Source organism: Solanum dulcamara, chromosome 12 (assembly GCF_947179165.1).
Source record: "Solanum dulcamara chromosome 12, daSolDulc1.2, whole genome shotgun sequence".
NCBI lineage: Eukaryota > Viridiplantae > Streptophyta > Magnoliopsida > Solanales > Solanaceae > Solanum > Solanum dulcamara.
Window position 1 is genome coordinate 62,869,290 of NC_077248.1, and position 61,168 is coordinate 62,930,457.

At 32.7% G+C, this 61,168-nt stretch overlaps 2 protein-coding genes, 1 long non-coding RNA gene and 1 other non-coding gene across 5 annotated transcripts; 2 read left to right on the forward strand and 2 right to left on the reverse strand.

Annotated features, from left to right (window-relative positions):
• Positions 1 to 17,087: 17,087 nt before the first annotated feature.
• Positions 17,088 to 17,167, reverse strand: TRNAL-UAG (transfer RNA leucine (anticodon UAG)). Its single transcript has one exon. It is a non-coding gene; the product is annotated as a tRNA-Leu (tRNA).
• Positions 17,168 to 18,210: 1,043 nt separating this feature from the next.
• On the forward strand, positions 18,211 to 18,912 carry LOC129877593 (uncharacterized). Its single transcript, XR_008763566.1, has 3 exons — positions 18,211 to 18,319; positions 18,419 to 18,482; positions 18,564 to 18,912. It is a non-coding gene; the product is annotated as an uncharacterized LOC129877593 (long non-coding RNA).
• Positions 18,913 to 28,321: 9,409 nt separating this feature from the next.
• On the forward strand, positions 28,322 to 30,518 carry LOC129877140 (probable xyloglucan endotransglucosylase/hydrolase protein 8). The gene is made up of 4 exons (XM_055952625.1): positions 28,322 to 28,540; positions 28,885 to 28,985; positions 29,611 to 29,813; positions 30,023 to 30,518. The coding sequence occupies exons 1-4, from the start codon at positions 28,360 to 28,362 to the stop codon at positions 30,423 to 30,425; spliced, it is 888 nt and encodes a 295-aa protein (XP_055808600.1). The 5' UTR covers positions 28,322 to 28,359; the 3' UTR covers positions 30,426 to 30,518.
• Positions 30,519 to 31,157: 639 nt separating this feature from the next.
• Positions 31,158 to 42,169, reverse strand: LOC129876643 (gibberellin 2-beta-dioxygenase 8-like). Of its 2 annotated transcripts, XM_055952128.1 has the most exons (5): positions 42,088 to 42,169; positions 40,986 to 41,036; positions 36,599 to 37,056; positions 32,045 to 32,372; positions 31,158 to 31,535 (listed from the first exon to the last, which is right to left on the reverse strand). In XM_055952128.1, the coding sequence occupies exons 3-5, from the start codon at positions 37,045 to 37,047 to the stop codon at positions 31,296 to 31,298; spliced, it is 1,017 nt and encodes a 338-aa protein (XP_055808103.1). In that variant the 5' UTR covers positions 37,048 to 37,056; positions 40,986 to 41,036; positions 42,088 to 42,169; the 3' UTR covers positions 31,158 to 31,295. The 2 variants fall into 2 exon arrangements, with proteins under 2 accessions (XP_055808103.1, XP_055808102.1); XM_055952127.1 differs by lacking the exons at positions 40,986 to 41,036; positions 42,088 to 42,169 and having other exon boundaries at positions 36,599 to 37,161.
• Positions 42,170 to 61,168: the final 18,999 nt, after the last annotated feature.

Sequence of the window (61,168 nt, forward strand, 5' to 3'; positions counted from 1 at the left end):
TTTTCCTCATGACCTTGAAGTCTACAGTGTTTGCAATATTTTGGTAAGTAATCATAATTTATCCTTACCCATTTCGATTTTATTATTCCTGATTCATCCTCTTCAGCAATGTTAATCCTTTTTGGTAATGTTGCTAATAAATCGACTTCAACTTTGATTCTTGCACAACTTGTCCTTGTCTTGTTTGCTGTTTCCAAATCCATCGTTAGCGGTTTTCCAACTGCAGTTGCTATTGAAAAGACAGCCTCTTTGACAAAAAAATTTGGAGGCAGTTCCGGAAAGCTAATCCATGCTACAGCACTTGAGGTTTCTTCCTTTGGATTGAACCATGGATTCCATATGAAATACCTCATTTGGCAATATCTGTCATGTACTTTTAGATAGTAGACAGGTGTAGACATCATTTTCACATAGTCTTCTAGAAAATTTAGCCGAATCAGAATATGTCTTTCATCAAGCAGTCCTATGATTGGTACTCCTTTAATTCCACACTGCATTGGAATTATCCTCCTTAGTTCTTTAATATCAATATTGTCATATGAGAACTTACCTACTATTGCATATTGTAGTTTCTCCTTTTCTATCATTTGTTGTATCTCATTGGATTTCCAAGCAAGATATGGTTCCCCATTGATGTAGGAAACTTGTTTTGATGGTATTTTGACCGGATGTGTATCCAGATTTGTGGGTTTGAAAAGATTGGCATATGTTTGATTTTGAGTATTGCCTTTAGAGTTATCACTGTGTAGTATTGCAGGATATTTGGTTAGAGTATTGTTTGTATTTTGAGTTACCGGAGGAGGCCATCCCCCGATTGTTTCGGCCATTCCGGCCAGTGGCTGCTGTTTGGAATTGCTTCAAAGGAGAGAGAAAAGATCAATTTTTCTCCATTTAATTTTAAGCATAGTCATTTTATTCAATCTATTTTAATTTTAATCTATACTGACTAACCCAAATTTAAATCTTCAATCCATCTTTTAATCATATCCATCCATCCTATCTTTATCAAATGTCAAGATCTAATCCTAACCGCTCATCAAAATTGATGAACGGCTAAGATTAGTTTCCTATTTCTAATTACTAAATAGCAACCCTAAGAAAACTGGGCTTTTTTATTTTTTTGGGGGTCATCTTCTTCTCAAGAAGAGAAGAAGACTGCCGTACCTCCCCTTATCTTCTCCTCTCACCACCACGACGCCGTCGGAGAACACACCGCAGCAGCCGATGACACGCCGCGACGTCAAACTGCAGTGACGCGCAACAGTCAGCTGCAACAACACTATGCGCAGCTAAGCTTCTCCATCGCTGCAACAGCAGCAGCCATCGATGGTAAGCTGTGAACCAGCAGCTCCTCCGCGATGCAACAGCTCCTCAATCCGCTGCAATCAACGAGCTTGCGCCACCAGCAGCCTCCAACCAGTGACGACGATCTCTTCTAGTGTCGTTGCTAAACGAACAAGACGATAAATCGAAAACGGATCTTCATAGATCCGTCTTGGTATGGTTTCATTTTACATTTATATATATATATATTATGTTATGTTTCTTGCAAATCTAAAATTGTGTATATATTGGTATGGTTGCATTTAAATTTTATGTCATTATATGTGTATATAGATATATATGTTATGTTTCTTGCAAAAAATAAAAATTTCATAGGATTATTGTGTATATGTTGGTGTGGTTGTATTTAAACTTTACTATATGTATATGTTATGTTTCTTGTAAATCTAAATTTCATATGATTGTTGTGTATATGTTGGTTTGATTATATTTTGTATTCTAAGTTCTTGATAAGTTCCTTGTTTGGATGATTTAGATCTTTCTCATGTTAGACTCTGTTTATAGATTTTTATTTTCAAAACAAATATTGGGTTGATTGTCTACTTCAAATGATTTGACAAACTCAAGATTCAAAGATTTTCGTTCAGTAATAATCGATTAAGATTATAAAGCATACTATGTTGTTTTGCTCTTGTTCTTGTTCTCATTCATGTTCATAAGCTCATATTTTAACTATACACAAAATGTAGATTCGTTTTTAGGTGTTTATTTATTTCTTAGAAATGAAGATTATTATACATGTTTGCATTGGTGTTTTCGGTCTATATTTACATTTTTGTATTTAATTATGGATAAGTATAGCTGATGATTTTTATGGTAAGGTTGTTATCATTTGCCATTGTTTAAATGCATATTCGTTAATTTGGAGGTCAATTTAATAACTTGATGATTTGCTTTCGGAATTTCGGAAGAAGGTTTAATGTTTTACTGATCGTGACATAATTTATTAATTGAAATAATTATAGTAACTAATATTTTTTTAAAAGATTTGCTAATATGCTATGATCATTTTTTGTATTTATCATAATTAATTTTGTCTTTTTATAAAAGTTTGAAATAAAGTTATTATATACTACTTTAAATAATTTTAATGTCCCACCACTTTAAAGTTAATGCTCCACTATCTTGGAATAAAACACCTTTTGAGTGGTTTTAGGGGATCTTGAAAAGTTGTTTGTTTTATCTATCTTTTTTTTGAAATCTTTTGAATAAAAAGGGATTTGGCCAATTGTCTTGGTTGATGAGATTGTCTGTCATCAATGCCTATAAAGACAGAGATAAAACAAAAACACAAGAGAGACAAGAGTAGAGGGAGAGTGGAAAGAAAAGAAAGAAAATATTTTTTTTTACTTTACAAGTTTTAAAATATCAAACAGAAAACAAAAAAAAAAGTTTCCTTGTACACTTGATATTCTATTTCTAGCATTGAGCATCGATTTTCAGATTTTGACTTTTTCTCTTCATAACTAAAGTATCCATGTTAGTCTCCAACCTCTCTTCATACATTAGTTTACTATTTTTTTTAAAAAAAATATTTTTTGCCTTGTATGTTTATTCTGTTGAAATATAATTATCATTATGATGTATCCCTATATTATTCGCATACTGCTTTGTATCTTCTTCATAGTTTAGCAGGATTTGAACTTCAAAGTTTGAGATGCGAAGCTTTCGCTTGGGTCAGAGAAGCTACTACATTTCACATCTTTGTCTATTCATATTATTTCTATTTACTTTTCTTTATTTTTGTTAGGTTGTAATAATTTGTAAATACTATATAATGAAATTATTTGGGGACTGTCTAAGGGGGGAGGGGAACTAACGTGCTACTTGTTTATTTTACTTTGTCATAATTTGTGTGTATTTGCTTATAAGTGTTGATTGATTGATCGTAGTTATTAAAACAATGTGGTTACCTAACTCTTAGACTAAAATCTAAGTTTGGGTTTGAATATCGTTTCTATAGGTATTTGTCTAGCTAATCGGAAAAATCACCTAAAGTTACTATGCCAATAATTTAAAATCACCAACTCATGTTATTAATTAAATAGTTTAAATAATCAAGTTTACATTAGACTATGTATGTTTATCTAAAATCATGCCTATTGGATTTACTTAATATTTCAATATATATTAAATTCATACGAGAAGATCACATCCACACGATTAAATAAAGTATTTGCAGTTTTTAGATAGAATAATACTTTTGAGTTTTTAATAAACATTTTCGAAATTTTATAGAAACCATGTTTATAAGACCTAATAATAATTTCAACATGTCAATTAGATGTAAAAAATATATATACATATTTTAAGAATGTTGTTTTATGTAGAAATCATGCTTATAGATTAAAATTATCTTTGTCGTTTAAAATCATGTCTTACTTAGTGTGATGTTGTACATTTTTAACAATTTAGAAATCATGGGATGTAACAACTAATTCTCGACATACCATTTTGTATAGAAATCATGCTCGTAGGATTTTATAATTTTAATATGTCATTTCTGTATATATTTTAATTAATATTTTAACATATCATTTTGTGTAGACATCATATTCATAGGATTTATAAGTTTTAATATATCATGTCCACATATACTTTAAGTAATATTCTTAACATACTAATCATATAGAAATCACACTCATATGATCTTAATAATTATTTATCATATTATTCTTACATTGAAATCACGCCCATAACTTTCGATAAATTTTGTTATAGAGGAATCATGCTTATATTATTTTTAATAATCTTTCAACTTGCTATCAATTAGAAATCTTGTTTATATGATGTTATAAATACATTAGTTAATAACTAAAATCATTAAAATGTGCTTTTATTTATCAAATTAATCGTAAATATTCATGTCGAGTAATTAAACTTTACCTTTATGTCATCTTATCTTAGTATTCGTACACTCTTAATATTTACTTTGACTTTCACAACCTATGTTTGTTTTCAATCATGTTAATTAATTAATATAGAGGCTTATTTGAGATTTTACGTGCTAAATGTCGTCTTACTTGTTTTGTTTGACGATGTGTCTAATTAAGAAACCTACATTTTTCTTTAGTCTAACACCTACCTTAATAGTAAGTCCAATGCCTCTTGGATATTAAGTTGGGACGCTAGACACCCTTTAAGACGTTAGTTTTTAATATTTCTTTTAGATCGCTTTAGGATTCAACTAACAAATAAATTTAGGAGGGGTAGTGGTAGATAGGCCCTTCGAAAATGATGAAAATCGACCCGAGCAGAAAATGACAAAATACTATGTTTTTGTCTTCCGATTAATAAGTCGGCGCTGATCCGAAGAATTTGAGTACAAAAATATTTCTACCCTATTTTTTAAATACTTTCGTTTGTATATATTTGGGGTAGTTTATTTATTATTTCGTTTTGCTTTTACTATTATTTAATTAATTGATGATATTTATTTATCCTATGTTAATTCTAATATTAATTGTTTAATTTAACTTAATTAAATCCCCTAAAGAGAGACCATTTTTGTTTTCATTATTTCTCCTTTATTTAAACCTTTTACTAAGTCAATCATTCTTATAAATTACTTAAATATTTTAAAATTTATATTTTTCTCAAAAGATTGAATACTTTAATTATTGATTAAAACACATTTTCCCAAAGTTAGTCAAATAATTTTCAAATCGTTGGAAAACCGCATGTTGGCGGCTATTTTAAGTGCTAAAACCTTCTTAAATAGTAATATGAACCTCGTACCTTTTTCTCTAAATTTTTAAGACTTAAATCTGTTAGAGTCTTTTAAATTAAGTTTTCTTAATTTCTTTTAAAAAAATTAAGTGGCGACTCCTCTTTTATTAAAATTGATTTTTTCTTTAAAAAGTTAAAATTAATTTAAACTCCCATCCATTTTTCGACATGACAGAAATATGACACCTTATTTGAGTCTCTCTTATCTTTCTGATTCGGAGATATTTGAACCAACGTTATTCTTCCTTGAGGTATGTTTCATTCTGCCATATTATATACTCGTACATTCCATGTACTGACGTCCATTTGGACTTGCATCATTTCATGATGCAGAGACAGGTTTAAGAGATCGTCAATAGAAGCACCATTGAGGATCTATACACACTCAACGTATTGGTGAGTCCTTCCCTACATCCGGAGGACACCACTTATATTATTTTTGCATCGAGTTAGCCCTTTTCATTTTGAATTGAGGTAGCCATGAACATGTCATTAGCACCAATTAGATAGTAGTGATAGAGGCTTCATAGACTATATAGTGAAGGTGTAACATCCCCTAAAAACGTTGTATACGATGTTTCAATTTTCGCCTAAACATGATACAGCCTCTGTATTTTGGGCATAACTTTTCATAAGAATATCCAAATTGAGTGATTCAAATTTCTGAGTAACCACACGATCATTACCTACAACTTTTATGAAGATCATATTTTAATATTCGAAGGTTAAGTAGGTCAAATAAATTAATTTTTGTAAGGTAGGATGCTGTTATGGAAATGAGTGTTTATAGAAGAAAAATCATATCTCACTGTAGGTTTATCCAAATTGGTTGATTCCTGAACGATATGAAACTAGACTTCGATATCTACAATTCTTATTAAGACACCAAATCCTAATAAGAAATTTATCTTATTCAAACGCAGCTCCCAAAAAGAATATTCTGTCAAAGATAACTCATTTCACCTACCATAGAAAGATCTAGATACATTTGACATCACTCATGACATAAATTGTCCTCTATTTAACATCATCCATGACATCAATATATTCCACTAAATTTTCAGATTTTTCTTTATAATTATTTTATTTATTGTTAGGTCCCTCTTTCCCACCTATAAATACCCACCTTATTTCCTCATTTTATTCATTAAGCTTTCTCAAGCAAATCTTCCCTCTATACACTTCTTTACACATTCTCAAATATAGTTTTAGTTCTTAGTAGTGAAGAAATACTATTCCGATGATTCATATACTTCGGGTAGTACACAAAACGTTCCGGCGAGGAGAGAAGCTAGGACTCAAGAGTGTTCATTAAGTCTTTTGGTACCAACTAAAGCTTCGGTCTCCAGGTATGTAAGGCTTTAATGAGAGTATTCCTTTCACTCTCATGTCTAAATTATTTTGATTATATGATAAAGTATATTTATTTTCTTTAAGCTCTACTCTAAGTTATGTGTGTATTTATCCATGGGTTCTTCCACCCATGTAGTCCAAAAACTCTTTCAATTAAGTCTCTTGATTTCAAGTAATATTTTCTTATGGTAATTCTTAATTTTACTTAATAGTATGAATCATGGTTAAACTAATGATTATTGTTCTATTTTGATGTAACATAATTTCATATGTATGAATTGATGGTTTACAAGTAATTCCTCTATTTATCTATTTAAAGATTCTTGAAACTCATGGTGGGTTGTTTAAAACATGATTTTTAATTAATGGATTTCAAAGTATTTATGTATATTTATTTACATACATATTTGCAAGTTGAAGTGATTTGAACCCACCTAGTTTTACTATGTTTTTAATAAAGTTTGACTTGAAAGCTTTGACTCCAAATAAATGTTTATGAAAGCAATATCTATGATCAAAAAGGGAGTCTTATAAAATGAAAGAATGATGGATTCTTTATGCAATAAGGACAATTCTTGCATATTTGAATTATCAAATGTTTTAATGAGCTATTCTACCGAATATGATGTTTGAATTCTCAAGTTATATGCTATGGATATTTTGAAGTATTAAACTATTCTGTGGGATTGACTTAGCACCGAATGAGGCATTGAGGTGGGATTCGGTAAGGGAATCCTAGTAGCAACCCCTTGTCTCATTAACTATGTGCCAACATAGGAGCCCTTGTAGGCTTAGGCTAATGGATCCATAAATAGCCCTTAAAGTTTAAGTTAAAGAAATGAATGAAGTTGACGGAGTTCTACCTGGCAAGTAGTCTCCTCGGCCAACGTAGGGGGTTATGTTGGATTCCATGTAATAGCTCGCATGGTCTTAAATGTCGGTTATGATTAATTTCCCACAAAATGAATGTTTTAAAGGATATCTATATGATTTATTATGCATACATTAAATTATGTTTTTAATATTTCGTCAATGTTCATGCATCCTTACATACTTAGTACATTCAAAGTATTAACGCATACTCTTTTGCCTACATGATATCACCATGTAGGGATCGGTGCTCTTCCTCGTTCTCCTTCACGTGGCTAGTTGATATTCCATTGAAGACTACTTTTGGTGAGTTCCCATATTCCGGGAACAATACTCCTTTATCTTTCTAGTTTATGATATGTTAAGATATTTTACTATGGAATTTCTTCTATTATGATTGAGGGTGAGCTAGGGACTGTCTTAGCCCCATTAAATCTAATAGTTAGAGGTATTGTTGGACATATGTAAGTTGAAGATTTACTATTATGATTTCCGCTTGTTTATCATCATTACCTATGAAAGGCTAAAAGAATGCTAAGAGGCTTGATTGAGGTACTTTCGGGTATCTCATTCGCCATGTCACGTCTAGGCCCTAGGCTTGGGTCGTGACAGAAGGGTTGATTGAGTATCTCTTTCCTTACATTATTCTTGTCAAACTATTTTTAATGACATATATTAGAGTTGATTTGTTGGCCCATGGCCTTTATTCTTTGAGTTAGATCGATGTTTTGAGTTGCCCACCGAATATTCTCTTTATTTTTTTTGTCTTACGCTGATTGAATGAATGAACGGATATGTGATCAGGCTATGTGGTTCGCTTGGGAGCTAGAAATGGTTCCTGAGTGCCGGTTACGTCTAGGGTACCCTCCCGGGGCGTGACAAACATGGTATCAGAGCACAGAGTTCAAGTGTCCTAGGAAGTTTATGAAGCCGTGTCTAGTAGAGTCTTGCTTATGGGTGTGTTGTGCACCACACTTATAATCAGGAGGCTATAGGACATTAAGAATTTGTTTCCCTTCTTTCATATTCTGAGTTCGTGCGATAGAGTTTAACTCTATGAATGTTCCCTTCTAATTCGTGCGTTGCTCAAATCCATTTGACTACCCCTCATACTCAAGGTAGTTGAAACGATAGATATGAGATTCTTGTTGATGAGTTAAGATAAAGTCTTGAGGAAGGGAAGAGACGGCACAAGGCTTGAGAGGAGCCGATTACTATGCTTAACTCTATTGATCTGAAAGGATGTACTCTCATTCGTATGGATCATGCATTGAGTCAGAGCGAGATGTATCCTAGAATCTTATCCCTACATCTTGATTCGAATGTCACCTTCGAGGGGCAAGTTGCGTATCTGAGTGACAAGTCTTACCATTCAAGGGAATGTGGTTTGAGGTATAGTGAGCTATGGTTGGTAGAATGATTGTAGAGGTAGGAAGAGGGAGTTAGAGGAGTAGAACTGAAGTAGTAAGAATGGTGGTTGATTGAGGCCTACAACTAGAGTGGAGTATCTATAGGGTGAGTAATTAGGTGTAATAAATGATTGTGATAGTTCTAGTTTTAAGATTTTAGTTAGTAGGCTTGACATGACGTATGCGAGAGATTAAGATATTAACTTGCGAGGAGAGTGTGTTATGAATGAAGGGGTTATGTGACCCTCAGATGTAAATAGTGAATTGAGTCTAAGTCATATGGTAAGAAGAGGCTTAAGAGGTGTATATGAAACAGTATATATTTGAATGATGTTCTAAATTTGTGAGTCGTTTTGAGTGACTAGTTAGTGTCCTTTAGTTGATGCCTTTAAGCTAAGGGGGAGATGATGGGGTAATTGAGTCCAAATCCGACTCAAAATACTATTTCGCCACATGACTCATGTTCCGACCCCGACACCCAATTCAAAATTCGACCTTGAACCTTACGTAGGAACCCGACACCAAAATCAAGATTCGATCCCAAGCCAATTTGAAATCCGAGAGTTAGGTCTTGAATCGAGGTCGAGAGTCGGTCCTGAATTAAAAATTAGGAGTCAGAATTGAATTAGTATCGAGAGAGAAAATTATTAATTTACATTGGATGTTTTCTTAAAAAGAATATCTATCAAAAGAACAAAGGTGTTCTCCTGTAAAATAAAAGGGTAAGAAACTAAATATGGCAAAGACCAAACACATATATTTAATATATAAATTTATTTTATTTCAAATTTCTAATGTAGAAAATTTAACATTGAAGCTCCTAATAAACCAAGAAAACATAATACGTAAACAATATGTTTGAGTTACAAAATAAAAATTAATGAAAAAAGTATAAATTCTTAAAAATGATCATAATGAGTTGAAAAGAGTCCTTGATTAACTCAATTTCATTATTCATGGACATATTTAATTCTAAACATCTCCTTATATAATTAGGATTTAGGGAAAAAAAATTATTATTTTAGGATACATTGATAAACAAAATCTTCTACCAAATATTTAGGAGTTGGACAATTATTTTAGGATTTATATTATAGTCCATATTTAATATCATTAAAATAGTGATTTAATAATTGAAGAAAAATGATGAAAAGATGATTTTGTCTAAAAAAGTGTTTTAATCAATGAAAAAAAGTTCAAACAACATTATTAAGAACTTTCGTGTTTTGATATAGTATTAGGTTAGTGTACATCATCTGCACGTATGTACCGCATCAATTAATAAAGAATGTATAAATTGAATAAATTATTGTGTATGTAAATAAAAAATTGACTTTAGATAAATGAAGTCATTGAATTTTCTGCCTGATTATGTCAAATCCTACTTATATAATATGTTAAATATATAATTAGTTATTTAGGTGTCACGATTACGACCCGCCGTGACTGGCACCACACTAATCCTCCGATGGGAAACCATTATTATAGCCCAAACTAATAGCGCTCGCAATTGTATAAAATATTTATAGATCTGGAAGCAAGTTTAATAATAAAGAAACGGCTGAGTTTCCATAAACTCAGAAATATCTAGCTATCAACCTCAATATGCGGAATTTAACTCCTAAGATTTGAAAGTCTAATGTACCAAAACTCTAGCAAAGCATTAAGTTTAGAAAAGGGGATATAACCCCGAAAGTTAGTAAAACTAAACCAGTGTTTGGAAATCTAAGTCCCGAAAGAAAGACTAGGGTAAGGAGAGTCCATGACAGCCTGAAAAGAGATGGCTCACCCTTGAACTTGAACAACTACCGGTATTCTATGCGAGGTCTCTCCGCAACCGGATGAATATGCCCTATACTTAATAAGACATAGCAAATATAGTATCAGTACACAAAATGAATAGTATACTGCTAGAATCACACGGTTAGCCCGTAAACGAGTCATGGACAAATAAATATAGCACAATAAGCACATATATACAGATCAGACTTAACCAGTATCATCTTATAACCAGTACTCAATTATATCACATTTCATCAGTCTCAACATCATACAACTTCACATAAGGGTCCTCTCATGGGACATACAAGCACATATCTATGTGTCAAAATGTGACATCCGGTCCAAGATTTATGTCGGAACGTGACACTTGATCCATGTGTGTGTCGGAATGTGACACCCGATCTAAATTTATGTCAGAATGTGACACCTGATCCAAACATACAATTCAACCACAATCAGAATAAATAGTCAACTAAAACTACCAAGAACAGTTTCATTACAAGTCATGGCCAGAAAGTAGTCATTTCACATAGATCATTTCATGCTTCCCTATTCATATACACATATACATACAATGGAGTAATTTAGGTAGTACATGAATCACATACAAAAAGACAAACCATCACCTACTTTGAAATTAAGCTTTAAAACCTGTAAATTGCAGGAGCTTTCTCTTTTCGGATTCATTTAGCTTGTTCTTGATCTAAAGACAGTAAATACATACAAAGGATCAATATAATGGTCTAATTTACATGAATTATAGCATAATTATCCCTCTTAGACTAACCCTGATCATAAACCCTATCTAGGGCTATTTTCCACCACTATTTTCAGGCCAAAACCCTCCCACTAATGATTACCAATCATAATCCTTATTTCTAGGAATCGAATCACGAAGTAGGAGAGAAATAATCTTACCTTTGGTGTGAGAAATCATGAAAAAATTATCAAAAGAGCCCTGGGTCGCCTCCTAACTTCTTAAGAACAGTTTTAAAGAAAGAATATCATTTCTGGGGGTTTTCCTCGACTTAAGTCATGTTTGTCCTGCCACAGCGGGACCATCACGCTTTGGCGAGATAGGCGGAGATAGAGAGATTGTAAAGAGTCTCAAAGTCTCCCCTTTTACAACACACCCTTATCCCAAGACGCCTTGAAATATACCTTTCACGCCAAGATCGATTTTGGGAGTTTTACTCACCCGATTGCGATTTTATAAAGCTGTACAGGCTCCGTATCATCTTGGCTATCAACTAAATCAATCTAATTATAGGTTCAATTCCCCATCCATATCTATATCACCCTAGACTCTCCCTGACTCAGAATTCATCCAAGTTTGGCCTAGGCTCAATTTTTTTGAAGTCACTGCCCAAATTGTTTTTGGCCCGAATTCCTTCCCTATTGATTCACCTATAATGACGAAAGAAAGTACCATAAAATGTGTATCCAACATAGTATAGGGTCGTACCGATTCAGGTGACTCTTCATGGCCTCTAAGAAGGCTCATTAGATAGATCCATAAGTTAAAGTTTGTCTTATAGCCCGGTAAGGTATAGGATGGTTTTGGCAATATGGGCATGACTTTGTATCATCATGAGGCTCATAGTGATGATTGTCAATTAGCGAAACTCCTCAAGAAAGTAAAATTACCTTATTTTAAAGCTGCTTTTAATGTGTATTTTATTTGTGTACATGTTCATATTATATTTCAGTTGAGTTATGTTCAGTCTTTAGTTGACCTATTTATATTATTCAGTCTTACTAGATATCATACATTTTATGTACCGACGTCATTCGGCGCTGCATTTTTTATGATACAGACACAAGTGTCATAGATCATCAACATGTGTATCGTTGAGGATCACTATTCATCAGCTTTTGGTGAGACTTCCTTGATTTCAAAGAAGCTCCTTTACAGTCATGCATTTTCACTATTATTAGTTTTTTTGAGATAGCCGCGGGCCTATCCCGATACTTATTTAGATTTAATTAGAAGCTTCGTAGACAGAGTATAAAGTCACTTTAGTATTTCAGACTTATGATTTGAACATTTCTTCTACATTATATTCAAAGTTTTTGAGACAGTTCATTTATGAGTTTACTTTTAAGTATTTAAAATGCTCACTACCTTATACTTGTGTTATCAAGTTAAGTCTTCTGCTTTGTCGTCAGCCAGGCCAAGGGTTCGCTTGGGATCAACTATAGTGTTCAAGTGCCGACCACACCTAAGATGTAGACTATGGGCATGATACCACACCCTTTCTTAGTATTTAGGAGCCACACAACAGGAATTACACTATTTTCTCTATTTTACGTGTGTATTAGCCCATGAAATTTTTGGTGGTATCGCATTCGATCAATGTTTCTTGCAAAATCTTTACAAGAACTCTGTAATGAACTGGGAGAATAATATGTATATCCTCTCCGTGATCCACAATACTTTATGAGAATTTAGGGGTCACTCAACAGGATTTAAGCAATTTTCTCAATTTTTTGTGTGTGTTAGTCCATGAATTTTTTGGTGGTATGACTTTTGGTCAATTTTTTTGTAAAACCTTTACAGGACCCTTGTAATAACTTGAGAAAATAGTACATGTATCCTCAGCATGATTCATCACTTTCTTAGAAATTGATGACCACTCAACAGGAATTAGGCAAATTTTTTAGTTTTTGCGTTTGTTAGCCGATGAATTTTTTTAATGTGTGACTTTCAGTCAATTTTTTTGCAAAATCTTTATAGGACCTTTCATAATTACGTGGGGAATTGTACATATAGCCTTGGCACAATGCACACAACTTTTTTAGAATTTAGGGACCACTAAAAAAGAATTAAGCGATTTTCTCACTTTTTCATAAGTGTTAGCCTATTAATTATTTGGTAGTATGACTTACAAATAATTTTCTTTCAAGACCTTTAGAGGACCATCCGTAATAACCTGGTGGAACAATATGTGTAGTCTCGACATGATCCACTCACTTTCTTACAATTAAGGGGCTACTCAATAAGAATTAGACGATTTTCTTAGTTTTTTGTGTAAGTTAACCCATGAATTTTTTGGTGGTATAAATTTTGGTCAATTATTTTGTAAAACCTTTACAAGACCCTCCATAATGATCTGGGAGAACTTAACGTGTAGCTTCGTCATGATCCACCCACTTTCTTAGCATTTAGGGTCGACTCAATAAGAATTATGTGATTTTATTAATTTTTGTATGTGTTAGCCCATAAATATTTTGATGGTATAACTTTCGATCAATTATTTTGCAAAACTTTTATAGTACTTTTCGTAATGACAGGGGGAAATTATGTGTAGACTCGATATGATTCACACCACTTTCTTAGTATTTAGGGGTCACTCAACATAATTTTGTATTTTTCTTAGGTTTTTGTGTGTATTAGCCCCAGAATTTTTTGGAGGTATGATTTTCAGTCAATGTTTTTGTAAAACATTTATAGGACCTTCTGTAATGACCTGGGAATAGTACGTGTAACCTCGGCATGATCTACACCACTTCTTAGCATTTAGGGACCACTCAATAGAAAGTTAGGTGATTTTCTCAATTTTTCATATGTGTTAGCCCATGAATTTTTTGGTGGTATGACTTTCAATCAATTTTTTTGAGAATCCTTTATAGGACCATCTGTAATGACCTGAAGTAATAGTACATGAAGCCTCACATGATCCATGCCACTTTCTTAGCATCTAAGGGTCAATCAAGAGGAATTATGTGATTTTCTCAATTTTTCGTGTGTGTTAGCCATGAATTTTTTGATGGTATGTCTTTCGATTAATTTTTTTGCAAAATTCTTATACGATCTTCTGTAATGACTAGAGAAAAAAATATGTGTAGCCTCAGAATGATCCACGCCTCTTTCTTAGCATTTAGGGGTCACTCAACAAGAAATGATTTTATCAAGTTTCCGTGTGTGTTGGCCTATTAATTTTTTGGTGGTATGACTTTCGGTCAATTTTCTTAAAACCTTTACATGACCCTCTATAATGATCTGGGGGAATAGTGTGTGTATTCTCGGCATGATCCATACCAATTTCTTAGCATTTAAGGGCTACTCAACAGAAATTAGACAATTTTTTCAATTTTTTTCGTGTGTGTTTTAGCCTATAAATTTCTTGGTGGTATGACTTTCGATCAATTATTTTGCAAAACCTTTTCATAATGATCCGGGGAACACGACGTGTAGCCTTGGCATGATCCACACTACTTTCTTAGCATTTAGGGGCCACTCAACTGAAACTAGGCGATTTTCTCAGTTTTTCGTGTGTTAACCCATGATCTTTTTGTGGTATGGCTTTTGGTATGGGAAAAGGCATAGATACCCCCTGAACAATTGAACTTGTCTCAAAAAGTCAGTTACACACTTAAACTATAATGACGACCTATTATACACCTTTACTATTTAAAAGTGAATTTATTTATCCCTAAAATTCATGTGGCAAAAAAAAAAACATGCGCATAACAAAAGTTAGTAAAAAATAATTAAAAGTCACAATCACCCCACCCCCACGTCTCTTGTTCTTCACACTCCACCCTCCTCTTCTTCTTCACGCCCCATTCATTATCCTTCTCTTCTTCATTATTTATGTTTTATCACAATTTTTTTTTTATCACAACCTCAAAATGTAAGATAAAGAAACATCAAAAAATCTCCCTCCGGCCATCGACGGTGAATCTTCAAGTGTCTTTGAAAAAAATACGTATTTAAATTCAATGCAAGCTTTGTTTTCCTTCATTTACTCTACATTTGAATCTTTTTTTTTTCAAAACACAGAAAGAAGAAGAAAAAATCTACCGGAAATTCATATAGAATCAAACTTTAATTCAATTGGGTTGATGAGAAAATCAAGGTTCATTTGTAAAAAACTAAAAATATGGTGCTCTGTGTATGCGCTTTTGATAATGGTGGTGGTGATATTTGGTGGTGGATGACAAAGAAGAAAAATTTAAGGTAATATAGTGATGATACTAAAGAACAAAGAATCAATAATGAAGGTGATCGGGCATGATTTTTCTGGTAAGATGAGAGATGAAATGGGTGGGATTTTGTGATGAAGAAGATATAATTAGAATAAAATTTTAATAATTAATTAGAGGTAAATTAGTGTAAAACATAGTTCACAAAAGAAAAGTTAATTAATAAAGAAAAGAAAATAAGAAGGAGATAAAAAATTATAATTTCTGATATGGCATTGTCGTAGCGCTAATGTGGCAACGAATGTAATACTGAAATATACCACATACTGTGAGAGTGGTGTTACACGTCTCACGGTGATATTAAATATACTTTTAAATAGTAAAGATGTGTAATAGATTGTTATGATAGTTTAAACGTATAACTGACTTTTCCGACGTGTCCAAATTCTTCAAAAAATTGGAAAATTTAACGCGTCCAGATTTGGATCATAACATAACATTTCCCCCTTGTTTCTTGTCTTTTAGTTTGTTGTTATTGTTTCTGTTTTTCAGTTCATGTTCAATTTTTTTAGTTTCTTAAGTCATTTCTGCCCTTGTTTTTTAGTTTCTTGTTCAATTTTCTAGTTTATTATTCACTTTTACCTTTGTGTCCTAGTTGCTTGTTCAATTCGATCTTCTATATCGCTGGGTGCCTTTTTTTTTTTTACTTGGAAGTTGCGTATTGAGTTGATGGCTTAGGATTGAGTTTTTGTTTCGTTTACTGTCTTGTAATTTATAGACTCTTTGACATCTTAATTTTAATTTAAATAAACCCTTCGTTATAGAAGTTTATCGTTTATTGGGGCTTTAATTTGATGATAGATGAATGATGGTAGAATAAGGATATGTACTCAGGTGGAGCTGGAGTTGGGTTCAAGAGGGAGGAAGGTGGTGATAGGGTGAGTTGTATCTTGGAATAAAAAGACTTTGATGGACAAGTCTATAGAGTTAGTGAAGGTTCTCAAGTAGAGGAAGATCAACATAGCTTGTAAGGAGATCAAATGGGAGGGAACTAATGCAAGAGACGTTGACGATTTTAAATTGTGGTACTCGAGTGATAGATGTTAGGAGGGTGAACCACAGAACGATGATCAGTGGCGGAGCCAGAATTTTTATTAAAGGGTGTCAAAATATAAAGTACAAAAATATATGAGGCTATTAAGGATAGAACACACAACCTCAAGCAATCTTTACAATACCTTAACCACTATACTTAAGCTTCAACTTGTATCAAGGGATGTCAACACTTATATATATATATATATATATATATATTCATTAAATTAAATTTTGATTATATATACAATGTAATTTTTCGACGAAGGGGTGTCGCTTGACACCCCTTGCCTGAGGGTGGCTTCGCCTCGAACGATGATGATTAAGCTAGCCTTTGAAGGACTTATTATGAACATAATTGGTACATACGCACATCAAGCGCACATCAAGCCGGCAATTGAATGAAATGGTTAAAAAGCGATTTTGGAAGGATTTGGACAAGGCGATAAGGGGTATTCGATGGACATTTCAGTTCAGCTTCAATGGGTTATATTGATGTACATAGTGATTTATTGATCACTTGGTGACTTTCCATAGTATAATGGCTAAAAATTATATAAAATGAAATATTAAAAATGACAGCTGTGGGATTTGAACCCACGCCCTTTCGGACCAGAGCCTAAATCTGGCGCCTTAGACCACTCGGCCAAACTGTCATGTTTTTGAACAAAGTTTCTTATTTTTATATTTGTTTCAACTTGTGACAATCTCGCCACTTTTTCTTAATTATTATAAACAAGATTCTGCCCACACAAAATCTATTCCCCAATTAGTTTAAACACAACCATCTATAACATTTAATTAAATAGGGAAAGATTCAAATTAAAACCAAAGTTCGTTGTTTGTCTTTCCTTTAAATTTAATTAATGCCTTACCCTTGTTCTATTTTTATTTTATTTTGTCCTATATCCGACTTGAAATTTAATTAAACTCGAATTTCTGTACTATAGAGCCTACTTTGGAGATGGTCTTTTAAAGAGAATCTTTTTTTTTCATTTTTGTGGGTTCGAACACGAGACTCTGATTAAGGGTGGAGGGATCTCAATCATTGGGATCCCACAGACTCACCTGATGTACGATACCTGTATTGGGAGCCTACTATATCCCCATTCGCGCATTACAGACTTAATTCTAAGATCAACACTTCCAAGAAGATTTTTTTCTTTCCTAGGAGCTCAAACTCGAGATCATTAATTTAATTTATTAGATTTTGCCCCCTCTTTATTTGGAATTTATCATAATTGTGTTATACTTAGAAAATATTTTCTTGGTGAAAAAGGTTGCTCGATAGAAAAGGACTACATCATATATATTCTTTTCTTGGAAGAGAAGTTTTGAACTCCTATAAATAAAATATTGTTTTTGGTCGTACATCAACACAAGAACATCCATAGTGTAGTCATTTAGAGAGTTTGATTTATAAAGAATTTATTTCAAAAGCTTTATTATATTTTTGTATTATATCATATATATGTCAATTAATCAAAGAAAAAATTACATAACTAAGCTAACTTATAAGGGTTAATTATGCTATATAACTACTCTTTAAAATAATTACAAATATGGATTACAGCTATAGATTTTGGCTATTAAGGGGTCCCACATCTGATTTTGTATCAAACTCAATGTGTTATTCTTTCAACTTTTTTTATACAAATCAAATCACTTTCACTCTCCACTCAAACCCTCTATTCTAGCCATTAAACCTTTCGTAAAACACTACAATATCAAAATTCAAATATTGATATCAAAATTCAATTTTTTTGATTTTTCGTGCCTCCCTCCTAATATTACAGAATTCATTACAGGTAAATCTTAATTCTTTTTATTTTTGGGTTTTCTATATTGTTTTTCGATTTCTTTTCATTCCCTCATAGTTGACCACTTACAATTTTTCAATATCTCAGTAAAATCTGTGTTTTTCATCCCAAAATATGGATGAACAATTTCCTTCAGTGCGGATTACTAGAGGTATACATTTGCATATATCAAATTCCGTTTAGCATTCATCATTTTCTTTGGGTCTAACTACATTATTCGGAATGATTGCAGGGTCAATTGCTAAAGCTAAAGTCATGTCTGAAAGTAGAACAGAGCAAGATTAAAAGTTTTGAAGGAAAAAAGAGATGAAAAAAAAGGATTCGGAGTCTGAGCAGTTGGTTTCCAACAATAAAAAGAAAAACAAAAGAATCGTCTTCTAGAAAAAATGACTTCCAAACACATGGTGAAGATGATGATGCTGAGGAACATGGAGGTGGAGATAACGAGGTATTTCTATCTTTTTATTTTTTTTATTATTTGAATATGTATAAATAATTTCAATTGTTAGATTGTATACATCATTTTATTTGGGTTGTATAATACATTATTTGTATAAGATTTTTCAATAATTTCGAGCATATGCACATGTACCAAACAACAATATACAAATTTAAAAAATTAGTTATACTAATCAAACAATTGTATAATTTTACATCAAAATACTCTACGTTGTCTGTATAAAAATACTTATTGGATTTGCATTATGAACTTTCTGTATATTTTATACATTAGTTATAAATTTACAATTCCAAACATTTGTATAAGCCTTTCTGTTATTTGCACAACATTTATACAGAATAAAAATTATAGTTATAAAGTTGTATAAGTATACATCTAAATATTGTATATCTGTCACGACACCGACCTGTCGTAATTGGCACCCACTCAAACTCTCCAGTGAGAAAACCATTCTAACAGCCCAACAACAATAATCACAATGTATACACAAGCTTAAAGATGCGGAAACAGGTTTAAATCAAAGATAAATGCTGAGTTCCCATAAACTCAAAAACCAACTAATTATAAACCCAAATTATGCGGAAGTAAACATACCTTAGGAACTGAAAGTCATCGTACCAAAACTCTAAAACTAACAAGTCTAGAACAGGAGTACAACTCCAAATAGAAACCAGTAACAAATAAATCATTGTCTGAACATCTAAGTCCTAGAAAAAAAAGGATTAGAAATAACGATAAACAAGGTCTCTCCGTAGTCGGGTGAATATGTCGTGTACTCAACAAAAGACAGAGCAAGAGTTGTATCAGTACACAAAAACAACGGTGTACTAGTAGGATCACACGGTTAGCCACTAAGCGGTTCATAGACAAGTAAATTCAACACAATAGACATATACATATACATAATAAGTCAACTAATCTCAAACTCAACCATATTCATCAATATCATAACTCAATCACATGCTATAACTTCACACAAGGGTCCTCTCAAGGGAATACAAATAATTAAATATGTGTCAAAAAGTGACACCCGATCTAAAGATACAACAATCACAAATACATTCAGTATTTACAACATTTATATCACCAAGAACAAGTTCATCATAAAAACAGGTCATTAAGTGATCATTTCACACATAAGTTTCCCTATTCATATATACACATGCATATCATGAAGCAATTTAACAAGTATATGAGACATATACGGAAAATTAGACCATCACCTACCTCAAATTCACGCTTCAATAACCTTACAATGCAAGAGCCTTCCCTTTTTGGGTTCGATCTTCTCGTTCTTGGTCTAAAAAATAATAAATACATATACTTACCTTAAGCGAGGAAACCCGTGGAAACTTGATAGAATTCTCCCTAGGTCGCATCTCAAAGTTCAAGAAACTGATTTTGCATAAAAAGATTGTTTTTGGACTTTGTCACGATTTAAGTCGCGACTGTCCCTATCACGCTCCGGGAGGGTACCCTAGACGCGGCCGGCACTCGAAAGCCATTTCTGGCCTTCAAGCGAACCACTTGGTCCAGTCACACTTTCATTCATTCAAAATCAATCGACGGAAGACTCTATTATAAGAATACTATTCATAATTTTAGTGCCAAAGGCCAAACAAATACCCAATCAATAACTAATTAGAATAAAACTAGTCAAAACGGACAATTCAACACTCCACACTCTAGTCTATGAAGCCTCTATCAACAATCCAGGAGGTGTCAATGATAAGTCCATGGCTACCAACAATCAAAATAAAGGGGACAAAATAAAGCTATAAATAAAATCTCGGTATCCTTCAAAAACTGGGAGGACTCACCAACTAGCTGGAGGTGGGGAGATCTTCAACGGTGCGTCAGTTGATGATCTCTAGTACCTGTCTCTGCATCATGAAATGATGCAGGCCAAATAGCGTCAGTATATGGAATGTACGAGTATGTAAAATGGCCAAATGAAACAAACATCAAGGAAGAATCAAATCAACTCGAAATCTCAACTCAAGAGAAAGAACAACTCAATCAAGTTTCCTAAGTCTAAACAAGAATATGGTTTAGACGGGACCATTCACATACAATTCAACCCAATCCGACTTAGAGTACTATCAAGACCTATATGGGAGTTTCTCTTATTCGGCAACCATCACTTATGAGCCAGTGACAGTACAACAAACCGACGTTGTTGCCGCATCCGTTCATACTTTGTCAGGGTATGAACGAATCAACCAATCATGGATTCAATCCAACCAAGTCCTATAATGTCAGGACAATAATTTTGGGGAAACATTCGTCTTTAACGGTTCAATCCCTTCTTACGTTTGGCGACGTAGTTATTGGATTCGAGTTATTACTTACTCTTACCCAATTCGGTGCTCGATACTCCTCCCAAGACTCAATGCTCATAAAACTCCATCCAATCAACTCAGTCAAATCATATCGACAAGTCTCATTTACAACCTTGTCAGCTCATCAACTCTATCACAATCAAACCTCTCCCAATCATACCATCCGATCAATCCCAATCCTATCTTTCAAGAGTAGATTAAATATGCATTTATAACAACATACAACCCTATCCAATCATGCCTTTATTCATTTAACAAATCTTTTGGGACTCATCACAACATCCAAGGTTTTAAAGCAACAATGCAAGATAAGCAACATGTTTAAGAAAACTAACATTCTTTATCATAATCAACATAGTTAAGAAATTAGCAATATATATTCGACCTCTCATCTCAATAAACTCATACCAACATGTAGCACATCACTTTCTTGACTCCACAACATCAACATAATAAATATTAGATTAATAGATGAAAATGACCTATTTGGACCTAACTCTATCAATAACTTCATTCTTATGAACAATCAATCCCAAAGAAGATGTAGGGCACATGGGTGGACTCAACCCATGCTTTGAGTAGCCTTACATATCTTGGTGAAGACTTTGAAGAAACCTTGATGCTAGGTCTTCAATGGAAGGCTTGAACCTTTGAAGTTCTTGAAAGCAATCCTTGTTGGAGAAAGATTTGAAGGAGAAGAGAGGGAATTTCTAGGGCTTTTTAGAGAGAGAGAGAGAGGAACTGAAAAATGGTCCAAAAATGTCCAAGGCTAGTGTGTATATATAATTTGGGAAATGCCCAATTTGCCCTTTCTTTGAAAATCTGGAAAAAGGGCTAAAACACTCCTGGCGCGATAGTGGCGCATCGCGCCACTGCGGCGCCAAGTCGAATATAGGCTTAAAACCTGCACACCTGATAGTGGCGCGTCGCGCCAAGGACCAAACTACTGAGGCTGTTTTATGGCGCGATAGTGGCGCGTCGCGCCCTTACAGCGCCACGCCTATATTTTCTGGGTTCTGGAAAATAGGCTTAAAACCCCTGCACATCTCGTAGTGGCGCGCCGCGCCAGGGACCAAACTAGTGAGGCTTGTTCCTGGCGTGATAGTGGCGCGTTGCGCCACTACGGCGCCAAGCTTAGGTTTTCAGCGGTTACCACCCAGGCCTGAAATTCCTACAGTACTAGTCCGTCTTAGGATAGTTATAACTTTTGACCCCAAACTCCAAAAATTACCATCTTGGCGGCGTTGGAAAGAAGACTCGAAGACCTTTAATTTAATAGATATGGTCGTTAGAAGTCGACCCCTTATACGAACTCATTCTAAAACTTAGCCAAGACGAATTCTATGGACTTAGCTTGGTCTTAGGGATCCTTTATGACCCCACATCACCTCTAACGCTCCTCAATTACTTAGGAACTCATCCTAACTCCTGCATACACTTCACAATAGTCGAGTTTGATCCTACACGTATACGAAGAAGGGTCCGAATCTTAGTGAAGAATTTTGGGGGGTGTTACAGTCCCGCTCTGGTGGGACCCATCCTGCTTTGGAGGCATATGCGAAAATAGTGAGCTTGGAATTTGTGCTCCAAGCCCCCATTTCAAAACACACCTCCTTACAAAGACGTATTAAAATATAACCTTCACGCCAACTTCGATGTCGGGAGTTTTACTCGTTCGAATGTAATTCCGCGAAGCCGTAAATATTCTACATTGTCCTAGCTATCAGCCTATCTAATAAAATTAGAGGTTTGACCTCCCATCATTCATTCACATGATCAACCCAGACTTCACCTGACTCATAATTCGTCTAAGTCTGGCCTACGCTAAGTTTTTTTGAAATTACTACCTGAAGTTTTCTGGCCCAAAATCCTTCCCCATTGGTCTATTCCTAATGACGGGAATAAGTCGTTACAATATCACTTATAATAATACAAGTTCAATCAGTTGTATGAGATAATCATACAAGTTCAATCAGTTGTATGAGACTATCTATTATTGTATGTATATTCCCTATAATATAAGTACACACATTTACAATCTTCAATATAACTTGTATTATTGGTCTGCACAACTTATATTTGTTGTTTGATTATTAATTCTGGAGAAATCTCTATAGACGAATGAAGAATATGCGTTTATGGAAGAAGAAGTTAGTTTTATTAAAGAATTATAATCAATCTTAATAACCTTCAATTAAGGGATTGTTTCCTTTTTTAATCTGGAAAATCAGTTAATAAGTTTAAATGCATCAGACTGCCAATTTGTATAATGTATAAAAAACGTATTATACAAAAAAAATCAATTAGCTATTAAAATGTAGTTATAATTTGTAAATAGGCAAACTCTAGCTAAGGAAGGCTTATTAAGTTTCACATCTAAGCTATTAATGAAATTTTCCCTTAATCAAACTCATATCATAGCATATCATAATGTCTTTTGTATAGTTTTCTTTGTCTTCTGATTTATCGTCGTTCAAAATTTGTAATTGTTACCACGTGATCCCCTTGTTTATCGATCCCAACGAGTGGTATCAGTGCCAATATTTCAGTGACATGTTCAAATGAAGTTGCAACCAATTTCACAATAATGAAGATTTTGTCCGGGGTACTACATGTGGAGAGATGAATTTTCAAAAGTAATTACAACATTACTGATGTTGCTTTTTAGAAATTAAAAAAAATATCCTTAGCAGTGATGAAGATTATGAGAAGAAGAAGAATCAAGATTATGTTGCTATAAAATTTTGGCTATGGGAAGATTTGTTAGGTTTGCCATGAATTTTCAACTTTATCTGAATTCTACCATAATTATGTTTACTTCGAAAAAGCTTCTGAAAAATATTTCTTTGACAGAAAAAGACTACCATATATCCATTTTTGTCTTGGAAGAAAAATTTTGAACATATGTACAGAAATTTTTTTCTTCTCATACGACAACAGAATATCATCCATAATGTAGTCGTTTAAAGATTAGAAAGGAAAGGGCTTCTTTTGTAGTTGAACCAGTTGTATCCTCGCCGAAAAAAACGACAGAAGCCAATAGTATGAAGAGAAAAGAACTGGACTTTTGGACTATTTCCTTGACCACCCTGGAAAGGACATCCTACAATAGAGATTGTTTCCAACCGCGGGAGAAAAAGCTTGATGATTCGGTATCGCATTCAAATATGTCATCTTCATCACGGGCAAGGGGACAATTCACATCGGGATAAGGGCCTAAAGGCAAAAAGCAATGAATATCCCTACTTACCTCTAAAAAGGCGAAAGACAGACTGTATGGCTTGAAAGCGGGTGTCCGTTGCGATCCTAAACAGTTATATCATATGTAGTTCACTTGACCAAACTCATATCATATCATAAAAAAAAATTATAGCTTGTTTGTCGTCTGATTTATCTTCTTTCAAGATTTGTAATTGTTAGCTTTTATTTAACATCATATGATTTTGATTTCAACATCATTAAGGGTGGAGTGATCCCAATCACTGGTTTGCTACACAATATGAATTTAGACATTGCAAGGTCCATTTCTAAAGGCAATGCTTCCAATAGAATATTTTCATTGCCAAAAGCTTGAACCCAAAATCTCTTCTAAGGGTGAACAGATCCCAAACGTCTAGACATCCTAACGTTTGTCAACCACCAAGTTCCGATTCAGGAATTCTAATCTAATTCCTATCTTAGATTTATATTTTGATATATAAATGTGAAATATTTGGCCCAACCATTTAAAAAGTTAATAGCATTAATTGCAAGAATTATTTGACTAAATTACCCTTTTATCTCTCATCGACATTAATTAAAAAAAGCATAATACATAAATATGAAGTTTAGCTTGACCTCATTTCATTTTTATGCTCTCCAACTTTGAGTATGTACTAGTAGACACTTAAACTTGTATAAAATAAAACAAATAGACACACGTCCTACGTGACATCCTACATGGCAATTTGAGTCCTACATGATATTCTATATATATTATGCCATGTAAGACTCATGTATCTACTTGTTCAATTTTATACAAGTGTCTACTTGTGCACATCCAAGTTGGAGAAATAAATGTGAATGAGGTTATATTAAAGGGCACATTTATATATGATGCCATTAAGAAAGACTGAAAAAACCTTTAAGAAATTCGTTCAGATTACTCATAAATATACAAAGGTAGATTTTGTTTTAATATCTTCTTAATTATGATGACAATCAGTTTGGATTAATTCTTGTAAAAGATCATATCACTTATTATGAACTGGAAGGAGTATATAAATAACAAAGTTAGACATCCCCAGAACCTCTTTACTAATAAGTAATGTATAGAGATTTTATCGCTAGACACATTTCGAGTTTAATTTTAAAAATTAAATTAAAATACTTTTAATATAAAATACTTTATTTTTTAATGAGTTTTAACACGTTAATATATCATGTGAGCCATGTGATTAGCGTAATGTATGAATCAGTGTTTTAAAATGCGGAGGGCGTGAGGCGAGGCATTTTACGTACTTATTATAGGGCGAGGCGTAAACCTCGAGACGTGGGGCGTAAGCCCAATGGATTTTTAAAATTTTAATTTATAATATGATATAATATATGATATAATAAAATAATAACATAAAATTATAAAAATATATCAATAGTTTGAAATAACTACAAACATGATTAAGGAAACTCATAGAAAATAACACTTCTAACATGACTATACAAGTATAAATAATCTAATATCATAACTTTCTAATAATAAAAGAATCATTATTTCTAAAAATATTTTTTATCATACTATATAATTTACCCCCCTAAAAGAAAATAACCAATAAAACTTATTTGTATTATAATAAAAACACCACTCCATCATGAATAAAAGTAAAATTGTTTTCAAATAGCTAAATAAAATATGATAATTTTGAGATATATGACAAAATCAATAAGACCAATGATAAGTGAAAAAGTAAAATTTTGCTACGTATTTTTAAAATAAATGTTACGTAATATATAATCACCTTCGTAGTGTTACTAAATAGAAATTAAAGATATGATACTACTTGTTATTTAAGTTACTCTCAATCTTCTTATCTCTATAGATTAAAAATTATTTAGTATAATTCATTTATTCAAGAATTATGAGGGTTAACAATGTTAACTTAAGATTTTAACACATAATATGTCTAAGATCTGTTAGAAGAGCCCGAGGCGTTGAGCATTGGACATGCTTAAGGCCTACAGTGGGACACTTAGGGTGTAAGTCTTACAGAACTAAGTACCATACTTGAGTCTCGGAACGTTTTGCTAGAGCCCCGCCCCAGAACGAGCCCTGAGACAAGTCCTAACAGAGTCTTTTAAAACACTGGTATGAATCCTACTTGCTTAACAATGGAATGTTATGATAATCAGTTCATTAATAGTAAAAAGTATAATAGAGAACAAATATAAACTTTTTTTAAAATTAAAGAAACAAATATGAATTTTTTTCCATTTTTTTTAAATTACCTATTTTGGACTGATGTATAGTGTAAAAATCTCTTAATTTGCCTGATGATCCACTTTCTATTTAAACTAAACATAACAAATAGAGTAGCAATTTCTTCTAAATTGTTTAAAGTTTAGATAAACATTTTTCATAATCGACTATAATATAGTATCATATTGGGATTTTCGTTTCGAGTCTCATATTCAATAAATTATTAGTCAAAGAACTAACCAATTGATCTCCAAGATTTAATAAGTAATTAATGACCTTAGCAAAATCCAATCGAGAAGTTTTTATTATAAACTTTCCCTAACATTAATTAAATGCAGTCATGTTCATTTAAAGAAAGCATCTTAGAGCTGACTTTCTTGCATTTCTCATCTTCAACTTGTTGATTTTTTGGTTTTTTTTTTGGTAGAAACTATAAACTGACTTGTGCCTTTGTTTGTCTTACTTTTTTTAATTTTAAGTTCGTTTGTTCGTTTTAAGTTCGTTTAAAAAAATAATTTTTATTTTTTTGACAATTTTTTAATTCCATCTTTTTTCCTAACATTTTAAGATCACAAGATTTAAAAGGTATTTAATTTCTTAAACTTCATGTCAAAACATACTTAACTATCAAAAACCTTTTCCACATTCTTTCCACCATATTTCTGGAGGGTATTTTTGTAAATAAATATATTCTTTTAGAAATTATGCAATTATTTTTAAGGAAAAAAGTGATATATCCCTCAATTTTGAAATTTAGAGTTGATATAAGTGAGCAACTTTTATAAAGGTAGATGTATATGTGAGCCACTTTCGTAACGAGTGGTATATCAGCTCTAAATGACAATGTTGAGGAGTATATCAAACCCTTTTTCATAGTTTTAATATGCCAAACAAACATTGCATAAGAAATAATCTCGGCATAAATCAATGCAAGCATAACTAATGTCAGAATTACTAATACATCATATTCAACACTATTTGCTAGCGTTTGACTCCAAATTCTCAAATATTCTTGGCAAGTTTTGATAAAGTTTCACCTTACGTTTGTCCCCAAATTTTTTCAAGAATATTTGCCTATTTTAAAAATATGATTTATACCTGTAAGTTTTAAAAATTATTAAAAATACCCATAAGTTTGTATTATCATTCTACAATGAACATGTTCTATTAAAAAAATAACCTTATAACATAATTGATAACAATCAATAACAACAAAATAACAATATGGGCAAGATCAATACATTGATTGCATACTCAAACTTGTCATGATTAAGTTGGAATTATAATCCATTAAAAGCAAATTGTTCTTTTTTTCTCAATCTTGTCAAATAAATTATAATTCAAACTTTTTTGGAGAGGTAGATAAATATTAATTGAAATAAATAAATGATGGATGTTTTTTATAAAATATAAATTTGGGATAATTTTTAAATACTTAAAACTTTCCAAATACTATCCCAAGTTCCCAAATATTAGTTTTTTCTAGTATTTGGAAACTTGAAAATTTTTCAAATATATTTTCCAAGTTTTATGACCAAACACCACTTCCCAAGTTTTTCCCAAAATTTTTTGGAGCCAAACGACACTTTCTTATACACCATACCAAACGACCCTTAAAAATGTTAAACAATCATGAGGTATTTTTATTTCCACTTTTGCCCTTAATATGAGGGGAAAGGATTATTTATTAGTCTGTCTATAATCCAAGGGAAACAAGCCAAGAAGCCTCAATTCTCATTACTCTCCTTAGAGGAATTTCATTCAAGAAACTAAAATGGAGAGGAAGGCTTCTTTAATGGCTGATGTTCTCTTAATTGGAGCTTTAATTGCTATCCTCTGCTCTGAAATTAAATGTTCATTTGAGGACAACTTTAGTAAAAGTGATTGTCCTGACTCTCACTTCAAGACTTCTGAAAATGGACAGATCTGGTATCTCTCATTAGATAACAAAGCAGGTAGTTCATTTGTTTCAATTTATGTGATATTTTTCACTTTTCGAGATTCAAATTATGTCAACTTTAACCAATATTTTCAAAATGTAATTTTGATTACATTGACATGAGAAATATTTTGCATCTCTAAATTTTAATTTTCAAAATGGAGTTGATCTAATCTTGTTTACCTTCTAATATTAGTCGAAGTAACTTTCGAAAAGCGAAAGTACCACATAAATAATCGGGACTAAGGGTGTACTTGAAATTAACACAAGAGAATTTAATGCTTATTACTTTAATTTTTTTTTTACATTTGAACCTTAAAATACTTCTTGCTAACTTTGATGTATTTCCTATGCTTATAGGCTGTGGATTTATGACCAGGCAGAGATATAGATTTGGTTGGTTTAGCATGAAGTTGAAATTGGTGGGAGGTGACTCTGCTGGTGTTGTTACAGCTTATTATGTAAGTTGCAAGATTTTGATGTTTCATGCATGAATAAATTAATGTCAGCTCGAGAAATATCTTAGTAACTCAATTGGTTGACTTTAAATTTTCATTTTGTTGGTAAGAGTTCGATCCCCCATCTTGTAATATCATCCCCATTTCCCCTTATCCCATCCCAATTTTTGAAAAAAAAAAACATAATTAATGTCATCTCTAACAATGCATAACCTAATCTAGTGAGAATGAAACAAAGGATTTACCTTAAGATATATACATTGATCATAAAAAAAAAAATCTTGTGATTATATCAAGTTCAAAATGCAAAGTTGATGTTATGGATCTTAACATTTTTAGTTAATCAGCTAAAAGAATTTCGCGCACCTAGCCATAACAATTTGTAGCCATTGTCGATGCATATTCAGTATATAATAAGTATATAATGTATACATACTAATTATACGTTCGATTATATACTACATACTGATTAAAATTTAGAAAAAGCAAAGAGTAGGTTATATAAACTCTCCACCACAATAGGTGAAAACACATCTCATTTTATATGAATTACATGTTTATGTTGTTAGTATATATAAGTTAAATTTATTCTGTTGAATTCATAAAATTTAAATCTTGAATTTCACAGATGTGTACAGAAGATGGGGCAGGGCCAACTAGAGATGAGCTAGATTTTGAGTTCTTGGGGAACAGAACAGGGGAACCCTATCTTATTCAGACAAATGTGTATAAAAATGGTACTGGCGGCCGTGAGATGAGGCATGTTCTATGGTTTGACCCAACTCAAGACTTCCATACATATTCCATTCTTTGGAACTCTCACCAAATTGTGTAAGTACCTCTTTCAGATCTAAAATTTGAATTAGTCAGATTAGTAGCGGAGTCAGTATTTTCATTGAGAGAGGTACTCAGAATATAAAGAATGAACACACGACTGGAGTCTAGGAAATTCAATATCTATTATATATATGTATACCTATAACATTTAGTTCGAACATAACAACAATTTGATTTACATCACAATTCATGTGTGTTTGCAGTTTTTTCGTGGATAAGGTTCCGATAAGAGTATACAAAAATGTGAATTACACGAACAATTTCTTCCCTAACGAGAAGCCAATGTACTTGTTTTCGAGCATATGGAACGCGGATGATTGGGCTACTTGTGGTGGTTTAGAGAAAACGAGCTGGAAAAATGCACCATTTGTATCAACATATATGGATTTCAATGTGGATGGTTGTCAATGGGAAGATCCTTTCCCTTCTTGTGTTTCCACAACTACTAAAAATTGGTGGGATCAATATAATTCTTGGCACCTTTCAAGTGACCAAAAAATGGACTATGCTTGGGTGCAAAGGAATTTAGTGATTTATGATTATTGCCAAGATACTAAGAGATATCAAGAAAAGCCTGAGGAGTGTTGGTTAAGTCCATGGGATTGATTAATTAATTAACACCAAAAATATGGATGATTATATTCTTTTATGAGATGGAAGGAAATTAGTATTTTAATTTTGATTTAAGAGATTGTTTTGTCATGTGTATTGGATCATAAATTATTTCATTAATTAAATTTCATCATTGGGTTACCCATTAACTAAGGATCCCAAATATATGCTTATATTTCATTTCTGAGTTTAAATCAACCTTTAAAACCTCATATTACACATATTTTTGATCTATTTCTAAGCCAGGAAGATGCCTCTTCTTTATATTTATTATGATTCTTTCTCCACGAATATTAAAATTGGAATAGTCTTATTACTTCAAAGAAGCCCGGATACTCCTTTTCAAAATACAGGTTGATTAGGACTTTATTGATCTCTGATTTGAGGTCGATTTTTGGCATTTTTTTTAGTAGTGACAATAGCCATCTAGGCTTGGCAATGAGTTGAGTCGAGTTGAACACACTTCTCTATAGTAATAAATCGAATGGAATCAAGTTAAATTTTACTTACTACGTACAGATTTTCAAGTAGACTTTAATTATTTTTCAATAATCAAACGTACTGGGAAAAAGATTAGATATTAACCCATTCTAACATTGTGAGACAGGGGAAATAAAAGAGAAAAATAGAAAAAACTTAGGCTCTTTCCTTTTTGAAATATTTAATTAGAATCGTGACAGAGTGGAAATGATCTCTTATGACCATTTACAAAATTGAATAGAAGAAAATGACATTTTTGGATCTCTTATGTGTCAAACTTAAAATCTCTCATAAAAAAGACATAAAAATAAAAATAAATTTATAAAGGGCTACAAAACCAAATCTCCCGTAATTTAAGTGCAATATTTTTTTTTGTGTGTGTGTTTAGTGGGTTGATACAAGAAACCTAGGAAGACCTACTTTATAACCAAAATTCTTGACATCCTCTTGGACTTGTTGTCTGAATTCTCTAAATGTAAATTTTCTATAAACACGAGGTTCAACACAACTAAGTATTTCTGTATCATAAGAGGGACACAAGAAAAATGCAGTTGAAAATCTCTCTTTAAATTTATTTGTCACAACTCTATGTTCAACACTTCTATAAACACCATTGCTCCATGCCTGCATCATATCACATTTTTCATTAATTTGTCAATATATTTAGCCCCAAAAAGTTATAAATACTTTTAATAAAACAAGTCATACAATTAGAAGAATGTCTTTGATATGATCGGAAATATTTTTTGAAAAATGTTTTTCAGAAGGTAAGTCCTTTATTAATTTTCTTCCTCTAATTAAGATGAAATAATTAAAATATCTCATTAAGAGTAAAATGAGAAGTACTTTAAAGGTGAATTATTTCTAAATATGAAAATTCGTCATTCTTTTTAGGACAAACTAATAAGAAAAAGAGAGAATTAATGTTACAGTCCACCTCTCTATAGCAACGTCGTTTGTCCAAATATTTTTTGGCTGTTATACCGAAATGTTGTTCCGGAGAATATATATTATAACATAACATGAAAAAGAGGTTATAAATGAAATTTGACCATTATAGTAAAATGTTGTTATAGAAGATGACTGTTATAGAAAGATCTAACTGTACAGATATAGGAAAATGATTGAAGTACCTGGAATAAATCTCCTATATTGATGATAAGTGCTTCAGGATTAGGCTTAACAGAGATCCATTTTCCATCTCTATATAATTGCAACCCTCCAATTTCATCTTGATGCAATATTGTGAGGAAGTCACTATCAGTGTGTGGCATTAATCCAAAGAGTTGTGGAGAAATAGGGCATGCTGGATATCTATTCATTCTTAGGTAACAAGTACTTGGCAAACATGTTTCTTTAAAATAATCCAACTTATTATAACGTCCCAATTCCTCTGCTAATAATCTTGCTAATTGTTGTGCTAATTCTGATAGTGTTATTGCAAATTGTTCCATGGTGGAGCTGAATTCATGCAAAATAAATAAATAAATAAATTACACCGTTAGATCATTCAAAGGATTTCTAAAGGTAACTCTTCTTAAAATGTGAAAATCTTAATATTAGATATTAGTACTTTTTATCAATGAAACATCCAAGATTTTTACCAAAAAGTATTTAAAATATAAAGAAGTAAATTAAACACCGAAAAAAAAATCAAAAGGATATTCAATATATAAATAAGTAACTAATTAAACACATAAACAAGCTAAAAGAATTCAACATAATAGTATATTTACATAACTAAAAAATTAACTATCTACGCAATATATTTCAACGAAGGAGTGTCAAACGACTATCTTTGAACAAGAATTGAGAATGTTTCATGAGATTATTTATTCTACCTTCCATATTGAATAACAAATCTTATTATTTTAACACAAAATAATTTCCAAAATTAATTAATAACTCATAATCAAATACAAAATTAAATAATTCTATATTTTATTTTGAAATTATTATTTCTTATTTCACGTCCAAACAACCTCATTAATATTGGGCAAGGGTGGTTCAATGTTAACTTCTTGGTTTTTTATTTTAGGTGGTTGACTGCCCTTTTCCAAAGTCATGAGGATAAGGATTAAGACATGTCCCCCCCCAAAATAAATGCCAAGTGCATGAAACATAAATTGATGCACTTTTCACCTTTTAGGACACTTATCTTACTACTAAAAAGTACTGGATCATCAAATAAACAGCCCCACAACTCCAAAAAAGTGAACCATCATTATCAATTCATGTTATCAACAAGCCTTTCAATTGATCATATACTTCCTGTCTAATATGGACTAGCCGTCGGCAGCACCCAAGGTAACGTTGAACGTATCAATGAGCGTTGTAGTGGAGTGATAATTATTTATTTATTTTTATGATAAGTATCAAAAATATATTTAAATTATTCTCATTTTTTGAGTTTTATATCTAAGTTGTTGAGAGTGTGATTTTCATACATAAACTATCACTTATTAGTTTGAGAAACACATTTCTCTCTTTTATTCTACTCTCATTATGGTGTGTACTACACTCTCTCTTTCATTTTAAAAAAATTATCGCATCACACTATATATGGACAAAATATTCCACCTTAACAAAAATTAAATAAATTATTAGAAGTTAAAATTAAAGACTAAAGTATTACTATATCCCCTCCTCCAAAAAAAAAAAAATTATAAAATAAAATATAAAATATTTTTCTTATCTCACTCCACTACTTTCTCTCATTATAACCCCCTCCCCCCCCCCCCTCACATTCACACCCAATTTTTTAGTTTTTTTTTTAAAAAATCTTAGTTCATCCCCCACCCCCAACCCCCACCCTCAAATAATTATGTAGATATTATTTTCATTTTCTTAAAAAAAAATAATTCTACCCCGCCCCACCTAACCATCCGCTTCCAAATTTTTTTCTCATTTTGTGTTAGATATATACATAAGATTTTAGGAAAGTATTTTTTACTTGCCACAAGACTTTTCTTAAAATACAATTTTTATTTCTGTTATATTTGAAACGCAAGTAGAAAAAAATATTTTCCTAAAAATATATGTAAATATCTAACTCAAAATAAAAAAAATGAAAAAAAAATTAAGAGCGGAGGGTTAGATGGTACGTATCATTTTGTTTTTTTTTAAAAAAATAAAAATAATAACATTTTTTGTACGAAGGAGGCGGTGCAATATGATTTTTTTAAAAAATATTTTATATAAGAAATTTCAAAAAATAAAAGGACTGGGATTGTCGGGTGGATTGGGGGAGGGGAGAGGTGGTGGGGAGTGAGTGAGAAAAATATTTTAAATTTTTTTTTTTGGGGAGGGGGGGATAAAATTAGTCTTTAACTTTTAATTAATATTAATAATTTATTTAATTTTTGTCAAGATGAAATATTTTATTCATGTGGAATGCCATGTGACAAGGTTTTTGCAAAAAATAAAGAGAGTGTATTACACACACCACTGAGATGTGTTTCTCTAACTAATAAGTGATAATTTAGGTATCAAACTTACACTTTCAATAGTTTAGGTATGAAATTCAAAAAATGAATAGTTTAAGTGTGTTTTTGGCACTTATCTTTTTATTTTTAATCAGACATTTTAGGTTCGAATCCCCTTGAATACCAACTCAACTTTGTTATGGTGCGTTTTACCCTAAATGTGAGACTTTTCAGTATAAATTCAAATTAAGCCAGACTTTTCAATCGAAATCGGGCGAAAAATTAAAAAAATAAATAAAAATCACCCCTTCAAAATTCACATTTTCTTAGTGGTGTTTTGAACACTTGTATCATCTAGGGACTAAAATTGTAACTCACTTTCATCGTACCACTTAAATATAAGTTGTAATTTCACAAAAAAAAAAAATCCTAATTAATTACACTTAGCTCTTACGTCTTTCTCTACCGACAATTCCAATTCTCGCATTCACGACACTCCAACAGAATTTTTTTTTAAAAAAAGAAAAATCTCGTCCTTACATGAATTATGCTTCGATGTTTATATTAATCAATAGAGGTAAGATATATGCTTTAAATTTACAAATATTTTTATTATGAAGTTATGGTTAATATTTTTATATTTATGTTACATTGGTTTTTCATTGTTGCTTATGACGATTTCAATTGCAAGTTAATTTTTCTGAATTAACTATTTCTTCGCCTTGTGTGATTGATCTATAACTTAGAAATAAGTTTTATGTGTCTAATTAGAATATAAATTTTATAAAATAATTTAGAAAATCTCTTGATTCTAATATAATATAATTTAAAATTATAAATTTTACTGAGACGCTTCTACTTTTTCGCCATCAAAAAATGGAGAAAAGGGAGACCACATGATGGAGATATAATATCAATCATAAAAAGAAACACACATACATCACTAAAGTACATAAAATAGAAAACTATGAATCTTTTAATTATAATTTAATTTAATTTTAAATCACAGATTTTATTGAGACGCCTCTGCTTTCTCTCCTTCTCTAGAAAGTAATTTAAAATCATAAATTTTATTGAGACGCCTCTGCTTTCTCTCCTTCTCTAGTAAGAGGCGGAGAAACGAGAGACTAGATGACGAGGATATAGTATCAATCATAAAGAAAAACAATACACATCTCTAACGTATATAAAATGGCAAATTAAGAATCTCTTGACTATATAATATAATTTTATTTAAAGTAACAAATTTTATTAAAACACCTTTGCTTTCTCTGCTTCTCTAGAAAGAGACAGAGAAAAGGGAGACTAGATGACGAGAGGCATAGAATCAATCATAAAGAGAAACACACACATCACTAAAGTGCCTAAAAGAAAAAATTTAGAATTTCTTCACTATCATATAATTTAATTTAAAATCACAAATTTTACTAAGACGCCTTTGCTTTCTCTCTCTTTTCTAGAAAGATCTAGAGATGGAGAAAAAAGAGACTAGTTGACAGAAATATATATAGTATCAAAAATAAAGAGAAACACTCACATCACTAAAGTATATAAAAGAGAAAATTAAGGATCTTATGACTATAATATAATTTAATTTAAAGCTATAAATTTTAACGAGACACATATACTTTCTCTCCTTCTCTAAAAAGAGACGGAGAAAAGGGAGACTAGATGAAGAAGATATAGTATCAATCATAAAGAAATTCACACAAACATTACTAAAAATGCATAAAAGAGAAAATTAAGAATCTCTTGACTACAATATAATTTAATTTAAAGCCACAATTTTTATTAAAACGCATCTGCTTTCTCTCCTTCTCTAGAGTGATATGAAGAAAAAGGAGACCAGATGACGAAGATATAGTATCATTCATAAAGAAATTAACACAAACATCACTAAAAGTGCATAAAAGAGAAAATTAAGAATCTCTTGACTATACTAAATTTAATTTAAAATCATAAATTTTATTAAAACGCCTTTGCTTTCTCTCCTTTTTTAGAGTGATAGGAAGAAAAAGGAGACCAGATGACGAAGATATAGTATCATTCATAAAGAAATTAACACATACATCACTAAAAGTGCATAAAAGAGAAAATTAAGAATCTCTTGACTATACTATAATTTAATTTAAAATCATAAATTTTATTAAAACGCCTTTGCTTTCTCTCCTTTTCTAAAGTGATAGGAAGAAAAAGGAGACCAGATGACAAAGATATAGTATCAATCATAAAGACAAACACACACATAACTAAAATACGTACCTCAGGCTGGTGAAACCCTTTGAACATGAAACATCAGAGAGAGGTACATGAAATGCCTCCGACCAAGAAATCTGCCGAAGGCAAGTAGCCGTTGGCGTTCCCCAACGGTAACTTCCTTCGGAGAAATTGAGACTCTCTTCAATGTTCGTCTTCTCATTGAATGTTTTCTTGAAAAGCTTGACTTGCTCCATCCTCATTTTGTCCAAAATATCCGATGAAACTCCGTGATTCATCACTTGGAAAAAACCCCATTCTCGCGATGCCTTAGCTATCTTCTTCTTGCACTGTTCCCTCTCGAATTTGTCTCCGTATTTTAATTGATGAAGATTTATCAAAGGCAACTCGCATTCTTCCACCATGAAGAGGTCATTGTGTTTGTTTGAATCGAGAATAATATCAAAAAGACTTTTGTATGTCTCCACAAATGGAGGATCAGGTGATTCTTCCATGCTTATGGTCTGAAAAAAAGTAGAGTCAAAGAACATTATATATAGAGCATTTTGTGGTGCCACTCTTGTCTCTGGGTCGACAATTTTTCCATGAAAAATTACATTATGTAGTTAAATAGCTAAAAAAAAAATGTTTATGTATGCATATTTCTCTATTTTAATTCAAGTGTCATATATATTCATTTTTAATTTATTTTTAAAAGAATATTTATTTCTATATTTGGCAACTTTTTAATTATGTCATTCCCTCGGTCTATTTTTATTTGTTATTATATTAAAAATAGAGGTTCACTATTACTTGTTCGATTTATAAAACTAAGAAGTAATTTATCTATTTTATCCTTATTATAAAGTACTATTCATTTCCAATATTTAGATGACTTAGTTATAATCAGGGATGATGTAGTAAAATTATAATTTTATGTATTATTTTTTAATTAAGAGGTGTGTCAAGTCAAATATAGACGGAGGGGTTCATAGATTGTTTAAGATCATAAGACTCAAATGACATTTTGATAAATTACACATATTTTTAATCTAAGATGACCAGATTATTTTTTAAAAAATAAATTATTTTTAAAACATATGTGTATAATCAACCTAAGATACTTAAATTGAAATGAAGGCCGAAGTATTTTGAATCCACTTAAATTCTTCGCATATTTACTTCTTTATATTTTGACTTTCCTAATTAATGAAAAATTTGCTAGCTACCACTGATTACTAATTGGTTCACCTTTAATTTATCCTGTTGCAATAGGTAATTTATCCTATTTTGAAGGATATAAATCCATTTTTTTGTCAAGGTTACGTGTAGATATATTATACGACATGATTTCTTGATTCTATAAGTTTAGAATTTTTTATTTGTTGAAATGTCAGTGATTTTTACTTGACATATTTATATTCCCTATCAAAAATACTAGTGAAGCCATTGAAGTAATTAAATCCGCCTTTTGATTAACCAATAATATCAGGTCAATAACTATTTTTATAATGTTGTCAAGTAATTATGTAAATATGCTTTTATATCGATTGTATATAAAAAAATTCAAATTCTTTCTAGAAATATGACCAAAATTATGTTATGGTGATCATTGAGTATGTGAGGAAGAAAAGGGAGAATCAAACACCATGTTCCTGAAATTTCTGATTCTATGTTTTTTAGTGTTTCTAATGTAAATGGCATTTGGACACAAAGAAATATGCCTGTCTTATACTTAGGAGGGAGGTGGTGAGGGAGCAAAGAAGCCTTGTGCACCCAAACAACGACCATTGGGGGCCAATTGGCATTTAAAAATTGAATTATTGCATGTATTTTTAATTGGTCAAAGATCGAAGGATGATAGTGAGTAGAGGCACAATTAGAATTTGAACTTTATAAATTCAGTTTTAACTTTTAAATTATTGTGTGCACCCAAATAATGATCATTCGGAACAATTGGGATTTAAAAATTGAAGTATTGCATGTGTTTTTAATTGGTCGAAGATCTAAGGATGATAACCAATAGAGGTGAAGTTAGAATTTGAAGTTTATAAATTCAATTTCAACTTTTAAATTATTATACCATTCAGGACCATTGGCATTTAAAATTTGAAGTATTACATGTGTTTTTAATTGGTCAAAGATCGAAAGATGATAGTTAGTAAAGGTGGAGCTAGAATTTGAATTTTATAGATTCAATTTCAACTTTTAAATTATTGTGTACACCCAAACAACGACCATTGAGGACCCATTGGCTTTTAAAATTTGAAGTATTGCATATGTTTTTAATCGGACAAAGATCGAAGGATGAAAATCTAAGAGGTGGAGCCAATATTTGAACTTTAATGATTTCAATATTTAAATTATTGTATTCTATATCACTGATTTATATGTATTTAATAGATTTTTTAAAGAAAAACATAACATTTCGACCAAAGGTTGGACCAAATTGATAAATCATACTCTAACTCCGCCCTAATCCCAATAGCAAAGCCACATGTATATGTATTCAAGGATTGTAAATTAACATTCTTTTCTAGAAAATATATACCATATGTGCATGTATATTATATATTTATTTCCCTTGATTTATTTTGAGTTTACTTCTTTATACTTTAATATTATTTAATAAAAATTCCGACTGCGATATTTTCTTATCTATGATTGTCCATCACAAATCATGGTACACATGCTCTATTAATGTTGACAACCTCTAGCCTCGTCTATTTTATTAATAAAATAATATTGGTGCTCCCTTTTCATTTTGGAAGGGGTTAGGTGGGGTTTATTCTTACCTTCTTACAATTTCCAAAAGGCTCATACTTTGAAGCTAATAATTAAATTAGGGGTCGTGTGTATTAGACACAAATTATGCAGAAATTAGGCGATTAACAAAGCAATAATTGTAATGTGAAAATTAATTAGTAATGTAAGAGTTGTATAATCCAAAGATTAATTCTCTTTTGTTAAATGTTTAGTTTGACAAACAATAAAATCAATTATATATCCCTCCAAACGATTTTATCATAAACCTAATTTTATGTGTTCTAAAAATCAGTTATCCCTCTAAATCAATTTATTAGAAGGGGTTCAAAGTACTAGAGTTAAAACAACACCTAATTTTTCATGTGAATGTAACTATTCATTAAGTCGTTTTGAGTATTAGAGCTTTTTATTTCATAAAAGACTCATTCCGTAAAAACTTTTATTGGGTATTTTGGACTATTTAGTAGGTACAATTATTTAGTTGAGGGATAACTTTAAACATTTAATTTAATTGGTGGGGGTAAATTAATAATTTATTTAATACCCAATATCATTTGTCCCATATTTATTAAAATAAGTAGTAGAGTTTAGTAATTTTTAGATCATAACTTTGAGGGCACAAAAGAAGAGCGTGTTAGAAGAAAAAAGAATGCGGCTTCCACCGCTAACAGTGAAGAAAACCACCGCATCACAAGTAACAAAAGCTGCAAATCGATCAGGTAAGATTGAACCAAGGATCATATTATTACTATTATTATATATAGTGTTTGAGTTGTGAAAGGGATATAATAGTTACTGATCAATTGCAAAATGGCACCTGCTATATCATTATTTTAAGGCTTTGGACAAAGCTTTAGTGGACAAGAAATAATTAGGTAATGATTAGCATATGATTGAGAAGTGTATGAAATTGTTACATATAACATTCTGCAATGTATTTGCATATGCCCGCCACTATTTCGCATTTAATTATTCTTATTTAATTATTACATTATAATTCATGTTTGATATAGTAAAATATGTAATTAAATATTAGGTGTATTGTATTATATGAATATCATTAAATTTAAAATATTGGAGGAATTGAGACTTAAGCCCTACCTAAGATTTAGGAATATGAAACTTGAGATATTAGTTAGTATCAAAATTTAGGAATTTGATTATAGATTTGGATGGGTTATTAAGTCAATATCGTTAATAACTCAGAATATGTAAAAAGTGTGTGAAAAAGTTATATTAAAGAAAATTATTTAACTCCTCAAATAGTGTCACATAAAATAGGACAGATGAAGTATGAAGTTTGATACACACGGATGTAAAGGTAATTTGTCAAATGATGGTGAGGCTCGAACTCAAAATATCCCACCTTCTTTGATAACATATATTAAAGTGTGTGATCGATCAAATTGTCTAAAAGTTTTAAGTTAGTAGACTAATAGACATTTTTTTGTATTTACTTGATTGTTCTTCAACATTGTGAGACGAGTTAAGTCATTATTGAAATTTTGTAGCGCATAGTATTGAAGGTATAATTAAAAATTAAAAGCTACTTTTTTAATAATACTTTAGCCTTGTAGATGAGATGGTCATACAATTCAACAGAATCTCAAAATAGACAAAATATAATTTGCACACTATTATTAGCATCTGTAATTTAAAATGATCTTTGGAAAGAATTCTTTCTTACTTGGTTTGCTTGTAGTGGGACGCTTGAACACTTCGTAATTTGCCTGTATTACTACAGAACCAATTCACATAAACATAGAATCAGTAATAAATTATACAAATTCAAATGCCAATTTCTTTTTTAAAAAAATAGTAATCCTAGCTAGTTTGCATGGCTACGAAAAAAAAAACCAACAACAAAAGGTGAAATAAACTAACCTGATAACACTACAACGAATAAATATTTTTTGCAGTAATTATTAAGCATCAATAATATAAGGAAAAATTACCTAAATACACAACTTATTTTATCATATTCTCTAAAATTCTCTACCATTTGAAAAAATTACAAAAATCCCTACTCTCTCCTATTCTCGGATACATCACTTTACGCGATGTATCAGTCGGATACATCATTTTTCATGATGTACTGATCGGATACATTACTTTATGTTATGTATCGGAACGTCGGATACATCACTTTACAGAATGTATCGGTCGGATACATCACTTTACACAATGTATCAGTCGGATACATCACTTAAAGTGATGTATCATGACGTTTTGAGATGTATCCGGATTCCATCAAATTTAAGAGATTTTTTGTAATTTAAAAAAAGAGAAGAAATATGATATAATTAGCCCTTAACACTGAGATTTATGTAATCCTTGCATAATATAATTGTCGCTATATTATATTTAGAGGCAATAATATAATATGAAATATTTACAACTAAAACTTTATATAATGGTCACTAAAGGCTATAACGACTCTGAATGCAACGACATTAACCCAATTGGGCATAAAGAATCTAAAAATCTTTTTAACATGGACTCATTTAGAATTTAAAAAAATTGTGATACTAATTATTAACTTTTGATAATTTAAATTTTTAAATGAGATGATTACAAATATGGCATCAGAGCATACGGGGTTGGAGTCTCTTTGTTCCCCATTTTAAGAAGAATTTTTAGAGCGTAAAAGAATCCCGACCAGAAGATGGAACGTGTTAAAAGACATAATTAACTAAATAAAAATATGTTTTTCTTACCAAACCAGCAAATACTACAACTAGTAGTTATATGGAAAATAAAACTAAAGTAAAAAAGAGAAGATAGCTTACTGTAGAATAAAACTAATTTGCTTAGGCAGTCTAAAGTTTTGTAATGCAGAAAGATATATTGGACGATATATTTATAGGGGGGAAAGGAAAGGACTGTAAGGAAAAAAAATTAAATGTGGGTGGTGTTCTTAACAGAGATAGATTAAGAATTTAAACTATTTGAATTGTGAGATAATGACCTTATCTACTCGTTTGGTAATGAAAGGGATATGAAGTAACTAATTTCGAAATTAATTTTAGGATGAGTTCATTCTATATTTAGTTAAAATAAAATTGCGGATAACTTATATCTCGAAATTATAGTGTTACTTTTATCCATGTTAAGGATGAGATAACAATCTTGAAATAATTAATGCCGAGAGAATTAATCTCAAGATAACTTGTTCTCAATTATACGAATCCTAAGTGTTAGAAACTGAATTCTAGATTTAAATTTTTATATATATTTAATAAATTTTTATATATAAATAAAATTTGAGCTAAAGCTAGTGGTTCTCTCTACACCCAAACATAAACACTCGATGATATTAATATTTTAATTTGAGTGTTTATGTATAGAAGAAGAACACGCGGCTCATCAAGAAATCAGAGAAATTCTTCTGCTTTTTATGGCAAATATCGTTTTTTCTTTGATTTTTTTATTTTTTTGCTATATATTTATTGTTGTAGCTTGAAAAGAGTGATCTTTTAGGGTGTGTTAGGTAAGAAGAAAAATATTTTTTATGGAAAATGTATTTTGAAAAATAAATTAATTTCTTATTTATTCTTAATATTTGTTAAATAAGCAAGAAAATACTATTTCACAAACATTTATATATAATTTAGCAAAATACTAAAAAAGTAAGACGGGGTGGGGGTTGGCGATTGAGTGGGTAGGAAATAGGAGCGAAGCTAAGTGGAAATTCGGACGAACTCAGTAACTTTTTCGTAGACTCTGCATTTATATTAGAAAATTGAATAAATATATATGTATATTAACTTGTAAACCCTCTAATAAAACTAAATTGCATAGGCAGTCTATCGTTTTGCAATGCAGAAAGATATATTGGACGATATATTTATAGGGGAAAGGAAAGGACTTAGGGGGAAAAAAAATTAAATGTGGGTGGTGTTTTTACGGAGATAGATTAAGGATTTAAACTATTTGAATCGTGAAATAATGACCTTATCTACTCGTTTGGTAACCAAAGGGATATGAAATAACAAATTTCAAAATTAATTTTAGGATAAGTTCATTCTATATTTAGTTAGAATAAAATCGCGGATAACTTATATCCCGAAATTATAGTGTTACTTTTACCCATGTTAAGGATGAGGTAACAATCTTGAAATAATTAATGCCGAGAGAATTAATTTCAAGATAACTTGTTTTCAATCATACGAATCTTAAGTGTTAGTAATTGAATTCTAAATTTAAATTTTTATATATAAATAAAGTTTGAGCTAAAACTAATGAATTCTGTCTACGCCCAAACCTAAACACTCGATGATATTAATATTTTAATTTGAGTGTTTATGTATAGAAGAAGAACACGCGGCTCATCAAGAAATCAGAGAAATTCTTCTGCTTTTATGGCAAATATCTTTTTTTTCTTTGTTTTTTTAAATTTTTTTTGCTATATATTTATTGTTGTAGCTTGAAAAGAGTGATCTTTTAGGGTGTGTAAGCTGTTAGGTAAGAAGAAAAATACTTTTTATGGAAAATGTATTTTGAAAAATAAATTGATTTCTTATTTATTTTTAATGTTTGTTAAATAAGCAAGAAAATACTATTTCAAGAACATTTATATATAATTTAGCAAAATACTAAAAGAGTAAGACGGGCTGGGGGTTGGCGATTGAGTGGGTATGAAATAGGGGCGGAGCTAAGTGGTGGTTCAGACGAATCCAGTAGCTTTTCCGTAGACTCTGTATTTATATTAGAAAATTAAATAAATATATATGTATATTAACTTGTGAACCCTCTAATAAAACTAACTGACGGCTCAGTGATAAGGAAGGAGCCATGTAAATGCTTTCCCACACTAGAGTTGTGGACTCTCCAACCCCACTATCATCAAAAGTTTCTATTCCTTTTTAAAAAGAAACGCTTTATAATATTTTTCTTTTATTTAGAATCCTCAAACTCCTAATCCTGACTTCTCCTCTGATAGAAAATAGACAATAAATTTGACTCATAGATTAAAAGAAATCCATCTTTCCATTACAAAAATATTTTCTCATTTTAAGGAACTTATTTTCTTAAAAAAAATATTTTTAAAAATTTTGAACAATCAAATATGCAGACATTGAAAAATATTTCCGTTAACACCTAACGCACCCTTAATTTCATTGGCTAAGTGCATATTACGTAAGATCTGCTGTCATTTCTAAAATAAATATTATTCAATCAATAATGATTCTTGAAAACCAAACTTAATTTCCAATCACAAACTTAATGTTGCTTCATTTGGCTCTCATTCTTCCAAGTCTTGCCTCCCTTCATCATTCAATATTTCATCTCTTTGATTTCTTTTTTCCCTCCTCGAAATTCCATTGGATTGAATTTTGATGAATATTTTAAAATATATTTTTTTCATCGACTATATTAAAATGATTTTCATATGATTTTTAATATTCTGTTGATATAATTCTGTTTAGCTTCAAAAATCAAATAAACAAATTTTTGATAATTACAATGTATCACGTAAATTGAGACACGAGAAAGTATATTGTTGGATCCATTCTTTGCATGTTAGAATTTTTTTAAAAAATTCCATTGCTAGAATGTGTTGTGATTGTGCCACGTAGAGAGAAACAAGACACATGATAAATTTTTGGACAGGTCCCAAACATGAAAAAACATGAGGGAATTATTGATAAAACAAAGTCTCATGTTTCACAATCACAAAGGAAATTTTTTTGCAGGCTGAGAATTTAAGGTCTTCCATGTGCAATGCTTTGATGCAGGACACAAGTTACTGAGGATGGATAATTTTATTTTTTTTCTGTACCATACCCTTAGGCTTCATTTTATCATTACATACATATATATTAATCTTAGTTGATATTTTCACATACTGCATTTTTAACATAAAAAAATCTTAGCTTATTTAAGAGTTGTCTTCTTGTTCGATTAGGACTTAATCAAACAATTTCTAACACAAAAGCCAAGCTCATATCCAATGAACTTGTAGTCGTGGGACTACCACTACATATCTCGTATTTCAACATCTATATTTTCAAAAGATTAAGAGTTATGAATTCATTCATGGATTGTCCTTGTCTTCTCTCTCCCTTATGAATTTCCATTTGAGGTTGCTCCATCAGTGATTATTTCCTCGAGGTTGTGGATTATTTCCTCTCAGGATAAATCGGATATATATGTTAAAGAAGTAGCGACACCTCAAATTTCAATAACTTCAGCAAACTCAAAAGTCAACAACGAAATCACACAAAAACGCTACTTTGTTTGTAAGAAAATGTATATAGAAGGGGGGGGGGGGGGGGAAATTCAATGCATAAAACTGATAGGAAGCCTCTCTATTTATAGCCAATTTTAGGTGCGAACTCTCCGGTTCTAAACAGACTCATCTATTCAGGACAAGCATGGTATCTTTTGGGGAAAAAATGTCTTTTTGAAAGAAACAGGTCCTTTTCGAAACATTTCTTACTTAATTATTCGTAATTCACAAATTAATTATAAATAAATTATTATGTGAATGAATTAATAAGATTGACAAAAACTTTTGTCAAGAAATAGAAAAATAAATTAATGAGATTAACAAAAACTTCTCCCTCATATTTTTCATTTTTCATTTTCCAACTCACACCTTACTTAAATCCAACAATTCCTACTAAGATCCTGGTGGTTGCATTAATTTTTGTAGAAATATATAACGATACCAATTATCTCATCTGCACATGCTTCCAACATTACAATCACACAGTAAATGCCTCAATGAAAAAAACACTAGATCGGGCAAAACAACAAAAGCTTGTAATTTTATATTTTTTATAGTGAACTAATTTTTCAACTATCTTTTTCATAAGATTACGAACCGGCCTAACATTTTTTCAATCGAAATCCCAATCAAAGACGGGCGGGGCACTCGAAGAAAGGGGGGCACACTGAGCAAGTACGAGAAATTGGCCCCGCTCCGCTTTTTTAAAAGCAAGGACCACTACGGGAGCTTTGATGAATAAAAGAAGAATTGGTAAAAATTCTCATAGGTGAAGCAAATCAAACCTATTTTCAGACAAAGAAGATAAAAAAGAAAACTTGCATCCATCTAGAACAGCCCTCAAAACGATCCAAAACAAGAATGATTACGTTCAAGCGCTTCTGAATTAGTGCTCTACTTGATTTTGCTTGACTTTTGATTCAAAGGAAAACATGCCCGGTGTCATTATGTTAATAAAAAATGGTTTGGCGGTATGTTAACAAATTGGTCCACGACTTGAACACAAAGCCAATCTTTGAGAGGTTAGTGGATAGCTGTAATCAAGATTTGATCAAAAGTGACTAGAAAAGAGGCGGTCGAGAAGGAATGATCTTTGATTGAAAGAGGATGATTCCTATAATACATTACTCCAGTCGAGTCGAACGAAGCTTCCCGAAGCCCATCGATTCATTTGAGGTGTACATGGACCGGGTTGGTTCGAATTTTTTACAAACCAAACCATTTGTGTCGGATTATTAAATCTATAAAGCAAACCAAACCAATAAAAGTAGGATTTTTCGATATCAATTTTTCTCGAGTTTTTTGATTTTTTTTTGGATTTCTCGAGCTTCTCATAGTATCTAATAAAAAGCACAGAGCAGTGCTTCTTAAAAAGAGTTCTAGTACGAAATATCAACATATAAGATGGAGGCAGAACACTGTTTGAAGTTTTAACTTTATAATATAACTTTATAAGATGAGTTTTTTTTGTATATTATTTAGATGGGCTTCTCAAATCCAAATCTAAATGTAAGAAAGAAAACAAAAATTATGAAAAAAATTTTAAAAATATTTATAAATTACATTTTAATAAATATTTTTATGTATAACATAATTTAAAAGTAGTATATCTATAATCGGGTCGGTTTGGGTTCGGTTTGACTTTTTTTAGTTAAAACCAAACCAACCCTATAATGATCGTTTTTTTTTTCAAACACCAAACCAAGTCAAACCAAACCACTAGTCGGGTTTATTTTTCGATTTGATTCGATTTGTCGATTTGGTGCGGTTTATCGGTTTGCCCTGTACAACCCTAAGATTACATGTAAATAATAAAGGATAATGCATGAGTATCCTTCTGAATTATGACCGAAATCACCGCGACACATCTTAATTTAATTAGGATCCTATTACCCTTCTAAACTATTTTTAAATGAAATAAATACATCCTAAAAGCTGACGTATCACAGAGAGTGTGCACACTCTTTTAAAGGCAAGTGATGAGTGAAAAAATTGGACACTTGTCCTTTTTTAATTGGCAATATTATAATTAGTTAGTACACATAATTATTGATATTAAAACTTATATATATTTAATTATTTTCATTTCTTTGTATGTAAAATATTTATAATTTCTATGTACACATAACTTTTTTTTTCTTTCATTAATTTCTTATCTTTTCACTTTTAAATATTTTTAAAAAATTATGTGATTACTTTTAATAATTAAAAAGTATCTTTTAATTTTAACATTTTTACCTTCTTTGATATCTCTTTTTAGGAAAAATTAGCTCTTTTTGCTTATGCTCTCGACCTGAGATAACTATCGTGAGCCGACTTTATTGGCCATGGTTAGAGGGAGAGGTAATGGGCGAGATCAAGCTTGTGGCTGCGGAAGACCACGAAAGGAGATCATAGCTATGTATGAGAAGCTCCGTCAGAACTTGAGTACTAGTAGCTGAAGAACACCATGAATCTGAGGTAGCACAAACCCTACCATTGCTTGGTCCAACTGAAGGAGGAACTTCATCGAATACGAGCGGCGCTATAAGGAAATTGCATCTGAGTACACCACCGGGAGAGGCTTCAATGATGCAAACGAGTGCTAAAGAAGACCCACCAGCAACTATGAGGAAGGCACTCAATGGAATAGTGAAAGTTGAAGGAAAAGAGGAATTAACAAAAGAACCGTAGGTAAACCTATTCAAATAGAATAGATCTGTTGCAACTGGTATGACCCTTGATTATATCCCCCATTAGATAATAGAAGGGAAGGTTGTCATTTAGCGTGAGAAAGAGGAGGTGGAGCAACAAACTCAAAAGTGGAGGAGTGCTCTAATCGTGTATTCTATAGGTGATTGCCTAGGCTATAATGCTCTGAATCGACTAGAATTAGAGTGAAGTTGAGAAAAAACTATTCATGCACGAAGATGATTATTTCATAGTAAGGTTTAATACCATGGAAGATATGTAGGAAATACTCATGTGTGGCCCTTACACAATTAACTATTGACCCCCTATCCTCAAACCTTGGTCTACTGATTTTGATTTTAGCAAGAAATTTTCAACTAAGATACAATGTTGGGTGAAATTCTCGAATCTACCTATGAATTATTAGTGATGCGTCCCTTAGTAGAATTGCTAGCTCGATTGTCACTCCTATGTTTGCGGATGAATGCACAAATAATCAATTTAGGATGTCTTTTGCAAGGATGTTGATTGAAGTAAATGTTACTAAAAAGCTACCTGATGAGGTCATGGTCATGGATCCCACTAATAGAATATTTTCCCAGATTGTTGTATATGATTGGAGGCCAATGTTCTATGAAGTCTTCCAAGTAATTAGACACAAATGTGACCCTGAGACTATGACAAACAATCAACTTAGACAAAGGAAAAGAGAAGAATTTGGAGGAAAACGAAAGGTGATGCCGCAATGGGTGAGTAAAGGTCCTAAGCAGGTAAGTGAGGATCACTGTCCAGTCACTGAGCAGGCAGCAATGTAGACACCTATAATTAGCATGGAGAATAATATAGTCAGTACTAGCACTACTACAAACCATGGTGATAAAGGAAAGACACTATATAATAACCCTGCTTTTACCCTCGACAACTTTTCCCTCCTAAGTGCAGTACCTACAAGGAACAAATTTGCAAGTATCGGTAGGGCAGAAGAGTCCACTAGTACCCTCTTTCATGATAAAGGGAGAAAAACTCAATCACTATGACTTGCCTTGTTTGGAACACAAAGGGAGTGAATAAGAGGTATAAGCAAAAAGAAGTTAAGACGTCCATCCACAATAAACATATCAAACTTGCTGGGTTGATTGAAATAAGGGTAAAACAACAAAATGTAGAGAGAATACTTAATAACTTAGCTCCTAGATGGGGTCATATACATAATTACCAAACTTCTAGCAATGACAGAGTTTGGCTCATATGGGACTCTACTAATTATGCAATCACAAAAATTGAAGAAGTTGGGCAACTACTATACTACTATGTGAAGGGTATGCAAGAATCTATTGAGGGTTTCTTAACAGTCATTTATGGGTATAATACCATAGATGCAAATAGATCTTTATGGGACAAACTCAGAGAATTGACTCAAGGAATGACCAGGCCTTAGATTCTATGTGGGGATTTTAATGCTTTGCTATATCCATAAGATAGATTGTCCAATAATTTTGTGCAGTTTGGAGGCATTAAAGATTTCTAAGAATATATGCATCATCTACTGCTTAATGAGCTACCTTGGAAAGAAAATGATTTCACTTGGACTAACAAGCAACAATGAGAGGATAGAGTATGTTGTAGGCTAGATAGAGCCTTAAGTAATCATGATTAAATTATAAAACTGGACATGTGGTTATTGAATATGACCTACCCAGCATCTCAAATCACTTTCCAATGCTAATGCCAGTAAACACCAATCAAAGACAGATTAAGGTATCTTTTATATTCTTTAATGCTTGGGTAGCTCATAAGTATTTTATCCCTATTGTACAACAAACTTGGCTTACAAGGTTAGCGCCTATGAGCATGAAGAATGTATGGAGTAAACTAAAGGCACTGAAACCTGGCTTAAAAGACTTAATAATGAGGAATTCAAGTCTATTGGCTAGAAGATGGAGAAAGCTAGAAGTGAGTTGGTTACTATTTAATAACTCAAAACCCAATATAGTGATAACCTACAAAATTAGGAGAAGCTCATAATACAAGATCTTGAGAAGTGGTCCATGATAGATGGATTCAACTAGGAGACTTTAATACAAAGTATTTCAGTATTGTTGTAACACCCCAATTTCCCAAAGGGGATGCTACAGTTGTGCTAAAAGAAAGAATCCAAAGAAAAAAAATACATAAGCTGACCTTACTTAGAGGAGTGTTATTGGCTGATCAAAAATACATCCAATAAGAAATTGTATCATTTTATAAAAGCCTCATGGGATCTGCAACACAAAGCCTGCCTAGCATTAACAAATTGGTGATGGAGAAGGGGCCTTCACTGTCACAAGATCAGAGCCAAGCTTCTTGAAGCGGTATCTGAAAAAAGAAATACTAAATGGTCTGAAGGCCATTAGGGATAACTTTCACGCCCCGAGAGGGTACCCTAGGCGTGGCCGGCACTTAAAAGCCATCTCTGGCTTCCGAGAGAACCACTTGATCTCATTACTCATTTGTTCATCAGCGGAAGACTTAAGAATACTAATGTGGGCTTGTCATCATCAACATCAAAGGAAAAATAGATAATTCTTAGAAGAAGTAGTTTCTAAGGAGAACTACTCCGATTACATTATCAAACTCTGTCTATGAAGCCTCTAATACTCTTAGATGGTGTCAATGACATGTCCATGGCTACCTTAAAAGAAACATAATACTCAATAATAATAAAAGGATAGAGAGTCCCTCCGAATACAAGAAGGACTCACCAAATAGCTGAAAAATAATGATCTTCAACGATGCGTCTGTTGAGGATCTCTAACACCTGTATCTGCATCATAAAATGATGCAGGTCAAATGACGTCAGTATGTGGAATGTATGAGTATGTAAAATGGCAGGAAAGTAAGGACATAGATCAAGAAATTCTTCTCAGAAAAACTCAGTGCAGAACTCAACATCATCTCAACATTAATATGTAATGCAAATTTAAAATAATAATAAGAAATGCTTACTCAATTGGGAGTTTCTCTAACCGACAACCATCACTTATGAGCTAGCGATGATACAACAAAGCGATGTCGTTGTCATATCCATCCAATACCTTGCCAAGATAAAGGACATCATTATCTTGGATCCACTCAACAAAGTCCTCTTTTTGGGACTTAAGAGGCATAGCCTCCATCCTATGCTGGCTACGTAGTTCTGGGGTTTGAGTCAATTAAACTCTTACCCAACTCGGTGCTCAATACTACTCCCAAAATATGTGCTCATATTAATGTCATCATCTAGTCTCATTGAACTTTAATTTAAATCTTCAAACTCATCTCATTACCTCTTTATCAATCATTATACTTCAAAAACATCATTTACATCTCATCAAAATACCTTGCTCAAAATATCATTTACTCAAATTCATTTAAACTCAACTCTTTGGCTCTTTCAAAACTCAATAAAATACATATATAGTATTAATTCATATCACTCTTTTTATCAATGAAGATATTAAAAAGCCAACATCTTTACTCAAAATATGTGTAAAAATATTCATGAACATCAAATCAATTAGGATTCATGAGAAAGTAGCCATGAACAATAATTCCAATAATATGAGAGATAACAATAATAATAATATTAATGCATAAATATATCTAACTCAATAGAAGAAGAATTAATTCATTTAGAATTCAAGATTTGGATAAAACTCAACTATAACTCAATTATAATGAATTTAAATATTAGACGCATGGATGAACTCAATCCGATGCTATGAAAGTCTTACATACTTTAAATCCGAAGCTTTACTGTGAATTGGAACACTCTTGGACCCCTAGCCTTTTCTTCTCGCCAGAGCATTTTGTGTACTACCCGGAGTATAAGAATCACCGGAGTAGTATTTTTATACTACTAAAACTAAAACTATATTTGAGAATGAGTAAATAAGTATATATAGAGAAGAGTTGCATAAGAAAGCTTGATGAATAAAATGAGAAAATAAGGTGGGTATTTATAAGTGGAAAAAAGGGACCTAACAATAAATAAAATAATTATAAAAAAAAATCTAAAAATTTAATAAAATATATTGATGTCATGGGTGATGTAAAATGGAGGACTGTTGATGTCATGAGTGATGTCAAATGTATCTAGATCTTTCCATGGTAGGTGAAATGAGTTATCTTTGACATAATACTCTTTTTTAGAGCTGCATTTGAACAAGATAAATCCCTTATTAGGATTTGGTGTCTTCATAAGAATTGTAGATATAGAAGTCTAGTTATATGTAGTCTAAGAATCAAATAATTTGGAGCATCCTACAGTGAGATATGAATTTTATTGTACAAACATTCAATTTCATCATAGCACACTGTCTTACAATAATTAATTTATTTGACCTACGTAACCTCCGAAACTTAACATATGGTGTTCACAAAAGTTATAGGTAATGATGTTGTGGTTACTCAAAAATTTGGTTCACCTAATTTGGACCATCTTATGAAAAGTTATGCCCAAAATATAGATGCTATATCATTTTTGTCGAGAATTGAAATATCGACTTACAACGTTTTAGGGGTTGTTACAATAACAAAGCTCCGGGAGTGGATGAGTTTAATGCAGTATTTTTAAGAAATCTTGGCCAATCATTAGGTATGATGTTATTGAAGCGATTTTGGAGTTCTTTAGCTCAGGTACTATATATTGTAATGATCCGAATCGTCGTTAGTTAAGATTAGAAGAAATTACAAAAACATTTACTCAAATGGATCCCACCATCCCGCCAAAGTGGGATGATCCTTCCTTAGGGCACCGCCAGAGAAGGAATGCGGCCGCTAGAGAGGAAGGATGTGGTTCAGAACTTAAGTCGCAATTTTCTTATTTCCCTCACTTTTCCCAAGTGTAAATTAGAGGCGATGGTTCCTGCAAAACCCTCTAAAAGGCTGCTCCTAACTTAGGAAGAAGAGGGGAAAGAATCTTAATAATGGAAGATTTTCAACCGATGAAATTCAATCCTGCATTGTCTGTAGAACATATGAAACTAAGGATTTCAGCAGCATTGTCCCTCCACAGTTGCTTGGCACCCAGGTAGGCTAGGATTCTCTTTTATAAGTAGTAAATCAATACTTATTGTAGTATAGAAAGAAATTTAATGAGAAATCATATAACTAAGTTGTGGTCATAGGTCAAGAACAGAAATTCGGTTGTGTTAGGGTCTAATTCAATTGTGATATGTGTATAAAAGATGTTGTAAGGATTGAGGAAGTATATTAGTTGTGATATTATTGCATACAGACGATTATTTTATAACAGACATAGTATTGTGTACATAAATATAAAACTAAGTAGATATTGATGATAAACCTTAAAGGTTTGGTAGTGTACGCTATTTTTTTTCTCGTATATGTTTTATATACTTATTAAATTACTTCATGATATGCATTAGTGTGTATGATTAAGGGAAACTGGTTAGACTTGATGTAATGATTAATTGTTGACTTGTTTTGTGATGAATCTGTTTTTGGTGATATAAAGTAGTCTATTATTGATAGTTCTGGTTGGTTTGCATAATTAGATCAGGTGTCATATTTCGATACATATTTGGATCGGGTGTCATATTCCGATACATATTTAGATATAGTGTCACGTTTCGACACATTCTTGGATCGGGTATTAGGTTTTGACACATATATGACTGAATTGGGTCCCTAAAGAGAGATAAGTATGTGTGTGTGGATGATTCCATGAGAGGACCTGATGATATCGTAATTTTCATGTAATAATAAGGTTAGTAATAGATAAGTCATGGATTAAGGACCTATAAGGGAACCCTTGAGTTGAGAGGTGTTATTTATAAAACATTGTGGGCCGTATTAGGACTTGATGTGACATATATGTTAGATGAAGTATTCGATATTCGTAGGCTTGTTGACCAGGAGTGTTATCATTGAAGTTCCCATGAGTAACTGTGGTAGTAGTAGTGGTGATCTAAAATCAGGTTTAGTTATGAAGTGCATTTGTGAGATGGATAGGCCCCTATGTTGTGAGATAATTGGACCAAATTAGTGATGGCTGGGTGAAATTATTGAACGGTTAAGATTGTTAGGTGTGGACTATTGGGGTGATTGAACAATAATAAGGTGGGTGCATAATCCACAGATCTTAAATTATAACAAAAGTAGGTAGTGAATCTCTGGAGACTAGAGTGGTAAAAACCTTAAGGGTGAGAGTAATGAGTGTACCTATTGGTTGCGAGTGGACAAGTTAATAAAGTTTAATTATTATAATATCTCTTATTTTTCTGTTCATATACTGTGCGGTAGGTATTAGATTGAACAATGATGTCTATCAGTACGTGTTGTTTTTACTGATACTACACTTGCTATTCTACTTGGCATAGTCTGGTTGCAGGGTCAGTTATGTCTCTTAGGTGAAGACAAAGACGATCCACCAGCATCTTCTATTTTTCCTTCCTTATGGTGGAAGCTGGGTCATTTTTCCTTTATTTTATTACTTTTCTTAGAAGCTCTTTTACTTATTTTAGACTACTATCTATGGGGTTTTATGTATTATTTTGTACAAGTATATTATTATAGATTTCTATAAATATCTTGTATAATTAATTAAGTTTTGAATTTAAATTCTGCAATGCTTTTATATAAGGGGTTAAGAGTTCTCCTACTTAGGATATAGAGTGGGTACCTGCACGGCTTGATGGGTTGGGTTGTGAAAAATTGGTATCAGAGCCCAGGTTACCGGTGTCTCAATATAAGAGAAAGTGTGGAGTAGACTCATGCAGATTGATGTGTTGATGTTCACACCTAATCTTTAGGAAGCTATGAAGCATTTTAGGAAGTAGTTCCATTATTTCTCTTTTATTCGTGGTCTGTCGCTTGTTGTATGGTTTGAGTCTAATTGTTATCTCTAGATTCCAATTGGTATCTCATCGAAGCAAATCGAATGTCGTTGGCACAGCTGAAGGGACACAGGTAAAGAAAATTGGAACCAAGAAGGTTCCAATTGGTATCTTGCCTTAGAGGTGGTGAGAATACGTAGATGATCAACTAATGTTCATCCACGAAGTGGACTTAAATGATAGCTTTAAATTTCTTGAATTATGTAGCTGAATTTGTGATCATATGTGCAATAATTCCTGACTTGATGTATGAGATACCTTTTCCTGCATGTGGAAAGTATATGATGTATGTTTGCCTATAGTTCTGTGAGATAGATGTCAGAAGAGTCATAATTCAAAGTATGTGCATTAGACTTTGTAAGACCTAAGGTGATTAAAGAATGTGTTCTGATGTGTTAAATGAGGTTCTCATGTGAGGGTATGCGGCCAGTAAATGGTGCATGGACTTACCATAGGTAAAAATTAGTAAGAGAAAATAACAAATTGGGACTGTAGAGAAACTCTAGTTTTGGGGCAGTCAGGATTTGGTTAGAAATCAGGTGAGAAAAAAAACTAGTGTTGTACATTAGCGTAAGGGTGGTTATAAAGATTTCCTTAACATATTTCATAACTGGGATGAAATAGTGTGTTGCTAAATTATGTCTATCTATTATAATGGGTTGAACTATTAGCTTGAGTTAATAAGAACTCAATATTGCCAGTGGTTCTAAATTGTGCTTATTTTGCCTTGATGTCATTGGCCTAATGGGGAGCGGTAGTCCCTATGTGTAGTGCTAGGTTCGACTCTAGGATAGTCTATGTCAAAATGGGTTAAGTTAACTTTGGGAGTCTAAGGGGGATATGGGACAAGAAATACCTCAAGAGAAAAATTCTTGAGGATTCTATCTTGGTGAATCCCGCCAGAGCGGAAATTATCCCACCAGAGCAGGATTTCGTGAGACAAAAACTTCAGAGGGAGTCCCTATTTTCCCCTTCTTTTGCAATGATATCCTAAGCACAAATGGCTAATTCTAAGGTTAACATAGTACTCAACAAAGAATGAATAACCATAAAAATGATGGTATTTATATGTATGGCGATGTAAAGAAATTAAAAAGAATTCGGTGCTTACAAAAATAGAGAAAAATGGTAAGAAAAGAAATAAATTATTTGTTTCTTTCCCAAACGAGGCGAACCAGAGAATGACAAATCCTAATGAGGGTGAGGAGGAGTGCCAACATCTAATCTAGATCCTCCGGTGAGGTACTTTCCTGCCCAGGCCTTGTTCAGGAAGGGGAACTCACAAAAATCGTCAGGTTCCAACCTGGGCAGTTCCCTTTATTAAGCGACGGAGGAGAAGTTGGTCTTTATAGTCTTCCACATCCTCATAATGAGGCAGTCCCTCTCTATGTTCTTCCTCCTCTCCCACCGCAATTGACGACAAAATATCTCCACCTCCATAGCAGTATCTAGTGGCGCTGGAGTAAGGGTCTGGGCAAAGTGGCCTTCTAGCCGCCTCCAAACTACAGCTAAATCCTCCTCCAAGCGAGGGTCGATCGGTGGTTGTAACTGAGTGGGAGGGGCAGCATCTTCGTCCTCCTCCTCATGCTCTGCTACTTGGATTCTCTCAGCCTCGTCAGTCCTTTGCTCTTTTTATCCTTAAGAAGAGGTTTGCCTAATAAGCAAGGGATGTAAAGCGGGATACATAAAAAGTACCTCATTAGAGTCCAGCAGTGGCACCCCGGCCATCTTGCACATAGCGGAGATCAGACTCGACAGGAAGAATGCCTTCTTGTTGCCACGGTAGAATACCTTCCACTTTGATACAATCTGAGCCCCCACATTTAGGCCTATCCCCTGAATAGCAAAAGACACCATAAGAGCTCACGGGAAGGTCACATTGGTGCGGTTTCCTAACGGGTGGATCCTCCTGGTCATAGCTACCTCTTGGTCTCATCTGACCAATCCATGTTAGTGATACCCTTTGTGTTGGGCCAGTAGACCCTATTCCTATGATCTAAGGCTACCAAAGTATCCCGTTGCCACTCTAGGTCCATCTTCCTCAGCTTGGCCTCGTAAAAAGCATTAAAGGCCTCATGTACCTCTAGTACAACATTGATGTAAGAGGGAATCAGTGAGATATCCACTCCTCAGATACAAATAGAGGGGTTAGGGTCATCTCAGTATTTGGTGGGGAGTATAGCATAGAACTCCCTCACCCAACCAATGCGTCTAGAAAGAGAGGATTCAGCCAAAGGGCCCCACCCAAACTCCTCCAGTTTGTCCGCCGCCCCCAGCATATAGAAGCCCTTCTTGGGAAGGAACTTGTTATTCTGGTAGTAGTGATGTCGCTCCTAGGTAGCAGCATTAGAAAATCAGACAAAAGGAAGGTTAGCATCGTCATTGTGAGCCATAGTACTGTATCTGCAAGTTTCACAAAAAATTATGTTAGAACTCAATAGTAAGTGTAAAACCCAGGGGTCGGGGGGAAGGGAATCAGATGTGAGGCCACTGCCTGGCAAAATCCCACTAGACCGACAAGATCCCGCCAGTGCAGCCCCGTCAGAGCGGGATGAAGGCCGTCAGAGCGGGCTTCATCCGAGAAGAACACCAGGTGCGATCCATGGCGCCTCCCCTCCTCCAAATCACTTATTTCTTCAAAAAACTTTGCAAATAAGCTTTCCCAAGTATCCTAACATCCTTATTTACAAAAGAAATTAGTTCAAAAACTCCAAATAGTTGGCATAATCAAGGTTTGGGCCAAGAAAGACCTTTCACTTTCCATCCCTATATTTTAGTCTGATTTGGATGAAATCCATTACTAACCTTACGCCTAAGATGCTAGGAAGACATTGTGGACGTAAGGGGAGGGTCCATACTGATAATTTATCAATGCAAGCAATTTAGTTCAAAAAGAGTTCAAAACTACCCTATGGACCTTTGATTCTACAGATTCTTAGCATGGTAACATTAATTTAAAGTTAAGGGCAAGATTCTTACCGTCGATTAGACGACCGGAGTGAGAAGTTTGAGTGAGGGAATATGAAAAATAGGGAGAAACCATTCTTCTCCCCATTCTTTACTGATCGTGTAGTCCTACCAGAGTGGCAGGATCTGCACTCCAGGGAGAAGAATGTCGCTAGAGCGGGATGAAGCGATATAGTGAGGTTTAAAAATAGGGCCAATCTCTCCTTAAGTAATTTTTGTCAGACGTGTACTCATTGTAATTATATCCGCATGGTAAATCAGTGTACGTGAATGTTCCTTAGATTGTGGACAGTTGTCATTTTTTCAAAGCGCGTCTTAAATCGACATGTGTCTTTCCTCAAGTATCATTCAGAGACGAACGAGGGGTAAATTGGTATCTATTGTAATGACCCAAACTGTTGTTAGTTAAGGTTAGAAGAAATCAAAAGAAATTTTATTCAACTGGGTCCCACCACCATCCCACCAGATCGGGATGGTCCCACCTTAGCGGCGTCGCCAACCAAGAATATGACCGTAAGAGAGAAAGGACGTGGGTCAACACTTAAATTGCGATTTTATTATTTTCCCTACTTCCCCAAGTATAAGTTAGAGTCGAGGGTTATTGCAAAATCCCTCCAAAGGCTGCTCCTAACTTGAGAAGAAGAGGGGAAGGAATATCAGCACTGAAAGACTTTCAACCGGTGAAATTCAATTTTTCCTTGCCGGTAGAACATCTGGAACCAAGGATTTCAGCAACATTGTCCCTCCACAATTGCTTGGCGCCCAGGTAGGCTAGACTTCTCTTTTTCGAGTAGTAAATCTATATCTATTGTGTAGTATAGAAGGAAATTTAATGAGAAATTGTATATTAAGATGTGGTCATGGGTCACGGAAAGAAATTTGGTTGTGTTAAGGTCTAATTCAAATGTGACCTGGGTAAAATGGTGTTTTAAGGATTGGGGAAGTGTATTGGTTGTGATATTATTGCATATAACAGGTTATTTTATAATGGGCATAGTATCGTGTACAGAAATATAAACTAAGTAGATATTGATGATAAACCTTAAAGGTTTGGTAGTGTATTTGATGATTTTGTTTTTCGTATATATTTCATATACTTGTTAAATTGCTTTATGATATGCATAGGTGTGTATGATTAAGGGAAACATGTTAGACTTGATACAACGATTAATTGCTGGCTTATTTTATGATGAATCTGTTTTTTGGTGATATAAAGTGGTATATTGTTGATAGTTGTGGTTGGTTTGCATAACTAGATCTGATATAATATTTCAACACATATTTGGATTGAATGTCATGTTTTAATATGTATTTGGATCGGGTGTCATATTTCAACACATCTATGACTTGATTAGGTCCCTTGAGAGGTCCATGCATGTGTGTGTGGATGGTTCCATGAGAGGACCTGATGATATCGATATTTGCATGTAATAATAAGTTTAATGGTTGATGAGACATGGATTAAAGACTTGGAAGGGAACCCTTGAGTTGAGGGGTGTTATTTATAAAGACTTATGAGTAGGTATAAACTTATTGGTGAGTAAGAGGATGGGTCATATTAGGCCTTGATGTGACATATGTGTTGGATGAAGTATTTGATATTCATAGGCATAGAGGTGGAGGTTGCTTGTTTACCGAGAGTGTTATCATTGAAGCTCCCATGAGTAACTGTGGGAGTAGAAGTGGTTGTAAAAAACTGGGTTTAGTTAGGAACTGTAGTTGTGAGAAAACCAGTGATGGTTGGGTGAAATCATTGAGCGATTAAGGTTGTTAGGTAGGGACTGTTGGGGTGATTGAACAATAATAAGGTGGGTCCATAACCCACATGTCTTAAATTATAACTAGAGTGTGTAGTGAATCTCTGGAGAGTAGAGTGGTAAAGACCTTAAAGGTGAGAGTAAGGAGTGTATCTATTGGATGGGGGTGGACAAGTTAAAAAAGTTTAATTATTATGATATCTCTTATTTTTCTGTTTATATACTATGCAGTAGGTATCAGATTGAATGATGGTGCCTACCAGTATGTGTTATTTTGTACTAATACTACTCTTGCTATGCCACTTGGCATAGTGTCGTTGTAGGGTCAGTTATGTCTCTTAGGTGAAGACAAAGACGATCCTCCAGCAACTTCTATTTTTCCTTCCTTATGGTGGAAGCTGGGTCATTGTTCCTTTATTTTATTACTTCTCTTAGAAGCTCTTGTACCTATTTTAGACTAATATCCATGGGCATTTTATATGTTATTTTGTACAAGTTTATTATTACAGATTTCTATAAACATCTGATCTAATTAGTAAAGTTTTGAATTTAAATTTCGTAATGCTTTTATATAATGGGTTAAGGGTTCTCCTACTTAGGATGTAGAGTGGGTACCTACACAACCCGATGGGTTGGATCGTGACAGTATATATAAGTCTATAAATTGCACAACCATCACATTAGTACCCAAGAATTCCAAATGTTCAAAGAATAGAGAATACAGATTCATGGCATGCTTCTCTATCCAATACAAGTTAATATCCAAGATCTTGGACACAAGAATGCAAGTAGTGATGCCTACAATAATATGTGAAGTGCAGGCTGGTTTTATACTAAGCAAAAAAATAGGGGATAATATAATCCTGGCACATGAATTGGTGAAAGGGTACTTGAGGAGGCATATCTCACCTAGATGCATTATTAAGATCGACATTCAAAAAGCTTATGACTCCTTTGAGTGGATATATTTAGAGCCGGTCATGATAGAACTTGGTTTTCCCACAAAGTTTACACAATAGATCATGGAATGTGTTACTTCTGTGACATTGTATGTAATACTAAATGGAGAACCACTACCACCTTGTGATGCTACTAGAGGATTGATACAAGGAGATCTAATCTCCCCGTTCTTATTTGCCATAGCAATGGAGTATCTTAGTATGAAACTTAACTTGTTGAAGAAAGCTCAAGGATATTAGTATCACCCAAAATGTACCAAGCTGAATATAAACCATCTCTTCTTTATTAATGACTTGTTGTTATTCTCTAAAGGTGAACTAAATTCAGTAGACATACTTCATCAATGCTTTAGTAACTTCTCAAAGGCCTTATGATTAATTGATAACATAGGTAAGAGCTCAGTGTA

What these genes read in the sequence shown, in the direction of transcription:
- LOC129876643 (XM_055952127.1), bottom strand. Translation starts at nt 37,083, where the DNA reads ATGTTCTTTGACTCTACTTTTTTTCAGACCATAAGCATGGAAGAATCA. An exon ending in AAGGGTTTCACCAGCCTGAG is followed by an intron (nt 32,373 to 36,598) that starts GTACGTATTTTA and finishes GCATGAATTCAG; the next exon opens with CTCCACCATGGAACAATTTG. An exon ending in ATATAGGAGATTTATTCCAG is followed by an intron (nt 31,536 to 32,044) that starts GTACTTCAATCA and finishes GATATGATGCAG; the next exon opens with GCATGGAGCAATGGTGTTTA.
- LOC129877140 (XM_055952625.1), top strand. Translation starts at nt 28,360, where the DNA reads ATGGAGAGGAAGGCTTCTTTAATGGCTGATGTTCTCTTAATTGGAGCT. An exon ending in CTCATTAGATAACAAAGCAG is followed by an intron (nt 28,541 to 28,884) that starts GTAGTTCATTTG and finishes CTATGCTTATAG; the next exon opens with GCTGTGGATTTATGACCAGG. An exon ending in TGGAACTCTCACCAAATTGT is followed by an intron (nt 29,814 to 30,022) that starts GTAAGTACCTCT and finishes GTGTGTTTGCAG; the next exon opens with TTTTTTCGTGGATAAGGTTC.